This window comes from Pangasianodon hypophthalmus, chromosome 23 (genome assembly GCF_027358585.1).
Source record: "Pangasianodon hypophthalmus isolate fPanHyp1 chromosome 23, fPanHyp1.pri, whole genome shotgun sequence".
Lineage (NCBI taxonomy): Eukaryota > Metazoa > Chordata > Actinopteri > Siluriformes > Pangasiidae > Pangasianodon > Pangasianodon hypophthalmus.
The window spans coordinates 8,015,840-8,087,251 of record NC_069732.1 but is presented as its reverse complement, the minus strand read 5'-3'; the positions used below and the strand labels follow the sequence as shown (position 1 = coordinate 8,087,251).

Genomic DNA, 71,412 nt, shown 5'->3' with positions numbered 1-71,412 from the left:
CTCGTTGACAATTCCATCACTTGCTGCAAAAAAAGCCAAGACGTGGGATATAAAGTGTTTCTCCTCAGGTTTCAGTCTTTCCCAGTGGGCCAGATCCTTTGATAAATCCACCTGAAAAACATTTAGAAATGATAAACATTTCTACTCAGGTCAATAAAGTATATTACATTACAACATGCTTCTTATGCCTTTGTTTACGACAAATCAATGCAGTACTAAGTACACTGTTGCATAAACACACAAACAACAAACTCTTATACAGCATGTGGTGTTAGGTGAGTACACACATACTCACACATACTGCATCACACCACCCTGTCATTGATTATTTTCCTATGACAGCACGTCCCAGAATGTATTATGCCTTACATAATGCTGTGTTGCCTTGCATCACAGTCAGACATGCTACTACTGTGTTATAACTGTGTTATATATGACAAATTAAACTATCACCTCTTCAACTGTCCAGAACGAGGCCTGGGCTTGTTTGTACATCTTCCATATGTCTGGATACTGAATGGGAAAGATGACAAATCGCTTTTTGTTCTGTCTGAGAAGTGGCTCGTCGTCACTGCTCGTTGGTTCCATGTACTCGTGTCCATTCTACAAAAAGAAACAAATCCATGCTTTCAGTAGATGATGCCATCCATGCAAAGTTTATAACTGGCTAATACAATGTCTAAAACTGCAAGAGGTGAAGCCAGATGAGAGTCAAAATAGTGAAGGTTTAAATCATAACACTGTCTCAGTAGGTTCTAAAGTTCCATGATGATAGATTAGTTTCATCGCTTTATTGCCATAGCAACAACTTATCATCCAAATAATGAAACAACGTCGGAAACTGTATTTGTGAATTTTTTTTGACATGGGAAGGTCAATGACAAAATGCACTTGCCATTCAAGTGGTTAAAAACATGAGAACAATTTTACTAGGCAATTGGAAGAAACTGGACGCTGAGGCTACTGACGTAGCTGTTAGATGTTTTATATGGAGACAGAGAAAACGTCACTGAACTTTTGATGCCACACCGTGAGCCAGAACTGAACTGTGGATAATGTGGACACACGGTTACATGGATGTCTTACAAGTAAGCTAACCAGGAAACATCTAAATAGATATTCTCTAACTTAACAAATAAGTGTTGACTGATAATAATTTTGCCTTTTTTTTTTAAATTCTATAGAATTTCTGCATGCTACGACGGAAATCACACTTCAGTCAAAAACAGACGGCACAAAGCACATAAAGAATCTGTAACGATTCATAACTTGAAAGAATTAGAGACTAATGCTGGTTTGCATGTTCAACCATTTTTAAATGTCAGTTTTACTCTTAGTTTGTCTTTAAGTCAGTTTTACTAAAGGATGATCTCAACCCCCTCTCATATATATATATAAAGGTGTCCCAAAAGTCTCCATACATAGGCGAAATTAACTTATTTTATATCATTTTTCTTTTTTTTTTTTCCAGACAGCCTTTAAGAATGCCTTTGAACAAAAGAAGAACGTATTGAAATCATTCTCATGGCTGGATCGGGACGCTGTCGCGAGGTTGTGACGGACTTTAACAGGAAACATGGCAAGCACATCACACACCTCACACACGACTGTCTTGTGGACCAACTGAGAAGTGGATGTCCATGAACATCGACTGACGAAGGCACAACCGATGTGGTGCTGGCAAACATTGTCCCCTGTGTATGGAGGCTTTTGGGACACCCTGTGTGTGTGTGTATGTATATAAATATACATCTGTGTATATCTATACACACACACACACACATATATATATATATATATATATATATATATACATATATATATATATATATATATATATATATATATATATATATATATATATATAGATAGATAGATAGATAGACAGATAGATAGATGATGTAATCAAGCAACATTACATGCATTGAATAGTAAACACTGCTGTATTTAACACTGTATCTGCATAATCATGAAAACGATCAGATATTAATTTCAGATATAAATCTACACATACAGAAGGTTTATAAACCCAGCTCCACTGAACTCTCAGCTCTGGCGCTTCTTCCTTTGTGATGAAAGCTTACAAACCAGTGAGCTGCTCAGTGAGGGATTTAACCTCTCTTCACACACACTCAGCAGATTTATTATACCTGATAATCTTTGGAGTCGGTTCGCGTGGTCATCACATTTGTATCCATTACGACATCATTGTTTTCAGCGCAAAAGCTGCGTAGTTCCGCCGGCTCTGTCGAGCTAATCCTGTCATTGGCATGGAGTCACACACTACCCCTGTGCCCTGTCAGGTTTCACTGCGCATGCGCAGCGCATGCGCATATGTTGTTACGCTTTACGTTATATAAACGTTACATATGCTGTTACGCGTACGCTTTACGACGCTGCTCGAGCAGTAGGACGCGCGTGCGCCATTCCACCACGTTACAGTGCATTTTCATTATAGTCACTTTAATAGGAACAGCTTCAGTTACCACAGCAAATCCTATTTATTGATTCATTTAAAAAGTCAATCTAATAAACTATTGGAACCTAGATTTATTTTCACATTACGTATCTTGGCTATTCCAGCTAAAATGATGCCTGTACATCAGGAATAAAGCATTTCTTTTTATAGCTTTGATTGGTAGTTTTAATACACTATATTGCCAAAAGTATGTGGACACCTGACCATCACACCCATATGTGATTCTTCCCCAAAACTATTGCCACAAAGTTGGAAGCACACAATTGTATAGGATCTGTTTGTATGCCGTAGAATTAAAGTTTCACTTCACTGGAACTAAGAGGCCCAAACCTGTTCCAGCATGACAATGTTCCTGTGCACAAAGTGAGCTCCATGGAGACAGGGTTTTCCAAGGTTGGAGTGGAAGAACTCAAGTGTCCTGCATAGAGCCCTGACCTCAACCCCACTGAACACCTCTGAGATAAACCAGAACCCCGACTGCACCCCAGGCCTCCTCACTTGACATCAGTGCCAGACCTCACTAATGCTCCTGTGGCTGAATGATCACAAATCCCCACAGCCACGGTCCAAAATCTAGTGGAAAGCCTTCCCAGAAGAGTGGAGGTTATTATACAGGCAAAAGGGTACTAAATCTGGAATGGGATGTTCAAAAAGCACATATGAGTGTATGTTGTAATTATATAACAAAAAAGTTGGGGAATACCCACTTCAGAGAATACAAAATAATAATAATAATAATAATAATGATAATAATACCATATTAAGTAAGCACTAGACAAAAATTCTCAATCAATCTTAAATGTATTTTTCAAAGAAGCAATGTTGAAGAAGTTTAAAACACCATACTCGATACTATTTATAATAAAAGAATATTTAACAGTATGCCTTTTATGTTATGATAAAAGTTTACATCAAGTGTCATTTATTAATAATGACACTTGTGTAACCCTTTGAATTTGTTAATAAATTCAAAATTGTAACTGTTGCAATTGTGGTATAAGCAGAATGAAATATTAGGATGTGCTGTTATTGGAAAATAAGCAAATTTTGAGGTGACATCACCTCATTGCACACCCAATCATGTTATATTATTTACTTGAACACGCTTATTTACTTGAACACATGATATGGTGAAATATTAGACAGCTATTTACAGGAAGAAGCCTGAGACGTGATTCTTTTGAGATAAAACATGAATACTGGTATGGATTTGGTTTTGCTTTGGGTCATGACTATGATCAGTGGCTGAAAAATAGTCTGGCTACAGAAAAAAAAAGTTAAATTCGTGATCTTGGCTTAAGCCTTTGCTCCAAATCTTTGGATCCAAAATAGAGAACCCATCATTGAAATTCAACAGCTGTAAGAAAAGCAAGCAATTAATATTCATTTGGGGTAATACTGCTGATCCTGGAATCCACTGAAGGAAAAACAGCCTGAGAAAAACAACTAGAAACAATCATAAAGGCTCTCTAAAACTTCATAAATAATCTTTATACGAGTAGTTGAAAAGTCAACATGTAAATCTTGAACAGATGAAGCAGGGACTGAAAGCAGAAACTGTTCAGTATGAGCCACTAGCAACAGCTGCATCTAACATCTCAAAGGGAAATGCTAGAATGATACTGGTTGATTGCAGGACATAGATGTTAAAGTGAAGAAAATCCTGAAAACTAAAAACTTAATGTCATATACGAATTTTTTCTTAGATTTGTGAAGGATGCATTTAATCACATTTAAACTATTTTCAGTGCTGATTTAAAGAAGAGAGAGAAACGTAACATTTCAGACAAGGAAATGTATTATTTTATGGTTAGTAGTTCATTACCTTAACACAATATTATAGTCGAAAACAGGTCATGGTCCATGATTTTTTTTCCTTAGACAAAAATATTTTACATTTCTAACAGGTTGATTTCATTTCCCACTGTGGAGATATGGGCATTTTAACAATGGTTTTGGGAACGTAAATAGCATTTTAAGATGTGATCAAGTTTTACTGTGAAAATTAACCTCAATCGGGTTAAAAAGAAAATCCTACATCTAACACAGTAGGTGTAATTTTACACCATCCATATAAAAAAAACACACCTCCCAAAAAGGTTCCAAAAAGGTCTCTTGGGAGAGATGAATGAATGTTTTTTTTTTTTAAATCAAATAATAAATTGTTGATTTTAGTACCAAACGCAATCAAAGGACATGACCAAATCTTAAACAGCTATTTATAATGAACTGCATCAATCTTACAGTATGTATAGAAATTGTTACTGGTACTTTGAGCATAAGTTTGAGTAATCTTGCTTGGGATCAATTTCTCCAGTCCCAGAGGTTCCTTTAATGTCAAACGTACATCTGTGGTATTTACACAGGAAAAGAGGGCAGGTGCCTACCAGTAACGTTCTTACTAAGAGTCTTTTGAGGTCACAAACTTGGCATCACAACCAAGGAAAAGCTTGAAATGTATACCAATACTGGGAAATAGTGCCACAAGCATTGTAGTGGAAATTGAACAAAATGAGTTTAGTTGCACTCCACAGTTCTATAAACCCATGGTCAACAACGAGGTGTAACTAAGCACTAATACGACAAATTATTATCTAAATTTCACTGTGTTGATCTACACACTGGGCTGCAACACACTTGATTCTATTTTCTAAAATAACTCATTAAAATCACATTTGATTTTAATATACACAAGTGCATAATGGTGCAACAGACAACTCATTTACAAGACTGTCAGCAGGTAATCAGTAAATAATTAAATTAATTAAACACTTATGTAAACGATTTTTGATAAAGAAACCCAAAGACAGGATTCCATCTCCACAGCCATCCATTTTGTTGCATATGTTATTACTAAATATGAGGCTTTTTGACCCTTCTGTTTGGCTGACAAGAAAAAAAAAATGCATTTTGACCAATAAATTGTGAGAACCTAAGACAAGAACAATTATTCTGTGATCCCAAATGCCACTGGTCATCATGTTTTCTTAGTAGCTAAGCATTAACTGTTCTGTTTATGGCTGTTGGTTTATTCACTGTAGAGGCCATTCAAATGCCCAGGGTTAGGGGTCGCAGCCAGAGTTTCCAACTACAAGCCATACGGGACTAATGAAAAGTTCTTCATGGTGCTGTCAAGTGAGATTCCAGCCTCCTGCATCTCAAACCTGAGGGATACAAGACGCAAGGTAAGAAGGCTACATACAAAAAAACTTAATACTTTATATACAAAAATAAATAAATAAATAAATAAATAAAAAAATCAATACGTTGTTAATTACCAGGAGCTTTCAGAAATGGTGTAATACATAGGTGGTTTTTCTGAGTCACTGATGACCGCTGTCTCCTCTTGTCCACAAGCCCCCATGTTTTTAAAGATGAGCCAGTCCCCCACAGAGAGTTCAGGAAGAAGGCAGTGCTCCACCACCTGGTCCAAAGCGTCACAGGACGGACCCCACAGACTACTGGAGAACACCGGCTCATCCGCTGAGAGTGATGTCTGCAAATACAAGAAAAATCTCGAGCTCAAATGACCAGCACACTCAAAAAAGCCAGTTCATGTTGGCTTGTTTTGAATTCTCTTATATGTATGTGCATTTGTGTCAGGTTCTTTACCTTGTGCACTGTGGGGGATGGAATGGTGTTACCCAACAGCTTGCCAACAAAAGATCCAAATACACCATCGCTCAAATAGTACAAAAATTCAGGGTCATCGCTTGGAGTCAGCTCTGCTGAGTTTTAAAGTGACACAAAACTCAAAATTAAAGTGAGACACAAGGATTCGCAAGTTTAAGACTAGATACTACCGATGAGCAGCTTGCAGGCTCTGAGGCCGCATTCTCGATCAATTATCTGACTCTTCAATATTTTTTTGCTTGAGTTCAAGGAGCAGTTCGTAATTTTTCTAATCTGCCTTTTGTGACATGCGTGCAATCACTAATCCCCTTACCACTGAAATCAGTCAAAAGTAACACAGAGTACACTGTGTACCAGCAGGAGTGACCACAGGTTTGTTATTAAGACACTAAATCGCTTTAGGCGAGGCTTTGCATTATAAAAACACTACTGTTTACCTTATTTACTGTTAATTGTAGCATTTGAGTGTTCAAGGCAATCATTTTAACCTTGCATACTGCAGAATATACGTTTACACAGATATATTTGTCATTGTATCACTGTATTGCATTTCTCTCTTTTTAATTTTCTATTTAAAATATGTAGAATTCTTTTCTTCCTATTTAATAACACTATATGGCCAAAAGTATGTGGACATCTGACCAATGACACCCATGTGTGCTAGTTGAACATCCCATTCTAGATTTAGTCCCTCCTTTACGTTGGTGTTCAGTGGGGTTGAGGTCAGGGCTCTGTGCAGGCCACTCGAGTTCTTCCACTCCAACCTTGCTAAACCATGTCTTCATGGAGCTCACTTTGTGCACATGTTCATGCTGGAACATGTTTGCGTCTCTTAGTTCCACTGAAGAGAAATCTTAAAGCTACAGCATACAAAGATATTCTAAACACTTGCATGCTTCCAACTTTGTGGCAACAGTTTTGGGGAAGAACCACATATGGATGGGTGTGATGGTCAGGTGTGCACAAATCTGTAGTATATCTCGATGGCCATATAGTGTAGGTTGATGGCCATATAGCTTGATAGCGAATTGCACACTGAATCTCACTGTAATTGTACAATGACAATAAAAGTATTTTGTATTTTCCTATTGCTGGCTGATTAACTGGAAAAAGAACATTAGTAATGAAATCCTAATAAGAATCTAAACCTAAACCTGACTCTTATGTGAATTCGTAGCTATAACGGCATATTAAAGCAGAGTTTATTACACTGCCAGTAAAAAATTTAACACCCTGTAGTTTAGCACTTTTCTTTATGTGGAATAAGCTTAAATATTCTAACATAATAACCACCATACTCCTTGGTTAATTTACTAAATGTTTTTTAAATTATTTTAAAATTTAGAAATTATTATTTTATTAAAATAAACTATATCTGATCTAATTTTGTCGTTTTTTTTTTTTTCGGCTGTTCCCGTTAGGGGTCGCCACAGCGGATCACTGGTCCGCATATCATATCATATCATATAAGAAATTCTCAAGATTGGGATATTTATCATATCCCAATCTTATCCAGGCTTGGGAACAGCACCGCGGCCTAACCACTGGTCCTCTAGGCCGAAATCGTTAATCACTCTAAGTAGGCACTTAGGCATCACATATTTATATTTTACAGTTAATACTAGCACTGTATACAAATCTTATTTATAGGCTTAATGAGTTTACACTGAAAGTGCACCTACATTTAGAGCCCCTGGTCGATCTGAGAGCGACCAGTTAATAAATTCCACAAATATTTAGGGTTCCTTATGTAATCACTATACTTTATGACTTTGTACGGCCAAACTGTAACAAAATCTAAGAAAATCCAGACGTTCAAAAAAAGGTTTGACTGACAGTGTATGCAAGTGCAGATACATAATCTGGCCCAATGGTAGCGAAGATTTAAAAAAAAAAAAAAAAAAAAAAAAAAAAAAAAAATTAAAAATTACAAATTAATTATCTGTCCTCACCACCACTGGAGTTGCCATGATATATAATGTCAGTACTGGTGTTAAAGAACCCACCTGTAGACTCACCATGGAGATCTCTGGCTATCAATTTCTTGCCAATGACATTTACAACCAGGGTGAAAGAGGAAGACACGTAAAAGGCTCCTGGCTCAGCAATCACTCGCACTCCAGACATAACAGGAAAATAGGCCTCCAGCAAAGGTCTAATAGCAGCATGGGTCTGTTCAAGGGAGTAAAAAAAAGAAAAAAAATGACCACACTGACACTTTCCAAAAATTTTAACTATGTTAAATCATGATAGAAAACAAAGCTACATAAAGAAATATGATATGACTAACCTGTTTCAACTGATACTCAGAGCCACTGAATCCACTCCCGATATCCAAAATCTCCATATTAAACCCAAGCTCCTCCTGTAGAAGAACAAATTAGATATTGGTGGTATGAACACCAACATTTAAAACAAAATATGAACTGAAAAAGTGTTCTAATTTCCATAAGCGTTATTTAGGTACATGAATTAATTTGTCCACCTACCCCCATATCAAACACACAGCGCGCATCAGACAGAGCATGGGCATACACTTGAGGGTCTTTGCATGACGCTGGTACCTGGAACCTGCAGAATTATAAGACCGCGTCAATCAAGTGAAACTCTGGGCTTATTATAGAGGTTATGCTTGCCTTAAATAAAGGACTTACACTACTCCAACCACATCCATGCCCAGCTCTTTGGCAGCTTCTAAAAGATGCCTGCAACTTTTCAGCGAGCAGCCAAACACCATGCTTGCCTCCTCTGCTTGAGCCTCGGTGCATAACTGCAGGAGCAGCCTGTATAGAGAGACGAAGTGTTATTCAGAACATTGAACATCAATCGAAGAACAAGGCATTAACAAAAATCACAAATATGTTAGTAAGTGGAAACTAACTTGGCATTTGGGTGAGCACGGGCGATTTTTCCGAGCTCGGCCTCGTTATCGCACACCAGGTAGTTAATGCCATGCTTGGCAGCATGTTTGATGTGTGACTGCTGTTTGCAAACACCAGACAGGATGATGTTCTCGGGAGAGACATCATGGTTGAGTACCATCGAGACTTCAGCCTGAAAGAGTTGCAAGAAAAAAAGAAAAAAAAAAATTAGACAAAAGCTGAAACAGGGCTCGTTCCTGATCATGCAAATAAAGCAGTGTGGAATAGTAAAGCAAGAAAACGTCACCTTATTTGCACACACAAAGCCGGCTCCTAGAGCAGCCAGAATCTCGATGACTGCAGGGCTGCTGTTACATTTGACAGGGTAGAACGGTCGAACTAGGGGTAGGGTGCTCTGCCAGAGAACATGCTGCTGCAGTAACGCGCCGAGGTCAGCCACAACAAATGCATTTTTTTCAGCCTGGGGACAAGACAGCAAAAACAGATTGAGATACAGTAATATGAGTAAATGAGACAGTGCTGGCTCAGCAGTTAAAGATTTGGGCTAGCACTTGGAAGCTTGTAAGCGTAAATCCTTCAACCTGACCTGCTCAACTGTATACCTGATTGTACTGTCTCTCAATTTTTTTTGCTCTGAGTAAAAATATGTCTGCCATAAGACTAAATACAAATGTTAATGTAAATGACACCATACTGCATTCCATTTATTAAACTAAGCAGAATTTATGTCACACTAATGAACAAACAACAAGAAATGACAGTGATCTGGACATATTTCATGAGCAATGATGACAATCAAAGCAAAGCAGACTAGCAAAGTGTGCTCTGTAAAAATACCAAGAGGAGGAACTGCAACACAAGTAACCTGATAAAACATCTTTATGGAGTTTAAGCAGTTTAAACAGAGGGCAAGGACGGCCAACCTCATTAACCTCATGAGCGCAAGTCGCCGTGGGGAGAGGGGAAAAAAAAAATTCACAGGCATGGAGCAGTGACGCGAGAGTGCAGAGAAAACGTCGTGGTGTAAGAGCACTTCAGACACACACACATCCAGCATCTACACATTGCTCATGAGTCCACTGACGCCAACACCATGATATCTTAAACATAAAGCTCAGCACGAGTTGTCCATTGCTAGCAGCACACGGCATCAACCAACACTCCAGCAAGGGCTGACTACAGACAATCCTAGTTGAGTGAAAATAACAACTCTTATACAGCACATTGTTACTGACAATCAGCCATTATTTGTCCTTAACAACAAGAAATTCTGACACAGTGAAAACAATGAAACGGACATCTGTAAAGAAGCACTTTTCTGCTTTTTAAAACCCACTCTTATCCATTGCAACCCTACTCGATCCAAGGTAACTAATGCAGCTAGCGAGTACAATTCATTTAAAAACTACTAGTTAAAGCTATAAAGAATAAACCTATTAGACCAAGTGCATAAACACAGGTGCCTATTTCATGGCCGCTATTTAAACTGGGGAAAACAAACAGTGCCCCAAGATGCCCCGGATTGCTTAATACCAAGTTTGTTATTCAGTAACAGTGTCGATGCATCCGTACTTATAACACAGCAGGATGGTGAAGTTTCTTTCCAGGCATTATTAAACAGCATAATGGACAGATCCACTCACCAAAGCCTGTTCATAAATGTGGTTGTCAATGACATCTTGGAAGGTTGTTCCTCCCTCAAGCAGTTCAACAATGTAGTTCAGTTCATCTGTAAATCCTTTCATCTCAACCGTAGTCCGCAGATCCGACAATCATAGAGAGTGTACTGAGCCTTGGGTCCTGTTAATATGCAACAAACTGCAAAGGAAATACAAAATGTTTAATCACTAAGAGAATTCAGAATTTTTTACACAAATAATATAGTGCTGATTATTTTAATCCTTGTGTTCTATTCACTATTTAGGAATGGATGTGCTGTTTATGGGTCATGTTGACTTTGTGCAGCTGAGACAGATAATAATATTTGAAATGATCAACCTTGAATGCATCTATTTGTTTTTGGGGCACATTAAAGACAAACAAACCCAATGGGGATGTTTATACCAGCAAATGTGTGTAATCAGGTTGGACTGAATTCACCTATTTGTTTTTTTTATTTTTGTAAAAAGCAGTTGGCGACAATTGATATTTCATCACTTTTTCTACTGTTTTATTCTCAGATCAAAATGAAACAGCCATAAAATGAGGTGGTGGGGTTAGTAGATGCTATTTCATGTTCACTGAAGAAAATGGGCCAAGCATATAAAGCTTCATTTTGAAAGACACATTTTTAGTATGGGCCTTGTTTAAGGAAAAATTTTAAGTAAAGATTTAAAATAAAACACATGGGTTATAGATTGGTGACTTGTTTAGCAGGATTATTTACTTATTATAACTTATTCTGCACAACTGACTAATTCAGAATTGTTTGACACTCACATGGACAAGCTGGGAGATGGATTTCTCCCGCTATCAGCTAGGATCCCAAGGCGGCTCCGCGTTGAAGTCGAATTGCTCGCGGTAGAGTGCCTTCCCTAGGCCTTCTGGGTAGCGCTTATACACCTGTACAGAAAGAGGGGAGCCCTGTATGGGGAGATAAACAGACAATTGGGAAAGATTACTTAACATATAGTGTTCTTATTACGGTATTTAAACAATATCTCATGCAGATACCCAAACAAAAATACCTCCTGTTTTCAAAGGTCTGATCACAACAGATATGCAGGACAAACAGGGCTTTTGGATCAGGGCTTGGGTTTTGTGTTAAAACAACCACATATTTATTGGACATGACAAAGCCTAGAAGCTAGTATGTGTCACTGATAAACACATCACATGCTAGCTGTAGTGGCAGCTAAGAATAACCCTCAAGCTTACATACAACAAAACCGACCGCCTCTGAGATTTACTAAATCCAAGCAACAATGCGTATCTGATCTACTGACCCAGGTGCACTGCGACATTTTGGGACCAGTTATCTCAGAGAAATCAGATAACCACAGATTACTAATTCTAAATCACAGGTGTTGGATTACTATTACTAGATGACTGCTGACTTGCCGAAACGCAATAATTAAGATGGGAATTTTTTTCGAAAATTGTGGACGGGGTCGATCACAAACATGATAAGGAATATTTGCAAATAATGGATGCCCCCATGTAATTTCATGCTGGTCTGAACTAGGCTATAGATTAGACAATAAAATAAGTTAATACAGAAACTGTGATAAGATAGCGGTATCGGACTGTCAGCAGATCCAAGTGAAGATTAACGCAGGCCCATGATCATATTCAAAGTTTTCTGAAGGAACTCAAAAAGGTTTCACTGCAGAACAAACTATCCAACTCATTTCAAACTGCAATCTGAGTCTTAATAACATTTCCCCAGGTAAAAACTATAAATGAGATACAGCCAAGTATTATGTAGGGTCATAATTCTGGCACATGTTGTTATCAGATTATGAAAACCGGAAATGGAAGTCAGACCACGCTATACGAAACACGCAGTTATAAAACTTTGCGCAATACACAAGTACACTTTGTGCACTAAATGACACAAGCTCCTGATGGTAGTTCCTGAGAGACAGAGAGAGAGAGAGAGAGAGAGAGAGAGAGAGAGAGAGAGAGAGAACAACAACAAATAAGCATTCTGGATCAGTATAAAGCCATGGTTCTCAAATGGGGACCAACAGGGGTCTGTAACAGGGGGTCTACATTATTAATAATAATAGTAATAATAATAATAATAATATTGTTGTTGTTTATTAGTAGTAGCAGCAGTATTTGTTTTTAATCTTATTATTATTGTTGTTGTTGTTTATTTAACAGCCTCATTATTATTATTGTTTATTAGTAGTAGCAGCAGTATTTGTTTTTAATCTTATTATTATTGTTGTTGTTGTTTATTTAACAGCCTCATTATTATTATTGTTATTGTTTTTGTTTATTAGTAGTAGCAGCAGGATCCATAATTATTATTATTATTACTATTGTTGTTGTTGCTGTTATATGACGCATTGAAATGACGTAATAAACTACTATAAGTTATCATGGAAGTAGTTTTTAAAGAAGCCTGAGTCATCAGTCACACTCCTGTGTTTTCCACAGGAAGGTGTACATTTTTCTTGTCTAAAGGTCAATAACTTAAAAAAAGGAATAAAATGATTCAAATTAGGCTATTGAGTCTGTTATTTGAACAGCTAAACTGTTCATAACATGGTCCGTTACTTATTATTATTACTTTTTTTTTTTAAACACGTTAAGCATTCCTGGAAAAACGTTCATCACCCATCACTAATTATTCTCAACTAAACAAAGATTTTTTTTTTTTTTTTTTTTTTTAATCAGGTCAATTTACTAAATTTTGCTGGATTGTCCGCTAAAACCACTCAACTAACTAACTAACACATGGCACAATCACCCTGATTTAGTCAAATGAATTAACCGCAAAAAGCATTTCATCATTCAGCTGTTTATTTTGTAGCCAAGACCACAATCACTTCACGTGGAAGAAACACAGTGACAGCGCGAGCTGCGGACGTTTTACGGACAACTACAACACGCGCTCGCGCTAATGGACACAGAGCACAGCTTCCAGCACAGAGCACAACAGCAGCCGCCATGTTGTAGCTCATCTCCCGCTCCAGAGCTGCCAGCGACTGTAGGATGGAGTCACTTGAAAATCGTACTTACGTGAAATAACGGCCTGAAGGTTTTGGAAGATCGTCTCCTCTTTTTCGGCGGAATTTTTAAAGAGTAGTGGGGACACCAGGGTAAGAAAGAAAAGCGGCCGTTTTTGCCATATACCCGCGAATGGACGGTTTAAAACACACACAAGCCTCTGCGTCTCGTCTACAGGCGACAGAAATGGTTGCCTCAGAAAGGAGATCAATGAGGTACGGAGAGTGTGTGGGCGTGGCCTAACAGTGAGAACCAATAACCCACCGCTCTGACGTAGAAGCGGACTGTAACTGGGAGGAGCGGCTGTCAATCTTGTTTTTCATCAGCCAATCGTAGGCGCAGTACATGTTTGAAGAAGACTGCCAAATATGCATTTCCGCGCGTTTGGAGGGGAAGTCGCTGCTTGTGACTGACCGTTGCTCTGGTGACGTAACACATGCTGACACGCTCATAGCCTTGTCCATCCAAGTAATTAGAAGGGGTCCAAGCACCACTTGTTTTGTTCTGACTTTTCTTCTTTTTCTTCTTCTGATTATTTATTTTTACTACTACTACTTTTATTATTATTATTATTATTATTATTAAAGTAATAAGGATTGTTTAAATACTTTTTCATGACTTAACAGCACAGGTGCATCATGGACATTTTGACATCTGGTATCTGATGATCAACTGGATTTATTAAACTTATGTCTGTTCCACTACAGCAAGTAGCTGTCCAAAAACCTGAGCAGATCTTTACATGTACTGTGTGAGGAAATCACATTTGGGCAAGGTATTTGGCAGAATGAACCAAGGCAAGATTACAAAGTACATAAATGTTTCCATGTCATTTTGGTGAAATATATTTATGGCCGGTCAAAAAAAAAATGTTGCAGGCAGAAAAATCCAATTTTGTTCAAAACCAAATTTCTGCCATTTTTGGCTATTTTCCCAGAATTCAGCCACAGCACCATCTGACAGGTTTCCTCCAGGTTGCCACACAGGAACAAACACAGAATGCCTTTCTTTAATGTCTTCCTTACCTCAAGCCTTAGCAAGTACACCATGGTTTTTGTGGCTACTCAACATTATATCCAGCACTGTTTTTTTACAGATTAACACAGCATTCCAAAAACTCAGAAAAGAAGAAACCACTAAAGTCACATGATATTTCAAGTCATAAAACCATGTCGTTTATGTGAGTCTGAGCTTTAGGCAACACTCATCCTGCTTGCATCTACCAGAATTAGTCCAACCAGCCTTTGGATATATTTCAGTTTTACCATTAAACCATAGTTTGCTAGCTGAAAAACAGCAAAGTGACAGACCTGGCACTGATTTAAAGTGAGGCAGGAAGTTTGCTAATATTTAGCTACAGAGCACTGAAGTGAACATCAAGGTGTAGTATACACACTATCCAAGTCAACACAACCTGCTCTGAGCTGTTCTGATTAATCAGTTGGGTGCCTGATCTGGCAGCTAAATATGGCACAGAAACAGTAAAGGATTGCCCAGAATACTCCAAATTTAGTGGACCAAATGTGCCAGTCGATGCATTGCTGGCATGCTGAGGCCAGGTTTGAGAATCAAACCCATGAATCCAAGCGAATTCTACTGTTGCAATTGGCAGTTTTGTCTAGTATTTTTCAAATCATAATTTGTATTAGAGCTCCACTAATAATCAAACTAAGCAAGCAAAATGACTACTCAAGGCATACAAATCATTACAATTTTAGTACAAATCAGTACATAAACAGAAGCCACTCAGTTTCACAATGTGGAATATGTTCTGTTTACACTGCTGTTGAGTGTCTGTACTTTGTAATGTGCATCACAAATTTGCAAGGTACTGCTTAAGCCCATGCTGGGGGATCCACCAGATTACACCGACATATGTCATCTGAAGCTATTAACATGTAAAATATACCATTTTGAGCTTTAACTGTAATAGAAAATGTGACCACATTCTTTATCTCTATGATGGCACTGCTTGGTAAAAATCTGAGATGCTCTAGCTGTTTAGTTATGAATGTTGCCATCTATAAAAACATGGCACAAATTACCTGCCTGTTTATAATCCACATCCACAAGTATGCCATTACACAACCATTGATAAGCACATTTACAGATTCCGCAGTCCTTGGGATCAACTCTTTCTATAAAGAAAATCTGAGTTTACTGAAATAAACAGTTCACACTCCACTGAGAAGGGCAGTTCTGACCTCTGCAACTCAGACATGTTTCAGCACACTGTGCATAAAAGGTCCATTTCAGGATGCATAATTTCCATTTAAATACAAAGAGCCTAAGAAATTTAGCATTCACATCAGCAAACGAAAGGCTTTCAAGAGCTCAAACATCAGTGTCCTTTGTGTCCATCAAACCTGGAAAGAAAGAGATGGTGAAGGTTAGAATTCATATCAGTAGTTGACAGTTTTAGTTTCACCACACGCATGGTACTACCAGAGGAGGCCAATTTATCAAGTCATCCAATTTAAGGGTTTTAAAAAACCATTGAATAGTTCAGCACATTGTACTCATGTCACCTTCCAAATCCAGTATAAATGTACATATAAACCAAGTGTCTTCCATTTTAGTGCTTTATACTTCCAGTGCATGGAGAGCTATTTTAAACATACCTCTCCCTCAAAACATGTCTCATGATATGAAGTCTCAAAAGGCAGGCATACATTGGTAAAGCACAAAGTGAATTTGAAAAAGTGGGACAACTGAATGAGTGCATGTTTTAGCATAATTGCAGTCATGAGGAAAATATTCAGGGTCACTGCTCCTGGTAAGGTGCTGGTAAGGACTCTGTGGCATGTCTGCTACAGGATTGAAGTATGCTCAGAGTGAAGATTGGGGTTAGGACACTTGCAGAATAAAAACCAGAGAACAGATGGTATGTGGAAAATAATGGGCAATGGAAAAAATTTCATGCAAGGACCTCTCAGACATTGCAAATTATATTCCTACCAATAGCATCATCTCATAAAAATCCTTAGTTTCATTTAGAATTTTGTGACGAATTGTGCAAGGCCATGAAACCAATGATCCACGATGTATGGTCAGTAACTTTATAGAACACGGCACAGAAGCCAACACCCACCCACTAACTGGGTCTCTCCTAGTCAACAGTTACTAGTCTGAGAAGGTGAATGCCAACATGTATATCCCCCAAAACACATCCAGCCATGTCACAGAACAGGTAAATGCATTTGTGTAGCCTAAACAGCTGTACACTTGCCATCCATTTTCTCTAATTTCAGGGAGTCTGTGTCCAGCATAGCCACAGATTCAAGAGTCAAACTTCCATCTTCTGATGTTGTTGCTCAAGGTTCAGTGTGTTGTGTGTTCCACAAAGGGTAGAGAGTAAACCCAGCCTGGCCATTCTCCACTGACCTCGCTCTCAACAATGCCTTTCTGCCCTCAGAACTGCTCCTTACTGGGTGTTTTTTTTTTTTTTTTGTACAATTCTGTGTAAACTCGAGACTGTTGTGTGTGAAAATCCCAGGAGGTCAGTGGATTCTGAAATACTCAAACATACTTGAAATTTGAAAATTTTTTTTAAACTGATGCTCTTGACCTGTATTCGTAGGATTTTGTGCATTGCACTGGTGCCACATGATTGGCTGATTACATTAATGAGCAGCTCTACATGTTTTCCTAATAAAGTGTAATAAAGGGAGTATTTGCACATCAGGTTAGAAACAATTGGCTAATGGCAGTCTAAACGAGGAAGATAGAAATACCTTCCCACTCACAGCAGACCCAGTTATGGTCACATACTCCCAGCTAAAGAGGGTGATGGTAAACTGGTGTGCTGCTCTCAGTAGGATGTACACAAATGATTCATTAGTTTTCCCTTCTACAGAAGGCTAGACTTTAGTCTCTGGCCACAGATTCCAGCCCTTCCAGGGTGTTGCATGGACATTCCCAAGCCAGCTGACAGAATCTCTCCAGTGGGTCTGCTCTGAGGTCTGTGCACTGGGAGGTGCCTGCTACAACTCCAGCTGGCTTCCACTAGGGGGCATCCTTGTAAGATGCAAAATTCCAATTCCTTAAGATACCAGCATGTTACTGTACACACAATGGGTAGCAGGTTAAACTAAATGCAAAAGTTCAGAATGAGCTACACCTAGTACTATAGTATCCCCCCCACCACCTTAGTATTTTTTAAATACTAGTCAGTAACTCCAGAATCTTTTGGTCATCTAATTTTGAAAGTTAACATACAATATGTGGAAGGTGTACCTGAAACTGACAAATATGTATATTTAAATAAGGAAAGAAGGAGGAGAGGGAAGGGGAAAAAAAAAAAAAAAAAAAATTCCTGTAGTTAAATAGCCGCCACCCCCCCAAATCAAGGTAGTCAGCACCAGTTTTTAAATGCCAAAATGGGCTAGTTTTGGAACAAGTTTGCATGTGGAAAAAGCAAGTTCATGGCTTTTTTTTTTTTTTTTGGACAAGCTTAGTCCTTCCCTACAAAAAGGTCTTTGTTTAGAAAGGGGGGTGCTGGCAAACATGCTAGTTTGCAATGAGAAATCAGATTACACATTGCTTTGTCCCCCCACCTCCACATAAGGAAATAAAAATCAAGAGCATGCAAAGGAAAAGGGCATTCAGTCTGGGGATTAAACATATTGGGCTATTTTCAACTCTTGTATGGTTTGAGATTTCAGATGAAATTTGGCAAGACCTGCCAGCACTGCATCTAATGGGTAAGTTCACTTCCCATTATGGGATTATACAGGAGAGTCAAAAGGTAAAAGGACAGAATCAGTGACTTTAGAGATGAGGAATAAATTACTCTACTGGAATAATTGTCATGGAAGTATTTACAAACTTTCCAGAAAGAATCCCTGCTACTGTTCATTGGGAACAAGTTACTGTTCATTAAAAGTACACCCCTCATCTCCAAATCATCTGAAGAAAGGGCCCAAGATTAGAAAACTGGCTAGCTTTAACAGGAGTGAGCAGAACTACTTGAAGCACAGTTCAAAAGCTTTAGCAGACTGTAAAATGATCCAGGTCACACAAGTAAACAGCTTACATGAGAGGTTTAAAAAGGAAACTTTAATACTGAATATATTGAAAGCTCAATCAGTATCCACCTTTGACTGGAAAGAAGCCATTATGCCTAGAAAGAAGAAAATGAGAAGTGTTATTCATATAGAACACATTCACCACAGAATTAACAGTGAGCCACAAGTTCAAAGTCAGAAGCAGAATGCAGTCCATGTCCTCAGTCTGGCATGCAGTACTTCAGTGGCAAATAATTGCTAGATTTGGGTATATCTAAAGCAATCATAACTGGGCCATGATTGCTAGATTAAACACCCTTTCACCCATGGGCATGTCCTGTCTATTTGTAACATTTCCAATTTGGTTAATTTTAGCCACTTCATTACAGCAATGGTTACCAAACCAATTTGGTTAAATACTTGTACAGTTACTTGTAGCATAATGAGTTCAACATACCTTCCCATCAAAGCATGTCCTGCGACATGGAGTCTCAGAAGGCATACACACTTCAGTGGAGCACATGAAGTAAATCTATTAGAAGAGGGAAAAAGTCAGTGCATAATTTAACAAAATTGTAGTTGACTGAAGAAACCTTCTAGTGATACTGCACCTCCTCATTGAGGTATTTTTGAGTGGTCACGTTCATGAACTGGAAGGCTGTCACCACAAAGCGGCGCTGGTGAGGAGTCTGAGGCAGATCCAGTACACGGAGGAATGAAGACTGTGCAGAGGAAAGATCAGGGATGGGACACCTGCAGAGAATACAAGTCCTCAGAGAGTTGACCCATAGAAGGGAGACAGGAATGCCATTTGTGGCATTGGTCCTTGCATATGAACAGTTGTAATTATCCTAGTTACTGCACCATTTCAGATGCAAGCAATTCCAAAAGCCAACACCTTCAAACTGCAGGCAATATTTTGCACAATAAGTCAAAGCTAGTCAATAACCATGATCAAAAACATACAATAGTTGTAGTTTCTATGCTGACTGAAAGGGGGGAGGGGGGGAGACCAAGTTCAGACTCCACTCATAGCTATAAATGCACACTAGCATAGATTCAAAATCTTACATTACATATGCATAGCTTTAAAAAAAAAAAAAAACAAAAAAAAAAAAGAAAATTGTATGAAGTTGTCCTTACCATGCCCAACAATTGGCCATTTGCACTTCCTTATTTGTACCTACCTCTTCAATTAAAATTGTCCCACTTGCACAATACCAAGCCATACCAAATAGAACTGAATTTGATACACCACCATTTACTGAGACCAGTGCCTGTCCCTCAACCACCCACCCCCCAACCAAACTTACCCTTCATAGAGCAGAACCAAGGCATTTGTAGCAGATCGTGTGTAGGCCACACAGTAGTTTACTAGCAGTGTGGCCTCAGGTTTTGGGGAATTTATTCTCACTTCCAGGTACAATGGTTTACCCAGGAGAACCTTCAAGGGCAGATGACCATGTGGGGAGAACAAAGAGAAGGTCTCATCTGACCAGGGAGAAAAGGATAGGTTATTCACTGCACATCATAAGGTGTATCTAATCACAGCTTGCATAGGCTCACTGCATAAGCAAATTGTCCTTCATGAGCAAAGACAGCACTGCAAGAAATCCATACCATCTGCAATCCTGAGCTGAACACCATATAGTCCACCAGACCTCACAGTGGCTGGCACATTTGGGCTCATCAGCATGTAGCCAGCAGTTGCCCTCATCATTGATGGACTGACCTTTGAGTATCGACACTCAACCATCACCCTAAAGGACAGAGTAAACAACATTAAAGCCAAGCTAAACCATTTAAAAGAAAGCTTCAAGAGCATTTAAAAAACCTGCCTGACAGGGTGATCTCTGGTGATGACGCCATACTTGAGGTTAAGTGCTCTGATGGCTGTCCGCACTTCAGCCATGTAAACGGTAGTGTCGCCAATATTCTGATTTGGGGAAAAAAAAATAAAAAATAAAAACTTGAACTGGCCTTCATTACCAAACTGATTTACCAAGTCAGATACAGGCTTAACCAATAACTCACATAAGTCTTTGTCCCACATTCAGTCACAGAGAACTTGAAGATGGCAAATTCATTGGTAGCATGGACAGGTTTACAGGATTCCTTGTTTGCCACAATCAAACTTGTGGGGCTCACAGGGATAGTTGTGATATTAGAGTAAACAGTAAACACAAACTGCCCATCAGCTGTACATTCTTAACAGACAGAAAAAGCCACATGTAAGACCAGGGTAAGAAAGCAACTTCTGCAAGTCATGTAGATCAGTGCACAGCAACCTACGATCCATTGGATAGTAACAGGAGGAATCAGTCACATCCATGCAGCATCCTTTGTTCATGCACTCAATAGCTGTAGTTTCAGAAGGACCACAGGGCAATCTTTGGGTAGTAGGAATGTCACAGCCTATATGGTCAAGACAGATTTGTCACTTCAATTTGCATACACCGATACCTGATGCAGCACAATACATAAGCTGTATACACCCAACTAGGTACAAGTTGCTTACACTGCCTGCACCAATACTTGACAGGTATCAAACCAAATTGCACAGCTGAATAAACCTGTACAAAAAGACTATGCAAATTGAGTATGACAAAAACTATCCTGTGCAGTTAATGGGTACATTCCAGAATACTACATTTGAGTTATGCCCAGTAATAAGAACAATCATGCTTATGCATTAAGAATAAGCAAGTAAAGACAAGCTATAGCTAGCATAGAAGCTAGTTAAACTAATACAGGTGTCCAGTAACATCAATGTAGGCATTACTCACCTGCTCTAGTATAGTTCTGAGGCAGCTTTCGATATGGTGTCAATTCTGGCATTGGAGCCGGTGGACAGTCACCTTGGCCATTTGATCGAGGGACCCTGAGTTTTCGCAATGCCACGTCAGAGTTGGCATCACATGACACTGTGGCAACCTCAGCAGTTCCCATGTTATTACGATACAGCAGTCGCAGAGTGTATCTGCCCTCCTGGTGAGATTAATACAAGGAAATTGTGACAAAGGAATAGATTCTACACTACAACTATATGCATAGTAATGCCCACCTCAACAGTGACATGACAACCAGAGAAGCTGACATGAAGAACATTGTTCCCCCATTCCTTTGTCAGAGAGTAGCCACATTCTTTTGTTACCTCCAGAACTGGGTCCAGAACGGATGAGCCTGACAAAGAGATCAGAAAGACAAGATCAAGATTCCACCCTATGCACAGCAGATGAAGACAAGAAAGAACAGAGTTACCCCCCACTCCCCAGTATACATACCCAAAACCTTCACCTCAGAAAGAGGACCTGAGGGCAAAACTACTTTGACAGCATCTTTACCACAAAAGACAGAATACTTCTGGTGCTGTCCGAGCCAAGCCTCCTGATCAGAGTCTACAGACTGCACAGACACATCTTCACTGAAGCCTTCATTATTTTGGTAAGCATAATCAAAGGACTCGGTCATGAACCTGCCCAACATAAAAGCTTGCACCATAAATAACTCAATGCAGCCTAACAACAAAATTATGCCTGTTTTCACTGCCATGTTACAACTACTCCAAACACCCTGCAGAACCTTACTACCTGCCTGCCAAACATGTATTTAAGAAAGTCAGGCGACTCACTATGATTTGGTACACCTGTCACAAATTAGATCCAATCCCTCACTGACAAGGCTGAAGCTTAAGCATCTTCTCAACTGATTCACAGGATCCCGATCCCGGTCCTGCACATTTTAGTGTTTTCCCTGCTCCCAACACACTTAATCCATTCAATCAGATAATAAAACAAGCCTTTCCGGAGTTGAAATGGATGTGTTAGAGCAGAAAATACATTGCGCATTTTATTGATCTGTGACTTGAAAATAAGTGAACACAACCTCAGCAGCAAAATACTTGTAAAAATTTTAAATGTAAATGTTAATGCACAGTTACTTTATATTTGATGAACTTGAAAATTAGGGGGAAAAAATAGTAATTATGGCACGTGCAAAAAAAAATGTCACTAGGAATTGGCATATATGTGTACACCACTAACACAACATGAAATCACACTGTATTTTAAAAACATTTTTAAAAAGCTCTGAATATATAAAATAAAAAATGCAAGGATAAAAAATGCAGAGCATTTTTAATGACAGTTTCCCGCATAAATATAAGCTGGAAATAAATCTCAGTGCCCTCCCATAGCCTAAGGGAGTTGGCACTATGCAGGGTTATTCTTGTTTTAAATCTATCTATCTATCTATCTATCTATCAATCACTCTCTACAGTATGCTCTCTTAAATGTAAGGGGAAAATCCTCCAATGCACAAGGTGGAGCTATGAAGAGTAACCATTGTTTTAAATCTATCTATCTATCTATCTATCTATCTATCACACACTATAGTATGCTCTCTTTAATGAGAGGGGAATCCTCCAATGCACAAGGTGGCGCTGTGAAGAGTTACCATTGTTTTAAATCTATCTATCTATCTATCTATCTATTACACTATAGTATGCTAGCTTTAATGTGAGAGAGGGGGAATCCTCCAATGCACAAGGTGGCGCTATGAAGAGTAACCATTGTTTTAAATCTATCTATCTATCACACTATAGTATGCTCGCTTTAATGTGAGAGAGGGGGAATCCTCCAGTGCACAAGGTGGCGTTGTGAAGAGTTAGGCTTGATTTAAATCTATCTATCTATCTATCTATCTATCACACACTATAGTATGCTCGCTATAATGTAAGTTCACTAGGTGGCGCTATCCTCCAGTGCACTAGGTGGCGCTATGTAGAGTTAGCCTTGTTTTAAACGAGCTTTGCTGCATTAGGGGAAAAGAGGAAGATGCTATGAACGAGAGATTCTTTTAGCAACAATATTTCATATGACGTTTTTATGTATTATTTTATTTTTTTAAATAAAACCTCTGCTAATCTCTGAATTGTTTCTTCGTAGAGCGGAAATCCGGTGAGTTTGTGATGTTGTTGAGTTGTAGCTTGCTGTTGTTGAGCTGTTGTTAGAGTGTGTAAAGGAGGTGGGAGCTGCTGCTGCTGCAGCCTTCACTTCATTTCAGCACTCAGTGCTCTCAGCTGTGCTGCTGTGCTGCTGTGCTTGGACACTGCGCAATGGTTAAACTTAAAGTAAGCTCTTCGCCTGGAAATGAAGAAGCTGCTTGTTGGATTCTCTCTCTCTCTCTCTCTCTCTCTCTCTCTCTTTTGTGTGTGTGTGTGTGTGTGTGTGTGTGTGTGTGTGTGTGGGCATGCTTTCATATCCTGGTGGCACCAGATGTCCCCCACAGGGATTCTGACATTGTGGTTTCCTTTTAGTTAATGAGAGTAAGATCAGGGTTAGATTGAGGTATAGGCATAGCATTAATTAGCTGCATTAATAATTATGCCATTGGTCCTCACAAACATCTCTGCTTAAAAACAAACAAACAAACAAACAAAAAAACAATAGAAACCCTCATAGAATTTGCAATGGTTTTAATGGGAATTGTATTGGTTTTAATGGAAACTGTAATACTCCCTGTGGGTAATTTGTTGCCTTCTATTGGTGGCATGTTATTTTTATTGGATACCATTAAGGACTGGTAATGGTTGTAATGGTTATAATGGGAATTTTATTGGTTTTAATGGAAACTGTAATACTCCCTGTGGGTCTCTACTGGTAATTTATTGCCTTCTATTGGTGGCATGTTATGTCTATTGGATACCATTAAGGACTTGTAACGGTAAAGGATTTAATAGTTAGCTGATGGTTTGTAATTGTATTTGTAGTGGAAAGTATTAGAATTTCTATGATGGTTTGTATTGTTTTTTTCAGCAGGGATAGTAAGACAAACGTGTGTGTGTGTGTGTATGTTTGTGTGTTTGTGTGTTTTCAGGTGAAGATGAGTGCCGAGGCGGCGGACAGGGAGGCAGTGAGTGGCAGTCGGCCCACCACTCCACCACAGACCACCTGGTTCGAGTTTCTGCTTGATCCGTCCTTACTTGAGCAGCACTTACAAAAAAACAACCCAGGTCCCTATACTTTCTTCATTTGTCCACTTTATTAGATGTGCCTATATATAGGTGCACTTAGGTATACAGTTACTCAGTGTATCCCATCTTTTGCTGTACAGCCATTAATCAGCCACCCTTTATCTCCTCCACCAGTGGAAAGAGAACACCATAGCGTCACTTCTGACCAGATATAAATTGGGCGATGCTTCATTCTCAGCACAGCAGTGACACTGACATGGTAGCATTTGTTGCAAGGGTACAAGTGGATCAGTTACAGCAGTGTTACTGGGGGTTTTAGGGCATTTTCATACCTATTAGTCCATCTATCAAGTGAAAAGGATACTTTTGGTTCACTTGCTACTTGGTTTCTCTAAGTGCAGACAACATGGAGCCAGCTCTAAATAAATTACTAGATAATTATTATGTGTATCGCATCCAGCATTTATTTTCTGTTTTTTTTTTTTCCATCGGCCCAAGTATCTAGAATATCTAATTTTTGGAGTGCTGCATCTCTGTCTTGTTTTTTTTTTTTTATTAATGTTTATTGAATTTGTTATGCTTTTTATTGCTCTGTCATATTCTAAGAAATGTGGTTGTTGGATTGCCACTGCAAACTTTTCATCCACTAGTAGGGTCACCTTATGTCTTTTTCTATACCGCACTCAGACCCTCTTCCAGTGCAGCTGGTTATCCTGTTCTTGGAGCAAGCTTCTAAGCCTTCTGTGAATGAGCAGAACCAGGTCCAACCCCCTGCAGACAACCGGCGCAACCGCACTCTCAAACTGCTTGCTCTCAAAGTGGCAGCACATCTTCGGTGGGACCTGGATGTGCTCGAGAAAGGGTGAGGAGTCCTAAGGATGTGGAGAGAATACTAATATGCTAACAGTTTTAACGTGGAGACGCATTACACATTAAATGGTACAGCATAAATACAGAAAATCCAACACAACCCAGTAAAAACACTAACAATATCTGTATTTATGAAACTATGGGATATTTCTTTGATGTTTCAAATTCAGCAGGACTAAAACACTTTGGCCACATAATAAGTACGTGAACAAACACGTTTCTAATCTGTGGAATGTTAGGCCTTTTTTTCCAATTTTTATTTTAGTCAGTAAGACAAAGCAAATGTAATGGTAATCAAGGTAGGAAAAAATTCACAAATTTCTCTATTTTTGAAGGATCTTTGACACCCCACATTAACTCCTGATGTGCCATTACACTGCATTATGCAAAACGTTGAAGCACTTGGTTTGAACATCTAAGATCGGTCAGGATGATCACTGAGATCATTTGCATGTTGCGGTATTTTGTAATGTGTTAGTATTGCAAATAGCAATATCATAATGATTATTAGTGTATAACATATCATGCAGCTGAGTGTGTCCATGGTAAGCAGATGAAGACTAACTAAATTGTATAAGTAGTTAGAATGAGCCATCAGATACAGAACATGTTGCATGTGTTAGTAAATTTACTTGATCCTCGATTATTATTGATTATTGCTGACAGAAATATGAATCTGAGACACTGAACTGTAAAAGAATCTGGTAGTATCTTCACTGCTTGCCTGAAAGCCTGAAAAGTCGTCACCACATGGTAATTCAGAACCTCCTTAGTTACGTCTGTCGCATTATATTGCTAGAACCGAAGGCTAAATATGATGTATATTAGGAGCTTTAGTTCGCTGTAGCTGAATTGAAGAGATCTGTGGTTTTAAAACAGACATGCTGGTGGACCCTGGGCTTCAAGTCCAAAGTGTGATATAAAGTGGTAATGTCATCTTGTCTTAATACAGAGTATGTTGTGTGTCTGTCTTCAGCTTGACCATTCCTGTGCTGAACATGTTACTGAATGAGCTGCTGTGTGTGAGTAAAGTCCCTCCTGGAGTCAAACACGTAGACTTGGATCTGTCTACGTTACCTCCCACTACTGCTATGGCAGTTCTAATATACAACCGCTGGTAAGTGTGTAGGAGTGTGCAGGAGTGTGTAAGGATTCAGGAATAATGCGATGCCTTGGATCGAACTCTGCATTATCAATTCATCCTAGTGCACCGCTTAAATATATCAACCACTGTACAATATTATTCACAGAGTATAAGAATGTGAAATTGTAATTTATAATATATAAATCCACATGCTGTTACTTTCATGAAAAGGGCCATGCGTACTATTGTGCTGAGCAGCTTTCCTGAGAAGCAGGCAAAACCTGGACCACATCAGCTGAACATGTACGTATGTTAAAGCTGGCTCAAATACTTAATCTACTTTGACGCTACACAATATGAGTTTTTTGCCAAAAAAGTTTTTAATCTTTAGGCTTTATTTGTGGCTGGGGAAAATCAATCTAGATTAGATGGTGTACTCGTAATCTGGACTTTTTGTCATATTTATTTTTATTCTGCCAGGTTGAATCTGGTCCAGCAAGAGAAGGAACTGACTGAGAACATACTGAGTGTGGTAAGACATAAACACTTCATAGATTCTCACAGCCACTTACACTCCTTTATTCAGCAGATTCTTTTATCCAACGTGCCAGCGTATTTTCCTGGACAGGGAATAAACTTTCTATTATATGTCGGAGTTCCTCCCAGCAGCCTTGTTTTGTTAATTATGAAAATATTTTTGACTCCTTTTGTGCATCAGGACCTGTAAATGTATCTACAAGTGATCTGTTATCCTTTAAAACTCTATCATATAGCATGTCTTAATCTTCTGCCATTAATATATCTCATTTTTGTTGCTCTGTTCGACAGCTGAAGGAGCAGGCCACAGACTCCATAACAGTGCTGGAGGGAGCTCTGAACATTAAGAAAGATTTTTACGTTCACACTGTGCGGACACTGGACCTGTTAGCAGCTGATGCCAGTACAGCCAACGGAGAGACGGAGTCTTCCACAGCCGGCCTTAGGATTAGTGCTGATGAGCTCCACTGTCAGGTAGAATATACACTCGAAGATTGATTAATGTTGCTAATCATTTCCCTGAGTGATGCTGGCAAGCTGGAAGGCCTGTCACTTTAATGCTAATCTGTGACTGAGAAGAGCCAGGCATTCATTTATGTTTTCATGGAAATGAAAATGTTTGGCTTAGATCTGATCTGATTTCTTGTCATTCATTTGAAAGTTGTTTGTTGTGTGATAATGATAGGATGATTGACTGTTTTGCAGGTGCATTATGACTTGGGAGCAATTTATTTCCAGCAAGGCTGTTCTGACCCTTCAGCCTATGTGAAGGCTCAAGAGCACTTCCGCAGAACGAGGGAACTGTTGACAAAGGTAGATGAAATTCATACACTGTGCTCTCTCTCTCTTTCTCTCTCTCTCTTTCTTTCTATTTTTAGTACTTTGGCTACAACTGTGGTTTCAAGGCTTCTGGGATATCAGCTTTGCACATCTCCTCTTCTGCCATATTCATTCTATTTTGACATGAAATCCAGTGGCTTCTTTTCATTCTTACACTTTTTTTTTAATTAGTATTTTTCTCCAAACTTATAAAAGATAAAAACAAATTCAGCAGATATCCACCATAATCCTTCTCAAATGTATGTGTGTGGGTTTGCAGCTGAGCTCAGATCCGCTACACTGTCATCTAGATGAGAAGCGGCTGGCTGGCTACTGGATGGCATGTAGAACGCTGACCGGCTCTTCGGACTCCAGCGACAGCCAGCTCACCCCCTACTGCCTCATCAACAACTTAATCAAGACTCACAACTACCAGGTCAGGAATAATTCTGTTTCAGTATGCAGTGCACTGTCACTCTGTACTGCTCAGGAGGTGGAGGATTTTAAGAGGAAGTCACGTTAATCATACCTTATACAGTATGCAAGATGGTGGCGAATCAGTGGTTAAGATTCATCATTGATAGGAAAATTGTGAGCCCAAATCACAGGTTTGGTAGGCACCTACTGATAGATCCTTGACTAAGGCCCTTAACCCTCAACTGCTCAGCTGTATGCTTGGATTATACTATCCTACCTCATGGGGAAAAAAAGGATTTGCCAAATGAATAATAAATATTTCATTTTCGAATAAATTATTCATTATTTATCACAATATTGGCTTTGACATACTAATATAGCAGAAGGCTGCACTATCCACTGTTATATTAGTATTTACAGAAACAAGCTCTCTAAGCCGAGTTTAACTGTGTACTTTGACTGTATTAACTTACCTGAGATATTTCAGATGGGAATTTCTGTCAATGCCTTAATCAGTCACCAGAGTCACATGATCCAGCATCATTTTAGTCAGCGCAACATAGGCCAATATTTATCAAGGTTCACCAATCAGGATGTGTAGATCTGTTACTGAGTTCAGTTATTTATTATCAGTGATCTGTGTTATTTGTTTTATAAGAGAGATATTTCTGTTTTATACATGTATTTGTTGCAGGCATTGATTGAAGCCTTCATCAAAGACAACGTTATGCACAGCTTGCCGAACAGTTTCAGACACTCGGTTCAGCTGGAGCTGCTGCACAAGGTTCAGCAAGGGTGAGACACACCAGTTATACAATGCGATCACATGTCATCAGCGGCTGATTTCCTTTAATAACTGATCTGGAATTGTGAAAAGTGTTGCGAATATAAATTTCAGCTCTGTAGTAATACCTTTTAATACCACAGCGCTACTGAATTCCCAATTCTGATTGGTCAGAAGGTTTTTATTTTTTATAACAGCAGCTCTGACAGTATTTCCACACATAGTGTGTTTATATATAAAATATAATATATAATTATAAAATATAATTTATATAGTAACAACTTATTGTCAGGGACTTGTATGTGGGACACTGTACGTAATAATAATAATAATAATAATAAAAATAACAGTTTCTTAAAAAATGTTATTTAACAAAGAAAAATTGCTATTGCTGTGGTGAAGCTTTCTGTAAAGAGATATTTATTTAATATTTCAGGAGGGAGTCTCTAGTGACAGTGCTGTAACACATATGCGCTTAAACACGTGAAGAAATATAATGATGTGTGTGTGTAAACAGGGATACGACTCTGGAGGAGGTGTGCTATAAGCTGTGTGTGTGTAATGCTGTAAGGGACGCTCTGGAAGGTCAGGTGCTCAGTGTCCGCTTCCACCAGCTGCTGCTCAAACCCAGCAAACGCACCATCAGCTTCCTGCTGGAGGTACAGGGGAGAAAACCGATTACTGACTGACCTGAGCAATCCTATTGTTTTATCTTTTTCATCGTTTAAGCATTCTCATGTTTTTGTAGGTATGTACAAGGTCATTAGATAAGGAGCATACCTCAGAGACGTCCAAAAGGAAAATGGCTCTCTTTCTTAAGTGAGTATTCTTATTGGGTGCTTATTGGGGTCTGTGTCATGCTCATATAGGTCGATTGGTGCAAGATTAAAATATCCAAACTGTTTTGTTGTTCTGAGTGTATGTGGTCTGAACAAGAATGTTTATACATAGGAATCTTTGTGAGAGGCTAGAGGATGTTCCTCTGGCCTACATGGTTTCATCCCATAAGCTCTTCATGGAGCTGCTTTCAGATGAGGAAAACAAAACTCTGCTGGATCAGATGAGGAGAAGATCAGCTACAGTCAACCTCAGCGCCAAGCCGCTGCCCTCTTTCTACGACATCCCAGGTATGCTAGAACCCTAGAGGTGCTGGAGCCTACAGTTGATCATACCGTTTGTTATGATGAGAAAAGTGAAATAGGTATAGATGGAACATTATGAATGTTTGCTTTTTTTTGTACCCAATCGTAGCCTCTGCTAGTGTGAATATCGGTCAGCTGGAGCAGCAGCTCATTCTCTCCCTGGATGCGCGTCAGATCAGACAGATCCTCATCGAGCTTCATGGCATGGCTGAACGCTCCTTCTGGAGAGTAAATAGCAAGGTCAGAAGTATGAAAGTTTACGGTTGTTCATGGGACATTTTCACCTTAAAATACATCAGACCATTCACTTAACAAACCCCAGAAGAGCAGAGATAGTAACAACATTTTTATTAAGACACAGTTATATATCTGCTTTTGTCTTGCATATATAACTTGTAAGGGTATTTAAGATATATCCAAATATACTGTTAAACTAAAATCCTGTGAGAGAGGAACTGATACAGGTGCAAAAACACAGAGTACAGAGTTTTTATTTATTTAGTGCTTTTTATTGAGTTCAGGTATAGTGCACTTTTAAGTGCTTATTGACAGTGAAAATGATCAGTTACTAAAGTCACTGATACATAATATTTTATGATCAGACTATATTTGTTATAGGAACACACTTTTGTTTAATTATTTACCTAGCCTATGCCAGACTTTGTAAGTAAATGCTAAATAAATGCTGCCCTGTTTCTACTGTTTGCTTTGCCTCTAGTGGGAAGTTCCTACAGACTACATAAACGTCATCCTCGCCATTAAGGATAACCTCACGAGGGACCTCTTGTACATTCTCATGGCAAAAGGTCTTCACTGTGTCAGTATAAAGGTCTGTACTTTGTCAGTTTGTCATTAGTTTACTTTTTTGTTCTAGACTTTATACAAAACTCTTGTATTTTAAATCTGAGTGTTTAGAGAAGCTGGCCGATCTCTAACATCAGTTTTTAAAAGCATTGTTTTCAGAAAATTTAATTGCGAGTTTGATTCCATTGTTACATGAAGAACACACTTGTTGCAGGACTTTGTTCATGCGCGACAGCTTTTCTCGGCTTGCCTGGAGCTGGTGACTGAATTCTCGCCAAAGCTGCGGCAGGTCATGTTGAACGAGATGTTGCTGCTGGAGGTGCGAGCACATGAGGCCGAGGGTGGGATGGAAAGACCCCCTCCAGACCTGGTGAGCAGGGTCCGAGGCTACCTCGAGATGAGGATCCACGGTAAGAGAAGCATTTTTCTCCTCACTTGGACCCTCACCTCTTATTCATTATTTATCTAACTTCATTGCATGATTTTGTAGGTTCATATTAGTTAGTCATATTATTTATCTGATAGTATGTGATGTGAATTTCATAATTTCTTTCAGATATTCCACTCAGGCAGGTCATTGGGGAGGAGTGCGTGGCCTTCATGTTAAACTGGAGAGAGAACGAATATCTCACATTACAGGTGCCTCAGTCGTTAGTGAACAACAACCCGTATATTAAGGTGAGGATATATCTGGGCTATGCATCTGCTTAGTTATTTGGAGGGAAATGAGTAGATTTTTGCTTTTAATATTTTATTTTAAGACCCTGGGCACTTAACACTACCTGGCAAAATGAAACAGTCAGATCTAATATGCAAGTATCTAATATGATTGCTCATTTTGTCAATGTCATGTTTTTAAGCATAGTATTTCTGGATTGGTCTTTGTATTTCTGGATTGGTTGTTTCTGTCTCATTTGATCATTTCCCTGTTGTGTGTAGCTGGGGCAGCTCCTGGCGTCCACCTGTAAGGAGCTCCCAGGTCCTAAAGAGAGTCGGCGCACGGCTAAAGAGCTGTGGGAGGTGGTGGTGCAGATCTGCAGTGTGTCCAGCCAGCACAAGCGGACCAGTGACGGCCGAGTCAGCCTCATCAAACAGAGAGATTCCTCACTCGGCATCCTGCCCAGGTGAGACTGTCGTAGCAAGTAATGAAGATCAAAGATCACTCAAAGAGCAGGGGTGTTGAGGCCGACAGACTTTATTCTTTCAAGAATCAAACTGAGCAGTTTTCTGCAGAGAAAAGCTACCCAACTCTTCAGAAGGGCATTCATATATACATTTATATGAAAAAAAAAACTTCCACATCCTATTTTTCACAAGACCCACCATTCCCATATATGATTGTTATGGTTTAAGGAAGCCTTACTCACTTAAATTTACAGCTTGTTCCTGCTCTCCCCTCTTAGCAGGACACCACTGCCTATGTAAGGTCATATAGATCACTTTCAGGCCTCCGTGTCACATTGTGCGCTATACCAGTTCCATACATCTCAAACACTGAGGATTAAATATTATCAAATATGAGTACACATTTTGTGGTGAACATAACATTATGGTTACAGTATTTCTATATGACACACAGTCAGCATGACCTGGTTAGGTATGTGCTCTGCTAAAATGAAGACGAATTAAACCTGAGACTGTGCATGTATTATTAATAAATTAGATGTTTGGCTGATAAAACTTTCTTTTTTCGGTAAGCCTGTGCCCACTGTAGCCTCAGATCTGTAGACCATCTACCTTAAGGTTCTGTGTGTTGTGCATTCTGAGATGCTTTTCAGCTCACCCCAGTTGTAAAGAGTTGTAAAGGGATCACATTTGTCCCCATTCTGGTGTTTGATGTGAACATTACTGAAGCTCATGATCTGTATCTGTATGATTTTATGCAATGCACTGCTGTCACATGATTGCCTGATTGGATAAGTGCATTAAGGTGCAGGTTTATTGGTGTTCCTAATAAAGTTAGGAACTATATATTATGAAGTACTCAGAACAGTGGCTTTCCTGGAAAGATCTGAAGAATAGTACTGAAGTACTTTAGTACATAGAATGAAAGACATGTTGGTGAAAATGTCCTGTTTAGAAATAATCCTGAATCTTTCTGTTTTGCTCTCTCTGTCTCTTGCTTGTTCTCAGGAGTAAATTCATCACATTTGTCAAAAAACTGCGGGTGAGTTGGTGAAGCTTTTGCGTGTATATATGTTGTTAAAGTATCTTAACACTCTCAAAATAGTTTTATTTTAAAGATATAACACCATGAATTATCATGATTTTCCCCAGGAGCCTTTGGTGCTGACCACACTCATCTCTTTATTTGTGAGACTGCATAGTATCGTAAGGGTATGTATAAGCAAATCGCCTGCATTTTCTTATTTCTTCATCTTCAGATCTAATATACATGACTAGTTTACCTAAATTTAAGCACTAAGCCTATTGCATTCGACTCCCTTTTTTTTTTCCTTTTCAGGATGACATTGTGAATGAGGTGACGGCAGAACATCTGTCCATATGGCCTTCCTCCCTGGCAAAGTAAGAGTCACACTCCTGCTGGCTTGTTCTATATGTCTGAAAAGAGATATGCATAATGAAGATTTGTGGAAGAGCAATAGATGCAGTTAAGACAGTGTATTCTAGTTATAGCTAATATAAGTTATAGCTAAGAAAAAGATGAATGAAAGTGCAGCCTTGGCTATTCCTTTATTTTTGTTGAACGCTTGATGATGATGATAATGTGATGCTCATCTCCCAGTATACAGTCTGTTGATGTGGAGGCTGTAGCAGTAACAGTGAAGGAGCTCGTAAACTACGCTCTCACCCTCAACCCCAACAACCAGTCCTGGCTCATCACCCAAGCCGACATATACTTTGGCAAGTGTCGCTGTATAAAACTTAGTTGGGGATCTCAGACTATTTATTTATTTACTTATTTATTTACTTATTCATCTATCTATTTCCCCCCAATCTATTACTGTGGTTTTCAAACTGTCTGTTGTTTTTTTTTACATTTAAGATAACTGCTAAAAATATTGAAAATTCTACTGTCTTCATTTATATAACAGAATCGAAATGTTTTACAATATTTTTTGGTGCAACAATCTGAAGCTCTGAAGACTTTAGTTTGTCTTATTTATGGTCCTAGCTGTTAATGGCACTGAAAGTAGTACTCTAGTATTTTTAATTTAATAGCTGTCCACTGTGCAAGTACCAGAAGAAGCTGTTTTATCTAGGCATTTATAATGAAAGTTTAATAAATGTTTAAAATGTATGAATATACTGTAACAAGTCCAACTATTCCACTCTATCAAATAAACGATATTTTAAACGATATACTATACAATGCATTCAAACGTGAAATTAAAATACTTAATACAGAAAACAGCATTGGAATTGTGGAGCTCACATCAGTCATACATCAGCTTAATCAAAAGTAATTTTTTCACTTACCCACAATTCAATGCAGAAACAAATTTTCCCAGATTTATCTACTCTGAACAGCTGATTTAAAACAATGCGGTTTTTTTTGGTTCTAGAGTGAATGGAAAGGCGAAATGAATGAGGAAGTATTTGTTTACATACTTACCTGTGATATGGACTAGGCTCAATTTAAAATAAATAAATAAATAAATACTGGACTATTTCCATGCAAAAGACCTCTATTCACTGGAAAAGATGGCAGTTTATATATTTCTATAACACTAATCTTTTTTTGTTCTCTCTGAGCAGTGACGAACCAGTACTCTGCTGCCGTGCACTACTACCTACAGGCAGGTACTGTGTGCTCAGATTTCTTCACCAAACCTGTCCCTCCTGACGTCTACACTGACCAGGTACAACCAGACAAGACCTGTTACTTACTGCTTACTTACTACAGTTTATCGTTACACAACGAATCCAAGTCGTTTAGCCTGGTTTTAAGCAGGGGCCTTTGATGTGAAGCACTTCTTCAGATTATGTCATGTATAAAACACAACGTGGTGTGCTTTTATAGGAAAATAATCAATGTTGAGGGGTGCGATTGTGCCCTATGTAATGCGGAGTTACCTTTACCACCTGAAGTTGATTATTTTCCTGTAACAGCATGTCTCGAAATGTTTTATTCCTCTTAAACCACAGCAAATTGCGGCTTACTCCCCTCCCCCATTTTTCTCGCAAATTTGGTAGTTCTCCCCAGTCATACAACAGCTACCAACCGGCTAAGAGCTGCTTCCTCTGAGACACATGAAGCCTGCCACGCATGCTGTATCACAGGGCAGCATAACACACTCGGAGGAAAGCGCTGTCCACCCTCTTCAGCATACATGAGCTCACAGACACCCGCGATTGGCAAACGTTGCTGTGATTGATAGGGGAGAGAGATTAGTATCCCTCCCACACAGACAGCACGACCAACTGTGCATCCTTGGCTCCTGGTCGCTGGTGGTTGTGGCATTGCTGGGATTCGAACTCGTGTTTTTTTTTTTTTTTTTTATTAAATCAGTTTATAGTTACATTTAATGGTGTGGAACATCCACGAAACAAGTTCTTGTTCCTGTTATCACTTACGTTATAGCTGCTATAATCAGTCGTTCCCTCAGTAGCCTTTCTTTTTACGCTCTCAAAATCAATCACACTGAGAAACTGCAAAATCCTCTGTCCTAAAGGTCCTGCAGCAGAAAGCTTAAACGAACAGCTTTACATCAAAGTGCTGAAACTCACTTCTTTCATAAACATTAAATAATTAACATGTGAAAAAAAAAAAACTGTTTATTGTTGGGCTTGAATTATGTTGACCACCCACCGGACAACTACTATAGAAACGATATGGTATTACAATGAGCACATTAATGCCAACCTGGGATTTACCTTGCAGCCGACTTTACTTTCAGAGCTGCTGTTATTGTTGTTAATCATTCATTTTTACAAATTACACCTTTTTACACTCTAATGTTTTGACAGGTTCTGAAGAGAATGATCAAGTGCTGCTCTTTGTTAAACTGCCATACTCAGGTAAGGTACCACACTCAGTGGTACTCAGTTAAAGATTTTTAAAAACAGGACACATGGATGTAACAGCACAGTTGCTTCTGTAGGTCGCTGTTCTCTGCCAGTTTCTGAGGGAAGTCGACTACATGACTGCATTTAAAGCTCTCCAGGAGCAGAACAGGTATAAAGGCAAAGATTAGTTTTGCATTATTATACTATTCATACGGTATACACTCCATGTATATGGATAATATAATTACTTTTTTTTCTCTCTTTTAATTAAGCCATGATTCCATGGATTCGTTTTACGATTACATCTGGGACGTGACCATTCTGGAGTATTTGACCTGTATCCTTTCAGTTTGTGTCTCTGTGTTTAACTGTTTTGTGAGGACCAAATGTCTGGAGGTTTAAGCTTATTTATTTTTAAATAAAACTGAAATGTATTAAAGTGAAATGTATTAATTAATTACCTACAGTAATACAGAAGTCAGTGTCCTCACAAAAACAGTAAAACCATTGTTTCACTATTAATTACTTTAGTCTTAACTCTCCAACATTGCAGATATTCATCACAAACGTGGTGAGATTGAAAAAAGACAAGTTGCTGTGAGTATCTTATAATGTAATTTCACCAATGCGCACTGCAAAATGGGGCTATTTATTAAATCTGACTATTTTAAATTATTTATTATACAGTAGACTTGATGTTAAACTAATTTTGTAGCAATTATTTCATTTCCCTCCCTTTTTTTGCATGAAATACTTCAATTATTGTAAATTATAAAGCAAAAATGTCATACATATTATGAAAATATCAAGCTGCTATAAGCACAAGTTAAAAAGACTCGACTGATATTAAGCTCTGATTTGAACAGATCAAGGCTATTGGCCAGACGGAGCTCAACGCCAGTAACCCAGAGGAAGTTTTGCAGCTCGCTGCTCAGAAGAGAAAGAAGAAATTCCTTCAGGCCATGGCAAAACTTTACTTTTAAAATAAATTCACAGCAAAACAAATGTACATTTTTAAAAAACCAAAAAACAAAAAAAACAAAACAAAAATAAATACATTCAGTAACTCCAGTATTTTCTTCTGTAGATTTCTTTTACAAATATACACCATTGCTCTATAATCAAAATATATCCATATTCACACTTACTTTTTTTTTTTTTTTTTAAGTAACTTTATAAAGCTAAACAACAGCACAGAGGAACGCCCTGACTAGCACTACATTAAGAACACTGTGTTAATGGATGCTGTTTAACTGATCTCAAACCTTCAGTTGCTAATTTGGACTTTGGGGTCACAATCATAAATAATTTAACAGCTTTAGCAATGCTGAAATAGGTTAATTCTGTACAAGTTCATCGAATACTGCACATATTTTACAAAATAATTTCTTTAAAAAAAAAAATCAGGTTCACAGGTGTTCAGATGGCAAAATTAAAAATTATACATAATATTTTAAGACATTGGTAACTTGGTCCTTTTATAGTACCATTACAGTTCATTTTAGTAGTTACATAGCATGGAATATTGCACATTATATGTGGATATAAATGGCTGTAATGGACAAGATTTAGAATCGTTAAATCTTCCAGGGTCACATTGTTTTCAAATATTTTGAAAGTTAAGCTTCTTAAGTAATCAAACATTTATTTACAAACTGTACTCTTAACAGTGATACAAATAAAATCCCTGAGGATGTGCTTTGCTTATATCTTAGTGAATACATCTATAGTGAATTTTTCTTTTCCTGTTTTGGGGTGAAATGGAATGCAGTTCATGGAAGGTTTTTTTTTTTTTTTTTTTTTTGTCAACCTTCCTATTCACATACCTTATACAATATATTAATCCCAACCACTGTAATGAAGACTGTTTCAGCCTGGTACAGTAGCTTTTAGCTTTAGGGAAGAGAGAAGCACTGGTCGCTCAGTGTGTGCTGGATTTCTCGGTGCTGCTCGGTGGTGTAGGGGGAAAGATGCCATTTGTGGGAATAGTGCGTTTTTGCTGCGCTTCATGCTGTAAAACAACAAAACACAAGGTTAATTGGTCCAATAAATTTTGCACTCGTGTCATATAAGCTGGACGATGTGCCAATAATAATAATAATAATAATAATAATAATAATATCGATCATGATAAATTTTCACAATACACTTTCCTGAGATATTGTACATATGATATTTAATAATTTTTTTTAAATTATTTTAATAATTACAAACTGATTAGAAGCAGCTGATTTCATACTAACTTTGTACTTAAGCTTTAAAATTATAAAATGTTAAATTTTATTCTCCTTATCTGTTACATATTTAATTTTTTTTTTTTTTAAAAATATAAAAATAAAATTCTTTTTGTAGAAATAAAGTATGACAGTTTTTCCCCCCATTTCTAAAAGCAACACTACTGAAACCTATATGTAGGGCAAAACCTATATATTGTAATACATATGTATTATAGAAATATCTTTGAGAATCGTTATGATATTTTTGTCATATTGCCAAGCCCTAGTGTCAAATACCATGTTCTTTGTTTGACAAGGACTTGAGTCTTAAATGATACTTTTATTCCTTATTAAACAAAATCACCAGTTTCACATTTCTTACAGAACAAACAGAATGAAAAAGCTTCTGTTACACCGGTGCTGTAACTCACCAGCATGGAGAGGTAGTTGATGTGGGTCTGAATGTTGTGTCGGTCCTCAGAAGAGACTTTAGCAAAATTTTTAAGCTTTGCGCTCTCGTAACCCATCATGGTCTCTACAAAAGGAGCCATCCAGTTCACACAGCTCTCTACTGCCTCCCAGGTCAAACCTGCCACAGGAAGCAAAGGAGGTAAATAAAGTTGGTATAAAGCCTCACTTTATAACCATGTAATCACACTTTTCTATAAATAAACTTCAGTACTAGTTAATGTGAGCATGTTGCCATGTGACGCAAACATGAAACACAGGAAAGGAAGTCCGAATGCAGGAGATATTTTACTACAGAAACCGTAATGAGAAAGTACGACTTGAGTGATATTTTTAGAAAGCGTTTGCATCAGTTTCTGTCTTTTTTAACGGACTATGGTTTCAAAAAGTTGTGGGGGACACAGGAAAAACCCTGGACTCTGATATACTTTGAGTACCACCTGAGCTACAATTTAGCAGACTCTAGAAATTCCACTAATAAATTATATATATATATATATATATATAAAAAAAACAAAAAAGTACCTGAAAATGTACTGGAAATTCTGAAGTTTTTCTTACTCACCTGATACTTTTTGGACAACTTCAAAAGATATAAAGTGGCAAAAGGCAGCTGCAGCCAGCACTCCATATTTAAATTCCAGTGAGTTGATATCTAGGATGCACAAATCTAAAAGCTGAGAGAAAAGCAAAATGTCTGAGAACTCAATAAAGGGGTATAGATGTGTATGGTCTGTGTGTGGCAGCCCGGGAAAACCCTTCACATAGTGGGAGATTTCCAACAGTGGCACAGGAGCATCACAGACATGTGACACATGTTATCTGATTACAAAGTGAATTGATTAAACTTGTGACAGTGACTGTGTGGCTAAACTAAACATGATCTTTGAAGGGGATCTACACAAGGTCATTTAGATGAAACGTATTTGCAAGAATTTAGCTACAGCGACGTCCGAAGGGTTTTCCCAGACCGCCACACGTATACACATGTATAGGAAAGAAATAAATAACACACAGCCTTCAAAATGATCCGAGTTTATACCTGTGTAATCTGTATGTACGTCTCTTGAGAAAACTGCGGCACCAGCAGATTAGTGAAATCATACACTGAGGCCATCTGTATGTAAAGCTTCATCCATGAAACAACAGTTTCAGGACACAGGTCCCAGTTTAATGCCTGTTCAACACATGAACATGTAATGCATAAATTCGACAGGACATTATCTTCCACATAAATATTGTTATTCCTCAATGGAAGAACATGTTAATACTGTTTCTGCACTGTGTGCTTTATGTGTAAATGTAAGACGTCTATAGCAGCATTGATTTCATTTCAGAGTACATAATGCAGGTATGTGTAGACTGATGAACATACATACTTTTAACATAATAAGCTCCATTTGTAGGATCTCCTCTTCAAGACATGCACCGTCTGTGACGTAGGCCAACTCGGTGAGTTTGGGTGGATAAATTTCCTGAATGAAAACGCATCAGACCTTATTCTTCTCCTTGAAACAGTGAAAAACCAAGAGCTTTTAAAGTTACTTATCCACCAGCTTGGCATTTACCTCTATTTTGGAGGCGATGAAGAGAGCCGTGATGCCGATGAGCTGCAGCCGCTCCTTTTCCATGTCGTCTTGAGTGAGCATGAATCTGTCAAAGAAGTCCTGTGCCAGGTAGAACGTCTGTCTGTGAAGCAGATAAGCCTCACATACCTAAAGGGAGGCAAAATTGTATCCCATTATATGTGGATTTTTTGGGTTTGCAAAGCACAATGCAAAACAGTAATGCCATTTCCATAAAGCCAGTCAAGTTAATTTTTATTGAACATTTACAAAAACAACCACACAAACGAGGAGAAAGTGGACAGTGTCAGTATTGGGGTAACATCCTATCAACTATGTGTTTTAATTTTATGGTAACTGGGTCCAAACCTACTGTGGTTTGCAACCCTTGTCTCAAAGTAGCCCTGCATTTTAATGGTTATCTGCTCTAACAAACCTCGAACAGACTCAGAGAGTGCTTGTAAATAAGAAGAATGACTTTCCATTAGCAGAGAAAACAACTAAATACACAGAGTGATGGACCAGGACTGGGAAACACTTCGATAGTGTAGATTCCCTTAAAGCGTGTTCATTGCATTAATCCACTAAAGTCATAGCCTATCATTCAGTAATTCACTCTAAAGTATATTAAGCTTCTTTCACACTCAACACTCTTACAAAGTGCTATCAACGCTGGAAAATACAAACTTTTCAGAAAAGCACCGAGTTAACTTCTTTGCTTAATCACACAGGTAAGTGAAAACCCAACAGCAACATGGAGGACAGAGTGCTGGTAAATACTGAGAAATCAGTCTAAATCAGTAAAACTAGATAGATAAGATGGCTAATTAGCTGGTACAGCGTTATGTTTACAGTGTGTGGGTCGCATTTCAGACTTTTTTCTCCCGTATTGTCACAAAAAGGCGCTCTGGGTGGCATACTAGCAAAAGTGCCTAGTGCAAAATCAGCTTAATTCAGCCAACAGAGTTAAACTAAAGAGGAAAGGTAGACAGTTATGAGAGTGAGGAACACAAGTCTGGACCTGCCAATCCTGCCAATAGATACTGAAGGATTATCAGTGTTTTAATAAAATTGGGATATTTGTAGCATGTTTACCTCCATGAGCCAGTCGAGTAGAACCGCTCTCATCTTGGGCTGGAGTCTTGGATGCCTCTCCAAACAGGTGTTACTGTGCTTATACTTGATCTCCTTACTCAACATCTTAACCCACACGTCCTCTGAACTCCCCCAGCTATGAGAGCAAAAGCAAGAAAAGAAATATTAAACACACACACACAAAGTACAACATTAAAGATGTGATGTGTTTTTATTGACCAGATCTTTAAACCACAACTGGTTTAATTCTTCATCCTGATTTTCTAGCCCACAAAGGACTCACATTAGGAGCAATAAACAAAGACGAGGTTGATGAGGTTGAGATTAATGATGGAAAAATACTCTACAGCATAATGTAGTAGTATTTGTGTAACAAATGCTCAAAGAGCAACACCAATAAATCTATGTTCCTGTTGTGACTTTGTGAACGAACTGCAATTAAGAAGCAAGCAGTACGAACAACGAGTGTTTAGATAAAAAAAAAACAAAACTATAAGTTAATAAGCACATTTACATGCACTTATATAATCTAATATTGGGGAAACTTTGGGTCTCCATGAGCTGGTCAATAATCAGATCTCTTTATATACTACACTACTTTTATTGAATAAATGCTAAAGTAGCTTCTTCAGCATACATAATTTAGGTTTTTGAGCTGTAATGTTTTGTATTACTTTTTGGCTGGTTGGAAGTACGAGTCATTCTCGAGTGTACTCTTGCAAATCCACCTAATGTCCATTCTTCAAACTGCTTTATTCATAGACAACGATGAAGACGATTTGTTTGCACACATGTGGCTGCATTTGTTTCAGATAGATCTGTTTCATCACTTTGTCACATAACAACACATCACTTAAGTCCAAAGTGAACAAACAGCTTTCTTCAGGAGGCACAATAGTCTTGTCTGGACTGAGACATGGTTTGGTTAAACAGATAAAGTCTCAAATCATGCTCATTTTTTTTCCCCTCAATAATTTCACAGATGTTGCTCTGAAACAATTTATTGACAGGCCACATTCGGTGACCCAACCAAGATGTAGTGTTAGAACTGACCTGAGTCTGGGCAGAGGAGATGGTCTAGAACATGGGACAAGCCTGGCTGATCAAATGCATCCTCAAGCCCATCCATAGGGGGTTTCAATTATGACTTCAGCTTTGCACGTTCCCTCTTGAGCCCATAGGTTCTAAAATGATAAAGATATCCATTAGAATAATGATCAAAATGTAGAAAATATGAAGATGAGAAAAAGAAAAAAAAAAAAAAGAACAGACTGTTTGCAACACTAATCAACACTGAACATGGTTGTGGTGTTTATGCCAAACTGGGATAATTTTGGACAGGGTTGTTGGTGGAAAAAGCTAGTCAGTTTTGTGTGTGTGTTTTTTTTAAAATAACTAATAAAATAGGCTGCAGCCTTATTTTAAAGCGAATAACAGAATGAAATTCTGCATGCATAGGCAATGGAAAACAAAGTATAAGTGTAAGTGCAGACAGTATATATAATGTACAGAAACATTTTATAGTGAGAAATATAGAGATATTACAGTGATTCGGGTCAGAATGTGTTTAGCGTAGGTAGAAGATAGCTACATCGTCATGTTAAGGAAAGCATGCTAGCCTGTAATGAGAATCGAAGACTGTACATAGTTTTAAATAAAAAAAGATGGGACATGAAGAGGGTTATTCCACAGGGTTGGGGGAGCCTGGAGCCTATCCCACGGGACTCGGGGCATGAAGTGGGCGTAGGTAGAAGATAGCTACATCGTCATGTTAAGGAAGGCACGCTAGCCTGACATGGACGGGGTGCCAACCCATCACAGGACACAATCTCACACACACACAACGGACAATTTAGAGATGCCAATCAGCCTACAGGGCATGTCTTTGGCCTGGGGGAGGAAACCCTTGAAGTACAAGGAGAACATGCAAACACTACGCACACAGGGTGGAGGCGCGGATCAAACCCCCCAAACCCTGGAGGTGCGATGCAGAAAGTGCCTTTTTTTTTTTTTTTAAAGTAAAGCAGTCACTTTTGTTTTATTTCTTGACGACTTGAACTATTTGAACTAGTCACAGTTTTGTCCTACACCACCACCATTTGCAGGGCTAGTTTTGGGCTTTTTTTTTTTTTTTATTAAATTTTTTAAACTGTTGCTGGGACATGGCAACCTTGTCACTGATCCTAAGATTTTTCAGCATGTTTTCACAGCAAAAACATACCTGAGGTTCACTATTTAGCTTTTTGGTCAGGGCTTTCTTCCTGCTGCACTGCTGTAAACATGAAGACACTGGTTAAGACCAACAATCAGTGATTCAAGTCACTAGAAGTCAGGCAAGAACTGAGCAGTGTACAAACCTCCTTCTTGAGTTTTGCTGTCTTGTCTGTATGGATGACTGCATTTTCAGTTTTAGCTTGAAGGCGTCCACTGAAAGCAGAAGGGTGGAGAGAAACACATAGCTTATCAACCGTTCACAAACAGTATTAAACTTTTTCCAAGCTTTTTCTTACCTTCTTCTGGTCATGATGCTGTATATTGGGTTGTAATGCTGTATATTCCGGGTTTTCTGAAAGAGTCAAACATACATTAATGCTATCAAATGCTATCAGACTATGCAAGTGCATTAGCTGTGTGTGAAATTCAGTTAGCCGCTGGGAACAATAGCAAGCACACCGCGCCATTTCAGCTTAATATTCACAATTCAGAGGCAGCTGGACTGCTATAAGCTTCAGTAGTGTTTAGTTGTGCAATATGTCAGCATCTTGGTCATGTTCTGTGGCCAGGTTGGAGTGAGAAAGAGAAACAGTTTACTAGTTTAGCTGCAGTTCCGACAGTCGGTACGCGCCAAAATGAAGCCGGGTGGCGCACATAAAGCGGCGGACTTTAGCAACCACAGGAACCAGTTTATCCCCAGTAAAAACACATCCGCACCACAGATATGCTCCATTTAGCAGTAGCACCAATAGCACATCCAAAGTCTGGCTCGAAAAATACATTCAAATATGCATGCAACACTCTGATCTTATCCAAGTATTTATTCCCCATTATTCATATCCTGTCCTATCATCCCTCCAAATCTTCAGCAGGGGTTAACTGCAATAATACTTCCACCATTAACCCTCAACTCAACCTCTCCAGTCCCAGCTAACGTTCTTCTTATTTTTTAAGAAGGCATGCACGCTTTTATTTTTGCATTTTGTGCTTTAAAAACACTGAGAGTGGTTATAAGTTGTAGCAGGTTAGCTTAGTAGCTACATTAGCCAGCTGAAGGAGCAGATCAGGCGTCTTATTAATACAAATTACTGACACAAATCGCTTTACAATGTCGGCTAACACACATTTACAGCTCTATGACAGAAATAGGATAATATTAAGCATTAGCTCGATGGAGAATAATACAGATGGTGCAGAAGTAGACTTCCTGATCCTACCTTTTGGCGCAGTTTGAAGTGGAGTGAAGGTCTCGCGCCGGCGCCAACACTTTATATACGGGGAGTCAGTGCGTCCCCATTGCGCATGTGTTGTCCCGCGTTTATATTTACATTTTAGCAGGCCTACACACACATCTGAGCGTTATAATCACGAATAACAAGTTTATATCATGCATTAAGCGATAACCTTTAAACATTTAAACACTTCTGATTAATTATATCATCAGTTACAAAAACAGTGTTATGATTTTCCCGCGGTAAACCTTTAAACAAAGCGAAAGTGTTTTTATTATTATTATTATTTTAATTATATTTTTGACTTCCGCTCCAATTAAAACAACTACATCATGAAACTGCAACTTTACACATTCACCCCTTGATTTAAAATAATAAAAACATAACTATTTATCTATGCATTGCTAAAAGTTGTCGTTTACACTTCCGTATTAGGGAGCAGTTAAAGTCATACTGACCAATCCGTGAACAGGCAACAAGTGGGCGGAGCTTCACCTGCACAACCAATGACTGGAGACAAGGAGGAGCGTCTTGGATCGATATTGACCAATGATATAGCGAGTTTCTGTGGCCACGTGCGTTTTCCTGGGAATGTAAACAAATTCACTGGACTCGTTCGAGCTCCATGCGGAAGAGTCTAGCAGCGGAAAACGTGTAGAAAAGTAAGAGAACTAAAGACTAAAGATTTTTCAGCGTAAAGTCGAACTTGTTGACATAAATCATGCTTGACCAAATCATGGCAGCGTTGTCTTATTTTTAACAAGGTTTCTTTGCTGAAAATGACTGCATTTTGCCCTTAAATCCTTGTAAACGGTTGAAATGAACAGGGTTGAGTGTTTTAGCGTAGAATTAGCAAATACACAAAATGTGGTTAACTAGCATCCATGCTAATATCATGAGGACACGAGGGCATGAGAACGTTTTAACGATCTACTTAAAATACATTTTTAATTAATAATTTGTTTTCAGCTATAATTTAAGTAATAGGGTTGTACATTCAAAGTGACATCAGAACAAAGAAAAAAGAATGAACGTAATGTTCTTCTCAGGATCTTCAGGAAATTCAGATGATGTAACTTCCTGTTGAACATGTGCCTTATTAAATATTTGGAATATTCCACAGGGTTGAATGTGTTCAGGTAACAGGGTTGAGTGAATGTTGTGGGACACTAAAATATTCATCAATCATAACCTTTAATGGATGACTAAAGGAGGTTTTAAGCATGAAATGCTAAATAGATTTACACATTAATATGAAATTAAGATTTAAAAGTATTTATATGATTATACTTCAAGGTTAATTGTGGGTAAAGTAGGCTCGGTCAGGCAAAATTGCTGTTGTCTAATTACATATAGTTTATTAATAATTTAAGGACACTTTACCCATATTTAAAAGTTTTTACCTTTACATACATATTTGTAAATATAATATTAGTGAATTACCTTTTCCAAAAACTACCATCAGGAAAAATGGTAGGCTTCTTTCCACTGGCAATTTCTGTTATTAACCAGGCTGGCTAGGCAGCATTCAGTAATCACTACAGTGCTGACCTGCCAGTAACAAGCAATCTGCACTAAATGTTTTTAAGAACAATATATCACTGCTATTATTTATTATATATCACAGTTGTTCTACTGTATTTAGTTCTACTGCATCCAGCTGCTATTTCCACCTCCACTGTAATGTAAATTATTTGTATATTAGTATGATATAATAATAATAATAATAATAATAATAATAATACATTTTATTTATAAAGCACTTTACATTTTAAAGAAAATCTCAAAGTGCTACAGAAAAGAGTCATAATAACATACAGCAATTAAAACCAGCTGCCAACTGAGATTAGCACAGAAATTTAAACTCTAAATATTAAAACACTTTTAAAAAGGTACGTTTTTAGACACCTTTTAAAACCATCAGTCATTTGTGGAGCCCTCAGATGTTCAGGGAGGGCATTCCACAGGCGAGGAGCAGCGGCGCAAAAGGCTCGAACCCCAATGGTGCGGGTCTTAGTCCTAGGGGGGAGGAGACGATGAGTGTTTGTAGAGCGGAGGGGACGTGCTGAAATCTGTGGGGTGAGGAGTTCTTTAAGGTAAGTGGGGGCGTTGCCATAGATGCACTGATGTGTGAGGAGGGAGACCTTGTATTCAATCCGAGAGGAAATGGGAAGCCAGTGTAATGATTGAAGAATTGGTGTGATATGTTCGTATTTATGCACCCTCATCAGGATCCTAGCGGCACTATTCTGTATGTGCTGGAGTTTCTGGATGCTCTTGCTAGGGATCCCGATGAGAAGAGAGTTGCAGTAGTCCAGTCTGGAGGAGACAAAGGCGTGGTATATATATATATATATATATATATATATATATATATATATATATATATATATATATGTAGTATGATGTATGGTGTTCAAATGTGCAATATTTTATAATTTGATGTTCAAATGTGCAATATTTTATAATTTTATATAGTTTTATTTCTTTTATTATTCCTAAGGTGTATATATAGTTATAGCTTTAACTTTTCTTTCTTCCTATCGTTAGTCTTTAACACCTGCACTTTAACTGTCTGTGAGCTGCTGTGATAAGTGACTTTCCCCACTGTGGGATCAATAAAGTTTATCTTTATCTTTAGATAAAGGTGTTGTTTGAGATGTGTATGTTGAATGTATTGTGTTGTGACCAAACACCAAGAAATGTTCCTAATGCATGTAATTCAGCTGATGTAACTTCCTGTTGAACATGTGCCTTGTGGAATATTCCAAATATTTAATAGGGTTGAATGTGTTCAGGTAACAGGTTTGAGTGAATGTTGTGGGGCACTAAAATATTCATCATTCATAACCTTTAATGGATGACTCAAAGAGGTTTTAAGCATGAAATGCTAAATAGATTTACACATTAATGTGAAATTAAGATTTAAAAGTATTTATATGATTATACTTCAAGGTGAATTGTGGGTAAAGTAGGCTCGGTCAGGCAAAATTGCTGTTGTCCAGTTGCATATAGTTTATTAATAATTTACCCATATTTAAATGTCTTTTACCTTTACTTTACATACACATTTGTAAATATAATATCAGTGAATTACCTTTTCCAAAAACTACCATCAGGAAAGCGATTCCACTCCCTGATAACAAAATCTGCATACCATCCAAACAGCTTCTTTCCACTGGCGATTTCTGTTATTAACCAGGCTGGCTAGGCAGCATTCAGTAATCACCACAGTGCTGACCTGCCACTAACAAGCAATCTGCACTAAATGTTTTTAAGATTTAAGATATATAGTTTTTATTAACTATATATCATTGCTATTATTTATTATATATCACAGTTGTTCTACTATATTTAATAGATATACACATTAATGTGAAATTAAGATTTAAAAGTATTTATATGATTATATGTCAAGGTTAAGTGTAGTTACAGTAGGCTGGGTCAGGCAAAATTGCTGTTGTCTAACTACATATGGTTTATTAAGAATTTAAAGTCACTTTACCCATATTTAAATGTCTTTCACCTTTACTTTACATACATATTTCTAAATGTAATATCAATGGGACACACATGGTAATTAATGCACCCTGAACTGCATCCAGCTGCTATTTCCACCTCCACTGTAATGTAAATTATTTGTATTGCAATATTTGTATATAAGGATGGTAAAAGTGTTGTGTTGTCTGAGATGTGTATTGTGTTGTGACCAAACACCAAGAAATGTTCCTAATGCATATAAATGTATATGTTGAATAAAATGATTCTGATTCTGATCAGCTCCCCTTTACTGTGTTCACCACTGACCTGATTTTTTGTCTGGGGCAACATCCTCATCCGTGACACTGACATGGTAGTGGTATTTTAGTGACTGTGGTCTTAGTACAGGTGTATCGGGTGCAGTGACATTACACTCTGCTTTCTGGCATTATAGCACTCTCCCACAATCCATCACAACAATTTGGTTTAGAAATAAAGTAGCCAGCTGCATACAGAATACTCATAATGTTTTTCCCCCACAGTTTATAGGGAATTGGCAGTATGGTGGCAAAAAAAAGAATGTGCTTATTAGGAAGTTAGAACGAAAAGAAGAAACTAGAACAGGAAAAGAGGAAGCAGGGCATTTGCTGTGAGAGTGATAATGACAGATAAATTAAAGACTACAGCTGTGAGTGCTTCAGCTCAATCTTTTTGGTAAGTAAGCAGCTATTATTAGAGGAATTAATACATATTTTTAATAATTTAACTTTCTTGATGGAATTTTGCCAGTAGCTGGCCATTTAATGTACATTGTAAATTGTTTGTAATATAAGCTAAAACCTTAGCCAAAGTGCTACTTCTGAATGCTTGGGATGTTATAAAGGGTTCATAAGTTTTAGAGATAGCTGAATAACACCTTCTCCATGTAGTTATCTGACAGCTTCATTTTTCTACAAGCAGTTACTCAAAGTGGCTAGTTTTCTTGCTTTTGATAGTATACTTACAGAGTATAGTATGATTTATGTTTTTTAGGCTGAGAATGCGGTTGTCTAAAAATATAGCCTTGTCTGCTATTAATTTACTGTATGTATAACATACACTGCCTGGCCAAAAAAAGGTCCCTGTTTGAGTTTAAATAAACAAATACTTAAGAGCCTGTGATTGGATCATTATTGCAGTGATTAATATGTTTCAGCTGGTAACAATTCTTTTAACCTTAACTGATGCAGTGTGTAGCTTCTCATTTCTTAAACACTATGGCAGATTGCGTATCCCGTGGTCGTGGAAAAGATGTTACTGAAGGGGAAAATTGTTGGCCTGCATCAAGCAAAGAAAACAACTAAGGAGATTGTTGAAATCACTGGAACTGGGTTATGAAATGTCCAGTGAATTATTAAAGCCTGGAAGGATAGTGGTGAACCGTCAACTTTACAGCAGACATTTAGTAGGAAAAAAATCTTGAATGATCGTGATCGGAGATCTTTAAAAAGCTTGGTGATGTCACATCGTAGAAATAATCGACAGGAGAACTCACGGCTATGTTTAATAGTGAAAGTAAGAGCATTTCCACACACACAATGTGATGAGAACTTACAGGATTGGGATTAAATAGCTGTGTGGCCACAAGAAAGCCATTGGTTAGTGAGGCTAATCGGAAAAAATGACTTCAATTTGCTCTGGAGCATAAAGACTGGACTGTGGAGCAATGGAAAAAGGTCATGTGGTCTGATAAAATCAGATTTACCCTATTCCAAAGCAATGGGCGTGTCAGGGTAAGAAGGGAAATGCATGAAGTGATTCACCCGTCATGCACAGTGCCTACTGTACAAGCCTCTGGAGGCAGTGTTATGATCTGGGGTTGCATTAACTGGTCAGGTCGAGGCTCAGCCTCATTGTGGGGCAATAAAATGAAGTCAGCTGAGCACCTGAATGTACTGAATGAGCAGGTTATCCCGTCAATGGACTTTTTCTTCCCTGACAGCACAGGCATATTCCAGGATGAAAATGCTAAGATTCATCAGGCTTAACTTGTGAAAGAGTCGTTCAGGGAGCATGAGGAATCATTTTCACACATGAATTGGCCACCAGTCCTGACCTCAACCCCATTGAAAGTCTTTGTGATGTCAATGTATATATCAATAAATATTTTGCATATCACTAACATCTCTTTTCCACAAGAGAAAATAATAGTTGAATTTATAAAAATGACCCCGTTCAAAAGTTTACATCCCCTTGATTCTTAATACTGTGTTGTTACCTGAATGATCCACAGCTGTGTTTTTTTGTTTACTGATAGTTGTTCAAGAGTCCCTCGTTTGTCCTGAACAGTTAAACTGCCTGCTGTTCTTCAGAAAAATCCTTCAGCTCCCACAAATTCTTTGGTTTTCCAGCATTTTTTGTGTATTTGAACCCTTTCCAACAATGACTGTATGATTTTGAGATCCATCTTTTCACACTGAGGACAACTGAGGGACTCATATGCAACTATTACAGAAGGTTCAAACGCACACTGATGCTCCAGAAGGAAAAACCATGCATTAAGAGCCGGGGGGTGAAAACTTTTTGAATTTGAAGATCAGGGTAAATTTAACTTATTTTGTCTTCTGGGAAACATGTAACTATCTTCTGTAGCCTCTGAAGGGCAGTATTTAGGCAAAATAAGAAAAATGTACACATCTCCATTCTGTTCAGAGGTTTTCACCCCCCTCTTGTGGACTATATGTAAACATCTTTTGTGAAATATCTTATTCAGGTCAGCACTAAATAATTTGCATACAAAATGCATTTTGTATGATATTATTTTGGTAAAATAATAAACATTTTGCAGATTCTGAAAGGGGTATGTAAACGTTTGACCTCAACTGTATATATATATATATATATATATATATATATATATATATATATATATATATATATATATAGGAAGTGACAGCTACCTAGACTTATTAACAACAAATTTCAGAAATTAATGCAAATAATCTAAAAGAACATTATACTTCAAGTTTATTTACAATATGTACAAATTACAAAGATAATATAAGATGATATACTAGTGTGTAAAACCGTTTTCGATTAGACAACTAACTACGAGCCCATAGAAGTGCGGGCATTTCTGGGTTTTTATTAGTGCTGTGTCGGAGGCTTCAGAGGGGATTTTCACACAGGCTCCACTGCGCACCAAAACAAATTTGAGTTAAATGAACGAACAGTGAGATATTGCAGAGAGATATTTGATCCTTTGATTTGCTAAAATATAGAACTCCACAAAGATTAATGAATAATATAGACACTTTGGTAAACGTTGCATTGTTGCATTTGAATGAAATCTAAGGGGAAGCCAGGCTTCCTGTGTAGTCTTTAAGCAATTGTCTGTGCAGTGAACTAAGCAAAGGAGGGCTTTGGCTGGATTTTATTTTGGTAGGCCTCACAACCTCTGCTGCTCAAAAAAATGGAAAAACACTTTACATTTAATGCCATAGTCACTTTGCTAGACATTGTAGGTGTTGTACACTGTTAGGAAAAAAAAGTACATATCTAGAACCCTTCAGGGTACTTTGGTTGTCCCTCTGCGGACCCCTTAAAGATTCTATGTAAAACCCTACAACAAGTGCATCCTTAGGAAGCTAAGAACCCTTAATTATACAAAGAACCTTTAAAGAACACCTTTTCTAAGAGTGCATTTACTTCACAAGTTATTTACCAGTAGATTTAGGTTTTGTTGGAGATGGGAGGATTAACAAACTGTGCAGAACTCTGCTGTGCACGCCTGAGTTAAAAAGAATTAAAGTTCATATACTAGACATTCGTCTTGTCAGACTGTATTTCGACAGAACTGAAAAGATATGAAGTTGTGAATGAGAACTTTATGAGGATTAACATTTGTTGGAGGGCTGATATATGGTGGGGTCCAACCTGCCCCTATGAACGAGCCGCCACTGCTACTACTACAACTACTATTACTATTACTACTACTGTTACTGTTAGGCGGAATCTCAGCGTGGTGGCTCAGTGGGTAGTACTGCCATCTTGAGCTTGGGTTGTTGTCTGTGTGTAGTTTTGTGTGTTCTCCCAATGTGGCCCTGAAGTGTGAATGACTGTGATCAGGATAAAGTGGTTACTGAAGATGAACTACTACTACTACTACTACTACTACTATTAATAATAATAATAGGTTCAAGGTAGTTTATTTGTCACATACATTACATATACGTGATGTATTAATGTAGTGATATGTTTTTCTTTAGTGCCTTGTCCCGCAGTGCAACAGTGATACATAATAAAACAGAACATAAGAAAAACCGAATATAATAAAAGCAGAATATAATGAATAAAGTGGAAAAATATAATAATAATAATCAAGACAACAACAATAATGTAATTTTATTTTAAAAATGTGGATTAGGACTTGGACAATGTGCTGCATCTTGCTAACTCTACATGTAACTTGGAGCAATTCAACAGTGCAGAAGCACAATAGTGTCCTCTAGCATGCTGCAGATAAAGCTGAGTGCTCCATGCTTTTTAATCATTTCACACTGTAATTACAGTTTGTCTCAGTGGATCCTTCCAAAATAAAGGGGACGCTATGAGTAACTAAATGTATTTTATTAAATGCTTATTAAAGATGATGGCAAATGCTCTCTGCCTGAGAGACAAATACACATCCCACTGTATATCTTAACTGCAGTATCTGAAAAATTAAACTGCAAAATTCTGCCACGATGGCTCAGGCACACAGTAGATGATTCCAGTAGCTCACATTAGACCCATTTCCCATCAGACCCATCAGTTACAGTGATTTGTGTCTTTCTGATATTCGAAGACATTTATAACACTGCATTTCAGTCTCAGTTGCATTTATCTCTCTGATCTAGCATAGTAGGATCTTCCGGTATGGGTTTACTGTTGTTCCTTGAGATGTGCAATGACAACAACAACAACAACAACAACAATAATCATAATAATAATAATAATAATAATGATGATGATGACAACAACAACAACAACAACAACAACAACAACAATAATAATAATAATAATAATAATACTCAGCTTGAACACACTTCTGCTGAATACTGGCCCTTTTCCTAAGTAACATTTTTCATGCCTCTGTAAATACTGAAAATTATATGGGGCCTGTTGAAAATTATAATGCCGGTTGACAGTATATATCATACCTGTCAACCCTCCCGTTTTTCCCAGGATTCTCCCGTATTTTACCATTCTATCCTGCTATCATCCCGTTTAAATATTTTCCCGTATTTCTCCCGTATTTTTAATCTTTCTATAAAAAAATAAATAAATATTTTGCATATCACTAACATCTCTTTTCCACAAATACATTTTATTCAAAATTATGTATGTGTATGTATTTCTTTTTTAATTGTTTTATTGTGATAACACACTCAGTTGTCAGAGGCTTATTGAACTTGAATATAACCTATAATGAACTATACTGAATATAATGCATATGGGATATTAATGGAGGTGAAGAAGTCTAAGCATAAATTATATCAATAATTGGCAAGAAAAAAACTCACATTACCTCACACACACATACAGTACTGTGCAAAAGTCTTAGGCACCCTATTTTTTTTTTAGTACAAACATTGTTATAGATTTTTATTTTCTGACTTCTACATTATTGATTCAGTACAAAAACATTTTAGATTTCCAAACATTAGTTTTCCAGCACAAAATTAAATGTTACAGAAAAATGTTTGTATGTCAGTAAAGAAAGCAGCATATTACATAAGAGACACTTTTCACACAAAAAAACAGAATGAAGGCTGCTGGGTTTTGCTGCAAAAAATAAGAAGAAAGTGTGACAGTCGAAGTCTCCAGAAGAACTGTGGCTGGTCTGCAAGATCCTCAGTACAAAAATGTATGTGTGTGTATATGTATGTATGTATATATATATATATATATATATATATATATATATATATATATATATATATATATATATATATATATATATATACGGTATGAATGTTATTGAGAAAAAAAATCCAAAATTTTGACCATTAAAATCATCATTATACCTGGAATATGTGACCTTGTATTGTGCCTGTTATGACAGTTCCTTCATATACCTTGTTATCACCTTCTAGCACAAGTTTTATAAGTTTAGCAAGTTTTAACAGGAAGGCACTCAACATCTCTTACCTGTCTTTGGATGACTATTTTAAGAAAATAGTTTTAATAGTTCATTCAAGTTACCAATATAATTGTCTTATAGAATGAAATAAAACACTCATTTCACCATTTTATGGGTAGAACCTATGGAAATACACATTTTCATACTACAAAGTGTAGATAATTATAAAATAAAAGGGTGAAAGTAGCTGTGTTAAACCTTTACTGTATAATAACACTACCGTGTCCTCACATGGCATTTACATGAGTGGAAGGAAGCAACAGTCGTGCCTAATATATGAGAGGAGATCGGTATCTCTGCCTTACATTTCACCTTCTTCTTCTCTTAGTCAGGATGCCTTCTGCTTAAAGGAGTGAAGTCTGCGCCCACATTTCTTTGAAAATGGAGGTTTTCATGATCCTCGTGGTGCTTCAGGCTCTAGTCCTCTGTCAAGGTTTGTGCATATTCTATTTCATAAAACATTTGTGTAATTTAAAATATTTTCATTATTTTCCTTAATGTTTTTAACAAATGATTAATCAGTCAAATTGATTTTTTTCTTCTGTCTCCATTGTTCATGCCTTAGTTTTCCATTTCCTATGTACAAAGCCCTTCTGTATCTATCATTTATATGAGGGTTTTTTAAAAAAAATTATTTTTACTTATGAGTCCAGTCGTCCTAAGTATTCGCACATGTATACCTGTGCTATAATCACTGACATACATTTGTAAGAAATTACACATCAAATCTTGTTATTGGGAATCTTATTTCACAGTAATTTAAATGATTTGCCTGAGTGTTAATTGTATTGCACAATTCCCCACAACTGTTTATGTACTCCAGGTTCTTACTTGAGTTTCTCATATGCAGTTAAAGATATTTACCCTCTTTTTTTTTACATTTTACATTTATGGCATTTGGCAGATGCCCTTATCCAGAGAGACTTACAGACATGCTTCTTTGTCTCTATCATTACACATTCTCATGCTAGTTCACTAGGTCAAGGACTAAGAGTACCATTAGTTTAAATACCCCTTTGGAGAGGTTAGTACAATATGATAAATCACAAGAAAAGTTTAAAAAATAATAACAGTAATAACAAAGTGCTAATTTAAGTGCTTGATGAAGAGGTAGGTCTTTAATTTTCATTTGAAGACAGCCTTCCATTTTGTTCTTTGTATAATATAAAGATATAAATCCTGATCTTAGTATTATAAGATACAGGCCCAGATAGTTTATACTATACCAGATAGTTTATAACAGATAGTTTATAATACTACAGTCATAAAATGTGTTTCTGAATATTTTTGTTATTGTAAATACTATATCCTATTCCGAGATTACGTTTAGTCCAGTGGTTAGTTAGGTGGTGTAACTGTGGCCTTGATTTACTCAGTAGTGGCCAAAAGGCATGTGCTATGTGGGTATTATCTAGGCTGGAAAATGACTATAAAAAGAGTACTTCCTGGCCTAAGATCACATCTGAATGATTTTTTTAGCATTTCAGAGTCATATGTTTCATAGGTTTGAGTCACAATCTGAAATGGAATAAAAAAAAGGCTGAAATAAATCATCACCACCAAGCCTTAAGTATACAAACATCCCTAGTATGTTCCAAATTCACTGTAGGTCAACTGTAATTGAAAATGTAACATGCGTAGTATTTTCTGATTACGACACGTGACTAATCACGACTTTAAGTAAACTTTAACCTAAATATGTTCATTGCATTTTGCTGTGAATATTGTTTCTCAAAGAAGGATAAGTACGGCAGGATCTGACAGGATGTGGTGCGTTGTTGTGGTGTGAAGATGCATTCTCTGATGAGTTGCAGGTGCAATCACACTTCCCCTGTAACCATTTTGTTAAAAGCAGCAACACAAGCCCTAGGCATCATCAGCTCCACACTATATAGAGTGTAGCATAGATTTAAAATAGTTTGAGGTGATGACATGTGAAAATGCAGTTAGAGTAAAAGCGACTGCACACTACTTTGGTAGACTAGGAATATATCTAATATGATTACAGTTCATACAGTGCACCCGTGTTATTGTCTCATCTGTCTCTGTCTGCATCTGTCTCTGTCTGCATGTTCATTTGTGGCACTCTTCAATGCTTTTATATGTTAATGTTTGACACTTACTTTGTATGTTAGATGCCCACAGCAGCAAGTCTCACCAAGAAAAAGTGTGATACATCTCTGTACATCTCTGATCACATAGTGTATTGATGAATAAAGTGTGTTCTAATTCTTTAGTCAACCTCTTTAGTCAACAGGAAAAGTCTCAAATCTCCAGACTTTCCTATGTAATTTCATTTCTATTTATCATCACGGAAGATTTTTAGAAGAGGCCCTTCACTCCAAAACCACTTGATGGCTTATTCTGATGGCATAGATTGGTATTTGGGACAAATTTGTTATGATAGCATCAGTTTTAGTTGAAAATATGCCTTTTTTAGTATTGTGTATAAATTGACTCAGGGGTGCTATGTGTAAACTGATATTTGTGACTTTACACAATAGCATCAGTGGGTATAAGCTATAAAGTTCTGATTTAATTATTTGTGTAGATATAGTGTGAAACTTTGTCTAAGATTCTTCTTTGGCATTAAGATTAAATATAATACTGAACTATTTGCAATATTTGTGTAATATTAGTATAATTTTACAAATATATTCTGTTATATCTTTGATAGTGTTTTATTTTAGTTGTTATTTCAGGTCTATTTCAAGTCTTTTTGATACTATAGATGAAATTTTACATCAAAATAGAATACCAGTATTATTTCAAGAAATTATTTTAGTATTATTAGATAACAAGAAATAACATTGGTATATTATTGTTATATGATTGGTATATGTATATATGTATATATATATATATATTTTAATCTGATTGTTTTATCCGATTGTTTAATCTGATTGTCTTTAGTATTGTAACTACACACCTGATAATCTTTCAGCTATTTCATTCTTTGTTCTTTCCTCAGCTAAACTGTTCATAAACCAGGCCTCCACATCGTGCTCCTGGGCTGTGACCTCTGCAGGAGAAAATCAGAGTTTGGCTATTTTCACACAGGAGTCCCTGTCACCACTTGCTGCTCGGATCTGTCAGGCCCTCGGCTGCGGTAAAGTCCACAAGCTAAATAAGATCACTGCACATGGAAATGCGAGCTGTCTCACAGGCTGCAGCTACCACAATAACCAACTGATCAACTGCAGGAAAGTTCATGGGACAGACTGCAGCATGCTATCCGAGGTTGTTTGTGGTAAGACTTGATCTTTTCTTTTTTATTCCAGGATTTATCATGCAAAAACAAACACCGCTGTCTTTTAAACATGTAGAGTAATTAAAAATATATGGGGAATCATATAACAATTCCTTGAGTGTCATTATCCATTATTATAGCGTGCAGTGTTGATTTATAACTAATAACAACCTGCGACTAATTATAAAGCAACTATAATATATATAAACATTTGAAATGTCATTATTGAGTGCTTCCAGAACACAGAGACACATGCAGTATACGTAGCAGCTGCTTATAATAGCTTCCTGTTCAGTAGATGCTACAGATGTGTGTCCTTGTTATTTTTGGAAGCATTCAGTGATGACACTTATATATATATAATATAATTGTTGATAAATATTACAGTTGCTTTATAGTTGCTCCCATATTTTTGTAATATGCCTTTTTTCACATTTAAATGTGTTTTTGTAAATAAATTAGGAATTAAGTGTTTCCATCTTACATTATAAAAATGAAAGCTAACAGTGTCTTCTTTTATCTTATAATGAGGAATACTTCAACATATCGTTCACTTTGCTTAAAACTTTAGTAAGTAGTGACATTTTAAATGTTTATAATGTTTTCATACTTGTTATTAAATATTACAGTTACCATAATTGTTAATAAATATTACAGTTACAATATTACAATATAATATTAGTCATTATTATCCACAGGTCATTACTAGTTATAAATGTTGTACAGAACAGATGGGATTATAATGAATAGTGACACTGGCACTATAACGTGATTGTAAGTTATCAAGGAATTATTTATAGAACATTATTAAACCTTTATGGGAAATTGTTAAAGTTTAATAACGAAGTGTAAGCACAGTTATAACGATTTATGAGTATGGGCATTATAGAAAGGAGGCTTTTTAACATTGCTAAATAAATTGAGCTAAAACTGTCTAGTATACCTCTTCTCTTATTTGACAGTTTTCATTTAAAGGCTTAAGTTTTCTGTCCAAAGTGAAAATCACATTTATTTATGAAATAACTAATTTATTAGAGTAAGGAGACAAAGTCTGGGTGATATGATTTTGATATTGAGATAAATTAAATTATGTCATAATGCCTGTTTTTCTGAGATACTTTCTGAGATAACACACTTTCAATAAACATACTCATTTTCAAACATCATTAAAGACTAGTTCTCACTGGTTTTTTTTTGTGTTTTTTTTTTTATTTTTATAAAGGTTGTAGAACTGTTTAGCATAACTAAACATTGTGATATATCAGGTATCATGAAAATGTTTCAAATATCATTTCAGTCTGATTGATCAGAAGGTGTTTATTATGGTTTTTAAACAAATAATTTTTTTATAACAGTAGCTGTGACTGTAGTGCTGTTTATGTCAGTTTTATATTAATGCACTCCACATAATCTACGACTAATAATAAATGGATCAATAAATGTGCTGTTATTTAAACAAATATTCATGGATTTAGTGAAGTTTTCTTTAAGGAGACGTTTATTTAACCTTTATAGAAGGAGTCTCCAGTGTCGGTGCTTTGTAGTAGTTAATAAGTTTTCCAAAACTGGAAAGTTTTCAGGACAGAGGACTTTCTGGTCTCTTGGTAACATGACAAGCTGTTGTTTTATGAACTTCGAGAGTGCAGTAAAATCAGCTGCTGGTGAGGAAAAGACTGTTTACAGTTGCTATAATGTAAGTGATAACAGGAACTAACTTGTGTTACAGACATTCCACAACATTAAATGTATTTATAAAAGGATAGATGTGTCATTTATTAATAACTTACAGATTTCAAGAATTTCCCTTGGGATGAATAAAGTTCTATCTTATCTCATCTTATTATAATTGGTAGCAAATTGTTATGTAAGAGTTATAAAATACTTCTGAATGTACTGTTATTGAAAATAATCAACTTCAGGCTGGTTATCACACCCAGACACAATTTTATGGTTCTCCAAAGTTTCGCTATTTACCTTCATGAGAAAGAGTTCTTAAAAGCAATTATGCTCTTGGCTCTTGATGTGATATTGAAACCCTTATATATATATATATATATATATATAAAATGCTGACATTATTTCCACCAGATGCTCCTTACATAACCCCAACAAATCAACTCTGCGTCTGGAACATAACATCTCCAACGCCTGAATCAGCAGTCATTCTGACCAACGAGTCCATCCTCAGATTGTCCAGGGAAATATGTCAGAACTCCAGCTGTGGAGATGTGTTTGAACAGAACAGCTCAAAAGCACCACCCAACAGTACTTGTCTAACTGACTGCGTCTACCACAACTCCTTTTTTTGGAACTGTTCCACAGTGATCAGAAATGATTGCTCAATAATTTCTGAAGTCACCTGCGGTAAGTTATGAAATTTGGATATGATGTCTATACATCATATTCTACTAAAGGTGTATTTTCTGGAGAAAGAAATGACAGGCTGTAGGTTAAAGGATTTGCATCTGTTACTGCAGGTAACAACAAAGTCAGATTGTCAGGAGGTAGCCATAAGTGTGCTGGACGGGTGGAGCTGTGGAAAGCTGGACAATGGGGCACGGTGTGTGACGATGAGTGGGATAAACAGGACGCAGATGTGGTCTGTGCTCAGCTGAACTGTGGATATGCAATCTCTGTTAATGGGCAGGATGGCCCCTATACCCAGGGTAAAGGTCCCATTCTCATGGACGAGCTGAACTGCACAGGGAAGGAGAGGAGCCTGTGGGAATGTCCTGCAGTGAGGGAAGGTCATGACTGTGGACATAAAGAAGATGCTGGAGTGGTGTGTTCAGGTATGTCTCAAGGCCTCAGCATACTTCCTCTGGAGATTAAATTTGACTGGCTCCCACGACAAATCTGATATAACTGGGCAAACTTCACAAACGAACAGGCTAAGCCTGTGATTGGTCACTACAAACTTGGTTTGCTCAAGCTTTTATATTCTAAGATGAATGACTGTAAGGAGTGCCAGTCTTCTTCCTGTAGTTGTGGACATCCAGTATAAATCCACAGAGGTGGTTTTGTCTTCACACAACCCTTTTAGACATCATCTCTGCATTAAGTATGCTGAGACCTTCAGTGTTGTCATTCTAGGGTTTTGTATGACTCCTATTTAACTAAGTTGACACCATAACTTGTGCACCTTTCTGTTTGACATATTAATCAGGTGCACTTTGATCAATGTAAATCTTTTTCTTTTTCTCCTTTTTCTGTCAACATTCTAAAGAATATAAGGCTCTGAGACTCACTGGTGGACGGGACCATTGCTCAGGCAGAGTGGAAATCCATCGGAATGGTTCGTGGGGTACGGTGTGTGAAGACTGCTGGGACAAGCAGGAGGCATCCATGGCTTGCCGCATGTTGGGCTGTGGGGAAGCAACAGTATTCACAGCCTTCGAGGAACCCTTTACCCACACAAATAATACACGTTGGTTTTACCAATGTTTGAAAGCACACAAAACCCTGTGGGATTGTAGAGAGATAGATGCAACTACACATGTTCTGTGTGAAGCCTCAAAAGCTGCAGGAGTGATTTGTAAAAGTAAGTACTAGCTTTTACCTGAGCAATATGGTGGTGCATTGGCAGTGTTGTCACAGGATTGAGCAGTACTACTGTTTTATTATTATTATTATTATTATTATTATTACTGTCTGTGTGGAGTTTTGCATGCTCTTAGTGTTCTTGGAGTCCACATGGTTTTCCTCCGGGTTCCCTGGTTTTCTCACATCTCCAAAAAACATGCCATTGATTGGTGTGAATGAATTTTTTAAATATATGAGGAAACTGTATCCACACCATGACCCTAACCAGATTAATGAAGATGAATGAATAATTGAATGAATGATGGCTTTGCCCTATTTGGTTGTATTCATCCTGCAGCATTTCACAGTGCTCATGAAATCAAAAATGGTGTTTTCGAGCTTTTTATACACTGTGCCAGTATATGAACATTTTATTTTATTAACTAAACTGCCTCTTCCAGACTCTCTTGGACTGCCTGTACCTACCACTCCAGATGTAGCTACGGCCATAGTAACAACAAGTAAGTATCATTTTTGGACATTTCTAGATGAATACAAAGTCAGGAATAATAAATCATTTGCAGTGTATGGATTGAATAATATAGAAGTAATGAGCCATATTTTTTCTATGTGCCTTAAGTCTTTGTATTAAATTGAAAGCTTTATTAAACATCTCAGTAACACATAAAACATTACACATGTTTTGTAATCAAAGTAAAGACACTTTGGCCTACTTTACATACATATTCTTTCTCTTCTAAGTGCAAACCACTACAGAAGCACCCACAGTGCTCTGGACTCCTGAATTACTGGGCTGCATTATACTATCCTGCATTCTTTTGATTGCAATTCTCTCAAATATCATCATGTGTTGCTGTTCAAAACGGAAAAGAAAAGGTAGGTACAATTTCAAGCAGCATGTCAAGTTATTGTTTGAAGTAAACCTTGTAAAGGATAAATTAATTTTAGGAAGGTTTTACCCTCATCGATATGAAGTGACTATACAAATGGATAGTGTGGGTGTACTGCATTAAAGTCCCCTGCATAACCCTGCTGTAAGACAGCCCTGCTCTGTAGGTGCAAGAGATGAAGTGATACTACCCAGTTGCTGATGTTTGCTAGCTTGTGTATACAGAATAGGCCAGTTAGTGCTCTCCTCCAAGCATGTTCAACTACTCTATGATGGTTCATGATCATTTGTTTATAAATGTAGCATGTCTCTGAGGAACCACATGTTATTTATTCCTCTCTTGGGATGTTCCAGGATGTTTCATAGCCCTTTTAAGAGTGTTTGCTAAAAGAGTAGGCTACTGTCATGGTGGGTTTACTGTCATCCACAGCTCTTCAAGTTCAGCAGAGATTTGCTAATCTACAAACCAACACAGCAGTTGAAGAGAATAACTATAGAGATTCTATCCACCTTGTTAAAGTCACCAGCAATGACATCAACCCCGGTCAGTGTACACAATGCCTGAAATGTAGATGAGATATTTTTTTTCCCACAGAACAGTAATGAGTGAATGTGTGCTTTTTTTTCCCTACAGCCCCAACAGTGCCATCACAAATGTGGACTCAGAGTAGTGTTGAGAGTGCTTCCTATGATACAGACTATGAAGTCAATGAATGTGGCCCAAATGGTGCTTTCACCTTGTCCACCTTCCGCAGTGAGTTTATACCAAGATACCAAAATAACATCAAGCAATCATAACCAAGAGAGATTGTGTTAAATTCTGATTGCTATTAACACCTTGAATAGACACTCAAGGACTATTGCAGCCAAGAGAGTTCAAGTACTTAAATAAAGATAAAGAATGAAGATAAATAAAATGTTTAATGATAAACAAAAATTATATACGTAAAGATGCAGGCAGACCGTTTAATAATGCCATGGTACCTTGCGTACCTCATGGCTTTGTGTAAATCAAATGGACAAATAATGTACATTTTTATAGAATGTCTTGGATTATTATTGTGCACTACATTTTCTGGTTATTACCACTGATTGAATATTTTGTAGATTTTAATTAATACAATTACACTATATGGTTACACTATATGGCTATATAGGTTTGTGGACAGCTGACTATCATACCCATATGTGCTTTTTGAACATCCGGTTCCAGATTTCATGCCCCTTTGCTGTTATAATAACCTCCACTCTTCTGGGAAGGCTTTCCACTAGAATTGGAGCATGGCTGTGGGGATTTGCCCATTCAAGGATAGAATTAACCACATCAGTGAGGTCAGGTATTGATGTGGGGTGAGGAGGCCTGGCATGTAGTTGGCATTCCAATACATCCCAAAGGTAAAACCTTGTCAAACCATGTCTTCATGGCTCTCAAATTGCGCACAGGGGCATTGTCATGCTGGAACAGGTTTGGGCCTCTTAGTCCCAGTGAAAGGAATTTGTAATGCTACAGCATACAAAGACATTCTAGACAATTGTGTACTTCCAAATTTGTGGCAACAGTTTGGAGAAGACCCACATATGGGTGTGATAGTCAGGTGTCCACAACGTTTTGGCCATATAGTGTATTTTTCTGGTATTGCATTTTGAAATGCCATTAAATCTGGTGTGGACGTTTAGGACTAAGTCTAGCTGCTTTACAGCTCCAGGGTCACCAGTTCATTCCTGAGCTTAGGCCACTGTCTGTGTGAAGATTCTCATGTTCTCCCCTCCATTGCAGACTCTATGCGGTACAATGCAGATGGTCAAACTCCTGCTATGAAGGCCCCAAATTTGCAGATTGTGACTGAGGAGGGTGAGTAAGGATTTGGCTTTTATACATGCAACATACCTCTCTGTGGGCAAATGGCTTAACTATAGTGTATGCATACTGTAGATATGATAAGATGAATTATGTCCATTATATTCCTTCTCTATATTTAGTTTGGTGGAAACTTTTCTAATGACAAACACCTATATTATATTTGCATTACCAGTATGACATATATAATAGATTATTGAAATGGAACTGAGTAACACTTAGCCACAACTGAAGCCTATTTTTTTTTCATTCTGCTTCTTCCTGTCTTTGTTTTTTTGGGTGTAAAACATATGATTACTCAGTGGAAAGCACCTACCACTTGACTTGTTTAGCTTTAAAAGAATGAAACCTGATTGTATCTCTTAAGTAGGGAGTCATTTGAGTGAATAAATGACATGCAAACTGCAAGCAGGCTTAGTTTAAATTTGTTTGAAATTGAAAATCTGCATTTTGCTGGTTTGAGGAAATCACACTTAGGTTTAAGAGCTCGTTAGGCAGACTGACCAAATATTACCAAATCATTTTTTAAACTAGACAGCCTATGAAAGATAAAAAAAAAAAAAAGAAAAGAAAACATTTCTATGTCATTTTGGTGATATATATTAATGGTTGGCTGAGAAAAGCAGAGAAATTGCATGGCACATATATGTGCTTTATATATATATATAGTACTGTGCAAATGTTTTAGACACATGCAAAGAAATGCTGTAGAGCAAAGTTGCCTTCAAAAATAATGAAATTAAATTGTAAAAAAGGTTTCTACATAAAAAAATATTGTAAAGAGCAGTAAACAGTAATAAATGAAACAATGTCAATATTTGGTGTGACGATCCTTCACTTTTTTTTTTTTTTGGGTACAATTTGTGCAGTTTTATAAAGAAATTAGCTGTAAGTTTTACTGAGCATCTTGCAGAACCAGCCAATAACTTTATATATATATAGCATGTTGCATTGCTGTTCATGTTTTGACACAGGTGCTGCAATGCTAGGACACCTGCAAACCCCCACGGATGCATTTCAGCGCATCTCTGCAACTCCCAGTGGTAAGTGATCATTTTTGGCACCTCTTTTAATGCTAGGTTGTACTAGTAACTCCTAAATATTAACTGTTCCTTTAAAGGAGTACTCCAATGCTTTTTTTAAACCTTAATTTCTATCCAGAACCACTTTTATTTATTAATGAAAAAAAGTCATACTTTTTTTTTTTATCCATTTATAGCTATCATGTATGATATAGCAGCACCAGCCTCTCTTTTTCACTTTCTTGAAGTTATTAAATGACTGTTAACTGTTACAAACTGTTGCAAACACCGACACTGGAGACTCCTTCCAGAAATGCTAAATAAACATCTCCTCACAGAAAACGTCACTACATCAACAATTACACCCATTTAAAAGCATGTTTACTTGGATCACCACCATACAAATACACATGTATGTTGTTACTATACAAAATAATTTATTAGAATGAGAGCAATTACTATGAACCTGTGATTTGTCTTGCAGACAGAACTAGTGTCAGAGTTGCTGTTATAGAAAGTTAATCAACACCTTCTCACTGATCAGAATCAAGGTTCAGAATTGAGAAAACAGGCTTTCGTGTAGGAATTTTTGTTTGGTATAATCACACATTTGTTACTGATGTGGTTGCAAGGCACTGGACTATTTCTTTAACAGTCATTAGTCACAAAAGTATACATATGATTAATGCATTTGTACAATATGCATCCTTTGAAATAAGGACTGCTCTGATATTAGGAACACACCTTTTTCCTTAACTTCTTCTAGCTGACTCATTTGACACATCCAGTACCTCATCTGGGGAGTGTTACGAAAATACAGGCCACAACACAGCAGGTCTGTACCCAGAGAATTATGAAAATCTTGGAGAAATCAGAAGTGACCAGCAGCCTGGAAGTATGCTTTGTCTGATTATATTTTAAATCAAAATAATCAAAATAAGCAGTTTTGATACCTGTCAGAATCTGTATTATAATTTTATTTGTCGTTACCTCACCCAGTTCCCACCGTACATGTCACCGAGGACTTCCTGAATCCAACAGGTAACTTTGTTCATAATCACAGCCTGTAACATATTCCTTTAGATTTATCTGTATGGTGCTGCCAAAAAATCATTATTATATGTAGATTTCATTGCATAACAAGTATTAAAGGAGGTTTAAAGTTTGTACTGAAAGAATTGGGCATTGAATCCGGAAATGACTGTACAGCAAAATCACCCATGTCACTTCCAACACATGTGAAAGTGCTCAGAATTACAAATGTTCCAGATAATGTTCTAACTATTTTTGATTCCTGTAGCAATTTCTGTTCTTGCAACAAATAAACTGAGTAATATTTTTCCACCACAAAAGCCATTGCACACAATGGAAACATCTATGGTGGGAAACATTTTTTAGTAGCACAAATGATTAAAGACACATCAGTCAAAAAGTTCTCAGGAACCCAATAACATCACTCTAAAGAACATTTTCTGGCACCTTTACTTTTAATAATGTGATCTTAAAAATGGCCAAGACTCAAGAAAAAAACAAAGATAGTGATAATGAAAGAAACACTATTGTCCCTCTTGTTGTTATTATAGCTATTTTATTGCAAAAGTAATGTTGTGTGGTTCTGTTTAGTGTCTGGAGAGAGTATGGATCCAAGTGGTGGAGAAGATTCCCCCATTTACTCTCCTGTGAGTGCTGATGTAGAGCCCTTCTCAAATGACGCTGATGACAGCGGTGACAACGATGACTATGATGATGTTAACTACACACAAACACCACTGTTGTGAGCTGGACCTAGTAGCCTGACGTAGTTGCCTCCTTTTTTTTTTTTTTTTTTTTTTTATTCTTTCTGAATTAGCTAGTTAATTGAAATTATTCATTCTGAATTAGCTGGTTCATTAAACGTACCTGAGAATCCCATTTTCCTGTACATTCTGCAATTATGTTTTACTTCTGCATAATGATGAGTGTGTTGAAAATGTAAAGACACAGAAAGACCATGTATTTAGGGTGCTGGTCTAGAATTAGTCGTCTCTGTGTGTTATATTTGCACTGAAAAAAATCCCCAGCTCTTTCACTCTGAGTAGGCTTATATGTATGTAAACTTACATACCCTAGTGAAAAAAAAGTATACTTTATTGTATTTGTAATATATTTCCTGTTTCAACAGTACATTGCAAATATACTAACAAAAAATTGTACTAACTTTAAATATATAAAAAGTGTATTACCACCCTATTTTTACAATACAACTTTTAACACACTTTAAAATAATTGTAATTTAGTATATTTTCTAAAAACATATTTTACAAAAATATACTTGAATTGAAAGTTTTGTTTTTTTTTAAGTGTATTTATTTGCCCTTTATGTAAATATATTTTAGTACTATTTTTAACTGTGTACTGAAAATGTCCATTGTAACAATGCATTGAAAGTTTATTTTCAAAGTACATTATTAAATACCCTGAAGTTGTAGTATACTTTAAGTTCAATTTTGGAGTAATTTTTAAGTGTACTTCTTCATGCTTGCAATTCACTTCATTACTGCTTTCAGAAAGTAATAAGACATATGATAAATGCGTTGAAAGCCCATTTAAAACATTTTTAAATAAAGGGTATGCACTGCACAAAAGGCTACTCTTGTAATTGTGATTTAAGTATTTTAATAAATTTATACAATGTCACAGAGAGCTCCAATGTATAAACATCAATCCATGACTAATTTTATACCAACAGCACACCAAAGAAACACAAGAAAATGTGTTCTACAGGAAAGTAACCTTTTATCGAATGTGTTTTTGAAATGTTTCAGATGAATATTGGGCGAAATGAGCAAATAAATTAGCATTAGCCGATGCTATTTTACTTAGCTCGCTATCAGTGCTGTGGCTGAAGCTTACAGAGTGCTAGCAGTTAGCATACTAGCTAATCCGATAGACTTCATATTGTTCGGGGAACTTAGTAGGCTTGGTATTGCTAACTTCATAGAGCTAGCTATTTATAAAGGCAGCGTTGCAGTTTACACACTTGGTAGTTGATGTTTAACTGTTTGTGCTCTTGTCTGAGGGGATTTGTGCATTTTTTAAAGTTTCTATTCACACTTCTTGTTTTTGACAGCGAGGCCGCGTATTAGCCATCATCTCAGTCTCCAGTTAGCTTAGCCTGTTAGCTAGCTAGCTAGTCGTGTGTGTGTGAGAGAGAGAGAGAGAAAGAGAGAGAGACGTTGCTAAAGTTCGGTGCTGTGCCTCGAGATGCCCGCGATGTTGGAAAAGGGTATGAGGGAGATTTCAGGGAAAAGAAGAGGCAGAAACTCGGTGAACAATAGTGATGGGCGGATCGATCCTAAAGTATCGATATTTTCGATACTGCCACTGTATCAAAAGAATCGATTCTCAAAAACAAGTATCGATCCTATCTGTTTTTTTAAACAAGTGATTTTAGAACATTTTCATAGAAGTAGTATGCCGTATAGTATATAAATACACTTAAATCGTAACGTCAATGGGAACTATATCTTCTTCCGCTGTATCACCGCGTAACAGCATTCGCTCTCTCAGTCCAAGGCAGGTTTAAAGGGGTTCGTTTGAGTGCGTGGCTGCGGTCATAACTGAAAGAAAAAGAAGCATAATCTGGAGTTATTTCACTCCAGTTAATAATGATGAAGCTTCATGTGACATTTGTCAAAAAACAGTACGCCACTGTGGCAATACCACAAATATGACAAAGCATTTAAAAGCACACTAAACACACTAAACACACTAAACACACTATAGGGGCAGATCGTGGCCTAATGGATAGAGAGTCGGACTTGCAACCCGAAGGTGAACCTGAAGGTTGTGGGTTCGAGTCTCAGGTCCAGCAGGGATTGTAGGTGGGGGGAGTGAATGACCAGCGCTCTCTCCCACCCTCAACACCACGACTGAGGTGAGACCCTTGAGCAAGGCGCCGAACCCCCAGCTGCTCCCTGGGTGCCGCAGCAAAAAAAAAGGCTGCCCACTGCTCCGGGTGTGTGTGTTCACTTGGATGGGTTAAATGCAGAGCACAAATTCCTAGTATGGGTCACCACACCACCACTTAGTCACTTCACTTCACTTCACTATAGAGAACGCGAAGTAGAGCTGAGGCGAGCAGAGGAGGTAACACAGACATGACCCCCATCTTCTGGCTTGAGGCAGAGTTCTTTAGCAGAATCCTTTCAGAGAAGTGGACATTATTCAGGAATACAAAATATTATATATTATTATATTATATATAATATATATAATACAGTATTTATCATAGCTCTACTCTGTACAATACAAATTGTTTCAGATATGAAGATATTACAGTATTTCATGTGGAGCAGAATATTACACTGCATATAAGTATTTAAACTGGATATTTTGTTTTAAACAGTAGGATTTTTATTAAAACCTTTTATACATTTTTTTCATCAGCCTATATCTATTTCTGTTACCTGATATCTGGTGGATATTCTTAATGAAATCATTTATATATTATTTATAGAATTTAAAACATGTTTATGAAATAAATTACATAGTTTACACTAATACCTGGGAGGGATTTACTATCATTATAAGTTCTTAATGCCTGTAACACAGCTTTAAGAACATAATATATGTATTATATTTTATAGATGACTCACAGAGAGCATCAGAAATTACAAGAAGCATAGGAGAGATGATTGTAAGGGACCTCCAGCCAATCTCAGTTGTAGAAGACAGAGGATTTATTGCTCTTGTGTTATATATTTGTTATACAAGTTGCTATTTGATTAATAGTGTTCAGTATTTTTTAAATAAATGTAGCAAAAAAGAACTCATGTCTATTGCAGTTTGTTTAATATTAATAATGATGGCTCAAAAGACACTATAAAATCACTTACATAAAAATATTTCATAGAAGTATCGGTATCGGTATCAATATCGGCGATACTTGTCTTGAAATTACTCGGTATCGGATCGAAAAGAAAATAAGTGGTATCGCCCATCCCTAGTGAACAAGAAGTGCATTCAGCATTGGGGGAAAATTTAGCATATTTTTTACTCCAAAATAATATATTTATGGTATATTGCTTGTGTGTTTTGAAGACACTCTTAATTAATTTGTAATGTAGTTGTAATACAAAAAAGTACACTTTAATATCACTAAACAAGCATGCAATTATCTTACACAGGCATATACTTAAAGTGTACTAAGTATACTTGAAGTTGTTCCAATTTAGCACATAAATGTACACTAAATACACTTAAAGTTATGCTTTACTACAATTTAATTACAACTAAAATATACTTAGCACAAAATTAGTTGTTCCAAAATAGCACACTTCAAGTTAACTAATCATTAACACACTTAAAGTATACTGACAATTAGTCTGGCTGCAAGTATACTTAGCATAAATGTAAAAAGTTGGAACAGGATAAACGTCTAAATGCATCTTGTATTGTCACTTTTAGCATATTCCTGTAAATAAAAATTTGTTTCATAGAATTTGGAAATAATTATGAAATGCAGTTCTTTAAATTGACCACACTGTGTCGCCATATACATTTGAGAAAAGTAAGTGTTTCTTTGGGGCTTTACTTTCAGAGTTTGGTTGATTTATATGTTTGTATCAGTGACACCATCAAAAATGACCATGATAGTTATTATTATTGTTAAAAAACAATAATTATTAGGGGTCCAATCACCAAGGTAATGGATCCTTATACTGATTTTATGTTTTCTTCTTATTGATCTTATTGAAGACCATACTGAATCAGTGGACCTAATGGCAGTCCACTGATTCAGTATGAGTTAACACTTTAAACCATGTAGCGCCACTATCTGGCTAAATACCCTTGTCACTGTTTACAGTTTCCCCATTTTCTCCTCACTTTGGTCACCTACCAATTCCCACCCACCAGCCAGCTCTTCCCTATCATATGACAGACACCAGCTAGGAAAGGTGAAGGTTTTTCCTCTGAGACACTTGAAGCCAGCTAACCACATCTTTGTTAACACACTCAGAGGAGAGTGCTGTCTACCCTCTTCTGCATACATGAGCTCACAGATGCCCACGATTGGCTAGCATCACTAGGGGAGAGAGAGTATGCCATCCCTCCCTCCCAGAAAGTTGGCACAAAGTTTATGGCCACAAAGTTGGAATCACAATTCACAAAAAAAAAAAAATTACCTTCACTGGAACTAAGGTGCCCAAACATCTTTCAGCATGACAATGCCCCTGTGGCCAAAGTGAGCTGCATAAGACATGGTTTGCCAAGGTTGGAGTGGAAGAACTTGAGAGGCCTGAACAAAGCCCTGACCACAACCCCACTAAACACCTTTGGAATGACATAACAAA

At 37.3% G+C, this 71,412-nt stretch overlaps 6 protein-coding genes across 10 annotated transcripts in view; 2 read left to right on the top strand and 4 right to left on the bottom strand.

Annotated features, from left to right (window-relative positions):
* rrm2b (ribonucleotide reductase M2 b) overlaps positions 1-2,324 on the bottom strand; it is a 5,892-nt gene extending 3,568 nt beyond the window's left edge. Inside the window, exons 1-3 of the mRNA XM_026929406.3 lie at positions 2,151-2,324; positions 454-603; positions 1-111 (exon numbers count right to left, since the gene is read on the bottom strand). The exon at positions 1-111 is cut by the window's left edge and continues 6 nt beyond it. Coding sequence (XP_026785207.1) covers positions 1-111; positions 454-603; positions 2,151-2,198 — 309 coding nt within the window. The 5' untranslated portion in view covers positions 2,199-2,324. The remainder of the gene's footprint in view (positions 112-453; positions 604-2,150) is intronic.
* A 1,935-nt stretch (positions 2,325-4,259) lies between these two features.
* Positions 4,260-13,878, bottom strand: azin1b (antizyme inhibitor 1b). Of its 4 annotated transcripts, none has more exons than XM_026929714.3 (12): positions 13,687-13,878; positions 11,434-11,577; positions 10,638-10,812; positions 9,281-9,454; positions 8,994-9,166; positions 8,767-8,895; positions 8,602-8,683; positions 8,403-8,477; positions 8,119-8,284; positions 6,092-6,207; positions 5,758-5,975; positions 4,260-5,643 (listed from the first exon to the last, which is right to left on the bottom strand). In XM_026929714.3, the coding sequence occupies exons 3-12, from the start codon at positions 10,737-10,739 to the stop codon at positions 5,568-5,570; spliced, it is 1,311 nt and encodes a 436-aa protein (XP_026785515.1). In that variant the 5' UTR covers positions 10,740-10,812; positions 11,434-11,577; positions 13,687-13,878; the 3' UTR covers positions 4,260-5,567. The 4 variants fall into 4 exon arrangements, with proteins under 4 accessions (XP_026785515.1, XP_026785516.1, XP_026785517.1 ...); XM_026929715.3 differs by having other exon boundaries at positions 6,092-6,204; XM_026929716.3 differs by having other exon boundaries at positions 8,131-8,284.
* Positions 13,879-18,705: 4,827 nt separating this feature from the next.
* LOC113535936 (zona pellucida sperm-binding protein 4) lies at positions 18,706-22,273 on the bottom strand. The gene is made up of 11 exons (XM_026929524.3): positions 21,965-22,273; positions 21,745-21,863; positions 21,467-21,668; positions 20,973-21,095; positions 20,715-20,887; positions 20,519-20,616; positions 20,301-20,440; positions 19,994-20,171; positions 19,292-19,433; positions 19,138-19,212; positions 18,706-18,796 (listed from the first exon to the last, which is right to left on the bottom strand). Exons 1-11 carry the CDS (start codon positions 22,230-22,232, stop codon positions 18,791-18,793), a joined length of 1,524 nt encoding a protein of 507 aa, XP_026785325.3. The 5' UTR covers positions 22,233-22,273; the 3' UTR covers positions 18,706-18,790.
* A 1,198-nt stretch (positions 22,274-23,471) lies between these two features.
* Positions 23,472-37,089, top strand: ints8 (integrator complex subunit 8). Of its 2 annotated transcripts, none has more exons than XM_026930042.3 (28): positions 23,472-23,638; positions 24,558-24,693; positions 25,342-25,516; positions 26,501-26,641; positions 26,840-26,911; positions 27,089-27,140; positions 27,437-27,619; positions 27,851-27,958; positions 28,245-28,400; positions 29,076-29,176; positions 29,683-29,824; positions 29,914-29,984; positions 30,117-30,292; positions 30,417-30,547; positions 31,026-31,136; positions 31,326-31,521; positions 31,668-31,789; positions 32,051-32,235; positions 33,245-33,278; positions 33,389-33,448; positions 33,576-33,637; positions 33,858-33,976; positions 34,832-34,935; positions 36,044-36,094; positions 36,178-36,251; positions 36,355-36,419; positions 36,636-36,679; positions 36,949-37,089. In XM_026930042.3, the coding sequence occupies exons 2-28, from the start codon at positions 24,564-24,566 to the stop codon at positions 37,063-37,065; spliced, it is 2,982 nt and encodes a 993-aa protein (XP_026785843.2). In that variant the 5' UTR covers positions 23,472-23,638; positions 24,558-24,563; the 3' UTR covers positions 37,066-37,089. The 2 variants fall into 2 exon arrangements, with proteins under 2 accessions (XP_026785843.2, XP_026785842.2); XM_026930041.3 differs by lacking the exon at positions 23,472-23,638 and adding an exon at positions 23,697-23,811.
* LOC113536206 (G1/S-specific cyclin-E2) lies at positions 37,037-44,851 on the bottom strand. Its single transcript, XM_034298673.2, is given in 14 exon segments — positions 37,037-38,093; positions 38,730-38,887; positions 39,332-39,443; positions 39,809-39,943; positions 40,146-40,241; positions 40,335-40,481; positions 41,427-41,562; positions 42,480-42,516; positions 42,519-42,558; positions 42,560-42,610; positions 43,648-43,698; positions 43,784-43,853; positions 43,937-43,992; positions 44,100-44,851. Coding segments are annotated over 13 exon segments (1,137 nt in total). The 5' UTR covers positions 43,951-43,992; positions 44,100-44,851; the 3' UTR covers positions 37,037-38,003.
* Positions 44,852-54,824: 9,973 nt separating this feature from the next.
* On the top strand, positions 54,825-67,579 carry LOC113535929 (deleted in malignant brain tumors 1 protein). The gene is made up of 14 exons (XM_026929516.3): positions 54,825-54,948; positions 57,487-57,765; positions 59,854-60,129; positions 60,243-60,557; positions 60,992-61,306; positions 61,749-61,808; positions 62,050-62,184; positions 62,628-62,741; positions 62,832-62,951; positions 63,975-64,049; positions 65,030-65,098; positions 65,844-65,972; positions 66,077-66,118; positions 66,701-67,579. The coding sequence occupies exons 1-14, from the start codon at positions 54,897-54,899 to the stop codon at positions 66,853-66,855; spliced, it is 2,136 nt and encodes a 711-aa protein (XP_026785317.3). The 5' UTR covers positions 54,825-54,896; the 3' UTR covers positions 66,856-67,579.
* Positions 67,580-71,412: the final 3,833 nt, after the last annotated feature.

What these genes read in the sequence shown, in the direction of transcription:
- azin1b (XM_026929714.3), bottom strand. Translation starts at nt 10,739, where the DNA reads ATGAAAGGATTTACAGATGAACTGAACTACATTGTTGAACTGCTTGAG. An exon ending in ACATTTATGAACAGGCTTTG is followed by an intron (nt 9,455 to 10,637) that starts GTGAGTGGATCT and finishes TCTTGTCCCCAG; the next exon opens with GCTGAAAAAAATGCATTTGT. An exon ending in ATGGATGTGGTTGGAGTAGT is followed by an intron (nt 8,684 to 8,766) that starts GTAAGTCCTTTA and finishes ATAATTCTGCAG; the next exon opens with GTTCCAGGTACCAGCGTCAT.
- LOC113535936 (XM_026929524.3), bottom strand. Translation starts at nt 22,232, where the DNA reads ATGGCAGTGAAAACAGGCATAATTTTGTTGTTAGGCTGCATTGAGTTA. An exon ending in GTTGTCATGTCACTGTTGAG is followed by an intron (nt 21,669 to 21,744) that starts GTGGGCATTACT and finishes TAATCTCACCAG; the next exon opens with GAGGGCAGATACACTCTGCG. An exon ending in CTGTTACTATCCAATGGATC is followed by an intron (nt 20,888 to 20,972) that starts GTAGGTTGCTGT and finishes CTGTCTGTTAAG; the next exon opens with AATGTACAGCTGATGGGCAG.
- ints8 (XM_026930041.3), top strand. An exon ending in CCATCAGCTTCCTGCTGGAG is followed by an intron (nt 29,825 to 29,913) that starts GTACAGGGGAGA and finishes ATGTTTTTGTAG; the next exon opens with GTATGTACAAGGTCATTAGA. An exon ending in GACTGCATAGTATCGTAAGG is followed by an intron (nt 33,449 to 33,575) that starts GTATGTATAAGC and finishes TTTCCTTTTCAG; the next exon opens with GATGACATTGTGAATGAGGT.
- LOC113535929 (XM_026929516.3), top strand. Translation starts at nt 54,897, where the DNA reads ATGGAGGTTTTCATGATCCTCGTGGTGCTTCAGGCTCTAGTCCTCTGT. An exon ending in TACGGCCATAGTAACAACAA is followed by an intron (nt 61,809 to 62,049) that starts GTAAGTATCATT and finishes TTCTCTTCTAAG; the next exon opens with TGCAAACCACTACAGAAGCA. An exon ending in CACCTTGTCCACCTTCCGCA is followed by an intron (nt 62,952 to 63,974) that starts GTGAGTTTATAC and finishes CCTCCATTGCAG; the next exon opens with ACTCTATGCGGTACAATGCA.